Source organism: Gossypium raimondii, chromosome 2, assembly GCF_025698545.1.
Source record: "Gossypium raimondii isolate GPD5lz chromosome 2, ASM2569854v1, whole genome shotgun sequence".
Classification (NCBI taxonomy): domain Eukaryota; kingdom Viridiplantae; phylum Streptophyta; class Magnoliopsida; order Malvales; family Malvaceae; genus Gossypium; species Gossypium raimondii.
Window position 1 is genome coordinate 1,151,031 of NC_068566.1, and position 72,089 is coordinate 1,223,119.

At 32.6% G+C, this 72,089-nt stretch overlaps 8 protein-coding genes and 2 long non-coding RNA genes across 11 annotated transcripts; 7 read left to right on the forward strand and 3 right to left on the reverse strand.

The window, feature by feature from the left end:
* Positions 1-13,101: 13,101 nt before the first annotated feature.
* LOC105787558 (probable NAD(P)H dehydrogenase (quinone) FQR1-like 2) lies at positions 13,102-15,187 on the forward strand. The gene is made up of 2 exons (XM_012614005.2): positions 13,102-13,755; positions 14,630-15,187. Exons 1-2 carry the CDS (start codon positions 13,190-13,192, stop codon positions 14,856-14,858), a joined length of 795 nt encoding a protein of 264 aa, XP_012469459.1. The 5' UTR covers positions 13,102-13,189; the 3' UTR covers positions 14,859-15,187.
* Positions 15,188-15,773: 586 nt separating this feature from the next.
* LOC105787557 (UDP-glycosyltransferase 72E1) lies at positions 15,774-17,439 on the reverse strand. The gene has a single exon (XM_012614004.2). It carries the CDS (start codon positions 17,410-17,412, stop codon positions 15,913-15,915), a length of 1,500 nt encoding a protein of 499 aa, XP_012469458.2. The 5' UTR covers positions 17,413-17,439; the 3' UTR covers positions 15,774-15,912.
* A 5,068-nt stretch (positions 17,440-22,507) lies between these two features.
* LOC105787564 (uncharacterized) lies at positions 22,508-24,792 on the reverse strand. Its single transcript, XR_001131607.2, has 3 exons — positions 24,392-24,792; positions 23,158-23,409; positions 22,508-22,971 (listed from the first exon to the last, which is right to left on the reverse strand). It is a non-coding gene; the product is annotated as an uncharacterized LOC105787564 (long non-coding RNA).
* Positions 24,793-26,037: 1,245 nt separating this feature from the next.
* On the forward strand, positions 26,038-28,148 carry LOC105787559 (UPF0496 protein At2g18630). The gene is made up of 2 exons (XM_012614006.2): positions 26,038-26,261; positions 26,723-28,148. Exon 2 carries the CDS (start codon positions 26,758-26,760, stop codon positions 27,928-27,930), a length of 1,173 nt encoding a protein of 390 aa, XP_012469460.1. The 5' UTR covers positions 26,038-26,261; positions 26,723-26,757; the 3' UTR covers positions 27,931-28,148.
* A 742-nt stretch (positions 28,149-28,890) lies between these two features.
* LOC105787563 (UPF0496 protein At4g34320) lies at positions 28,891-29,766 on the forward strand. The gene has a single exon (XM_012614019.2). It carries the CDS (start codon positions 28,891-28,893, stop codon positions 29,764-29,766), a length of 876 nt encoding a protein of 291 aa, XP_012469473.1.
* A 5,182-nt stretch (positions 29,767-34,948) lies between these two features.
* LOC105787561 (UPF0496 protein At2g18630) lies at positions 34,949-36,972 on the forward strand. Of its 2 annotated transcripts, none has more exons than XM_012614010.2 (2): positions 34,949-35,302; positions 35,755-36,972. In XM_012614010.2, the coding sequence occupies exon 2, from the start codon at positions 35,790-35,792 to the stop codon at positions 36,795-36,797; it is 1,008 nt and encodes a 335-aa protein (XP_012469464.1). In that variant the 5' UTR covers positions 34,949-35,302; positions 35,755-35,789; the 3' UTR covers positions 36,798-36,972. The 2 variants fall into 2 exon arrangements, with proteins under 2 accessions (XP_012469464.1, XP_012469465.1); XM_012614011.2 differs by having other exon boundaries at positions 35,788-36,972.
* A 1,150-nt stretch (positions 36,973-38,122) lies between these two features.
* Positions 38,123-39,694, forward strand: LOC128031882 (UPF0496 protein At2g18630-like). Its single transcript, XM_012614013.2, has one exon. It carries the CDS (start codon positions 38,342-38,344, stop codon positions 39,311-39,313), a length of 972 nt encoding a protein of 323 aa, XP_012469467.1. The 5' UTR covers positions 38,123-38,341; the 3' UTR covers positions 39,314-39,694.
* A 2,141-nt stretch (positions 39,695-41,835) lies between these two features.
* Positions 41,836-43,077, forward strand: LOC128033711 (UPF0496 protein 1-like). The gene is made up of 2 exons (XM_052621657.1): positions 41,836-42,234; positions 42,415-43,077. Exon 2 carries the CDS (start codon positions 42,544-42,546, stop codon positions 42,913-42,915), a length of 372 nt encoding a protein of 123 aa, XP_052477617.1. The 5' UTR covers positions 41,836-42,234; positions 42,415-42,543; the 3' UTR covers positions 42,916-43,077.
* Positions 43,078-44,909: 1,832 nt separating this feature from the next.
* LOC128034951 (uncharacterized) lies at positions 44,910-48,253 on the reverse strand. Its single transcript, XR_008191317.1, has 2 exons — positions 48,188-48,253; positions 44,910-46,308 (listed from the first exon to the last, which is right to left on the reverse strand). It is a non-coding gene; the product is annotated as an uncharacterized LOC128034951 (long non-coding RNA).
* A 14,950-nt stretch (positions 48,254-63,203) lies between these two features.
* LOC105787562 (UPF0496 protein At2g18630) lies at positions 63,204-64,363 on the forward strand. The gene has a single exon (XM_012614014.2). The coding sequence runs from the start codon at positions 63,255-63,257 to the stop codon at positions 64,209-64,211; it is 957 nt and encodes a 318-aa protein (XP_012469468.1). The 5' UTR covers positions 63,204-63,254; the 3' UTR covers positions 64,212-64,363.
* The last annotated feature ends 7,726 nt before the right edge of the window (positions 64,364-72,089 follow it).

Below are 72,089 nucleotides of genomic sequence, written 5' to 3' on the forward strand. Positions count from 1 at the left end.
AATCATTTAGAGATCGGCTTAGATGATAAAAACCCTTTTTAATATATTTTTATTGTCAAATTGAATTAAAGAGTCTTATTTTAATAGAAAGATGATGTTTTTGGACTAAAAAGTGGATAAGGCACTTTAAATGAAAATTCCAAATGGGAAAATAGATATACCAATTAAAAGGTTTTCCTCATCTTCACAATATAAATTCAAGAATGATAGCTTCCATGAAATTTCCTAATCCTGAAATAAAGATGGGGTTTGGATTAGGCTTTCCTAATTAGGTAATTAAGATAAAAGGTGAAGGGTTAGCAAGGGAACAAATGCAAATACAAAAAAATCAAAGGGTTTATTGGGATCCCAAATCAATAAACAAATGAGTTATGGTTGGCCTCTGGATTTGGACATGCAATGGCAAGTCACCTTTTGTTGTCCAATTAGGTGGTATCTCCAACTCTTTTAATGACCACTATTAGCCAACTCATGCTATCCTTTTTGGCTTTAGCCAATAACCCCATAGCTTTTAAATTTTTTTACCCATCACAAGTTCCAAGACCAAATTGAGTGAAAATTAAAATTTGGTAAAGAATTTGAAACTGGGGTCGAAATAAAATTTTAAAATTTTGAGGGTTAAAGGTAAAAAGGTTGTTCAAAACTTATATTGAATATTTAACAATTGAAAGGGGTTGAAGTTGATATTATTCCACTTACCTAATGCCCCTATATTAGTTGGTTTGATTATGTTGTACTTATTATAATATATATGTGCACAAATATCGAAGTGGATAAATATCAAAATTATATATGAATATTGATTTAATATGTAATTTCATATACAAATTTTGATTTGGTACAATTACATACATGAAGCTTTGATTGCGTTCTAGAGTGTATAAATAAAATTTTGATTTTGATTCAATCGTATACGTTTAAAGAAACAAATACATCTTTTTATATTGGATAAGTATATTTATTTGTATATGCCATATGTAAGCGTAACACGATATTATATCAATAATAGTGTCATAAGTTTATGAAAATTGAATCAAATTAACATTTCATATATAAAATTACATAAAACTAAAATTCATATATAATATTATAGATTTGGCCAAAAATCACACATAAATTTGAATATTATCTTGAATTAGAGTTTATTATTCTATTTCTAATAATAAAATCATGTTATTTTATTTATATTTAATTATAAAATTAAAATTTATTTATCAAAATAACTCGAGTTTAACTCAATTTAAGCTTAAATAAAAATTTAAAATTATTCAAATTGTAGCTATTTTCGAATTTCAATTTTTTTTTTACCATCCATAACCACCAATAATAATAATAAAATTACTTCACGACCGAGGAAGTAGTGATCTAGTAAAATACTTCATAAGTAAAACAATAGTTATATGTTACGTTACGTTATGGTCTTTTCCATATTGTGTGAAGCAATAATAATAAATCAGAAAATTAAAGGAACCCGTGATGGCCTGATGATTAGGGTGTTTACAGTTTTAAATATGGCTTAGATTCGAATCGCACTAGTTGCGTTACTGTTAGAACTTTACCCTAATTTTGAAATTCACCAAAAAAGAAATAATTAATGAGGGATATGCACCAATTGATAGTTATAGAGAGAAAATGCTAATGTCTAACTCAAACTCGAGCCATTGAAGTTTTATATGCGTAGATTATGAGTCATTTTCAATGTTGGTGTTTTCTAAATCTTTAAATTTTAGTTTTAATCAATATGCTATTTTCATTTATCACTTAAAAAAAAGCTGGTTAATTGGTTTAATGATTATCGTTTTGCGTCAAGATTGAAATTTCAAATTCTGAAAAGTATCCAGAACTAAAAAATTATCAAATTGGAGAACATGAACTAAATCTATAATTTTACACGTAGTACAAGACTAGTAGCAGAATTTAATAAAATGAATTTGACCGCTACCATTTTGATCAAATACGACTACAATTGATCAATTTAAAAAAGTACAGAAACTAAAATGACCAAATTAAATGTATAGAGGTAAAAACATCATAAAATACCCTTATAGTAGGAGTAAGATTAGATTTTATCTTCTTTACTGAAAAAAGGATAAATTAGTTCCCGTATGTTAAATCAAAGAGGAAATTTTTTTTTTGTTAAAAATTTTATCAATTTTTACTGTTAAAAATTAATGTAGTTGACGAAATAACTAGACAGTGAAATGTGATGTGTCATGTGTCATGTGTACTTCATGCTGATGTACATAAATTAATTTTCAATAGTAGGAATTGATAATTTTTTCATGTAAGGTATAAAGATTAATTATTTTTTTAATGAAAGAATAAGATATAATTTGAATGTTATTACAATTGCATAATAGATTATGAGTTGAATTTAACCAAAACAATTGAAATGGGTAGGGGGAGACAAAACACAAAGGGAGAGTTTTGGTGGCAAAGAGAAGGGCACATGGGGGTGCCAACCAAACCATTTTTTTTCGTGTCACCACCCCCATAAAAGTACCATTTTTAAGGACCACCTTGTTTCCATCCAAACACGTGTTTTAGTTTCAGTTTCAGATGTAGACAGTTGTCTCACCTGCTCACCAATCACCTTCCTTTCCTTTACATTTCCTCCCACTGTTAAAATCCCCCCAGAGCCAGCCGCCGCCATATTTATCATCATCTTCCTCTCCCCACCTTGGGTCTAAAACCTAATACTCAATACCTTACCACTCATGTAGGATAAGTGGGGTGGAACGTCGAATTTTGAATCTTATCTATTTGAGAGAGTTTTATTTTATGTTGGGATTCACTCCATTTGATTATAGATTCAAGGTGTGTTTATCGTTGTTGTTTTTTTTTTATAGAAAATGTTTAAAATTTTAATCGAAATTTAATGTAATTATTTGACATCGTAAATTTGATAAGGTTGAAAATATTTTTTGGGTTGAGATTGAATTATATATTTTTATGAGAGTTAAAATTATGTCAAAATTATATTATCCTTGGAAGGTCAAATTATAATTTTATCATTTATTTTCTTAAAATTTTATAAATCTTCAAGCTAAAACATAAATTTCAATTTAGAAGGAGGCAAAGCCATTGCTTGCCTCTCCTTTCTTGTAGATATCAATTTTTAATATGATTATCATATTATTTATGTCCGATTTTATGATTTATAAAAATCTTTTAATTTCGTGACTACTTCGTTCGACAATGTCATCTTTGAAATTATGATTTAATGCACTAAAAACACCCAACGACAAACAATAGCGCTGGTAAAGGAGGAGGAAATTATAAAGCTTATTAACTTTATATTTTTCACAATTTTTATCTCAATTAGGCATGATTTTATCTCAAAGGAATCCATATACATTATGAGTAAAATTGCTTTTTGGCTAATAAGATAAATTATCCACTAGAGTAAATATAGGACACGTAACATGAAAGGATAGGGTTATGCCATAAAAAACCTGTCTCTAAAATGGAGTAAATTGGCTAAGGTTTTTTGCCTTCAGAATGAGTGCTATAATGCAAATCTTTGTCTAAATAGGTATATGTATGTATATGTATGTATATTTGTCCAAATAGGGACAAAGATAAAAGTTTGTCAACGTAGGAAGGGTGAATGTAGTAGAAAAAGAAAAGCATCCAGTTCTAATTCACTAGTGGTGGGAAAGAGATAAAAGCTTATAATATGAAAGGAGAATGCGGAAGACAATAAATTTTATTGTAAAAGTAGAAGTAAAGGAAAAGTTTTTACAATGAGAGGATGATAAATGAAAAGTAAAAAAAAAAAAAAGATTTCTGAAGTATTTTTCGATGCCTTGTTTAGGCTTCCTCTGTCCCGATTTATAAGAGAATTCTTAAACTCTATTTTATTTTCTTTGAATCCCGCACAGTGTTTCTGATAAGGATGATATTAATGATTACTTCCACGTAGTTCTTTTTTTTTGTCTTGTCATATCATTAATGGTTTCTTCCATGATATTATTTTCTTAGGGCTTAATATGATTCCATGTTTATGTATCTGAAAATATTAAAAAATCATCTATTAGACTACACAAAATTTTTTATATTTATTGATTTCTTGGTTGCTAATTAAGTGAAAGTTAAAAAAGCCTTTTTGTTTTTAAATCAAGTTGGTGTTTCTTTACTTTTCTTTGTACTTAAGTAGCTTTAGGCTTGTAGAATTTCTAACTAGAATCTAGACACATCAATTAGTTTAAGGGTGGGTTTGGATGGGCGGTTAGGTATGGTGCGTTGCGTTGCGTTTAGTTTACTTTTTGTTTTACGCTACAGTATTGTTATAGTATCTAATCTCACTACCCACCACTAGTTTTATACTAACCGCAGGTAAACGTACCGCTCATCTAAACCCACCCTAAGCGGTGGAAAGGTTATGAATGAAATTAGATAATTGTTTTAAGGGGTTAGAGTTGAATTATAGATTATTGAAGGGATTTAAGTGTAATTTTACTATTATATTAAATTGTAATTTCATAAAAAAATTATGAGGCTAAATGAAAAATCTACCATTTTGAGGGGACCAAGGTCACTGCCTGCCCTCTTTACCTTCGTCCTTGCTAGAAGTATTGAGTTTGAATCTTGCGGTGAGCTTGAGCAGCTCTTTAGTGAATCACTCTAAGATGCTTTCATTCTATGAGCCTTCCTGGAAAATTTTCCATAAAAAATTTAATTAACCCCTTATTATTTTTGAAAAATCTCTTTAAATTTCAGTTAAGACTCTAAGCTTTTTTTGAAAATCTTATTAAAACCTTCAAAACTTTTAAAATTTTAATCAAACTCCACAATTTTTGAAAAATCTCATTACACCCCTAAAAGTTTTAAAAATTTGAAGTAAACCCTCAAAAATTTTGAAAATTTTAATTAGATCCGCCTATCAAGACTCTCAACAAAACTAGAAGACAAAAACCTTGATCATGGATTTCCTTTACCAAGGTTAACCTTGGATTTCTTAAAGTTTAACCAAGGTGTTAAGAAAAGGGATAAGGATGAATAGAAGGAAGAGAGAGAGTGTGAGTGAGAGATTCTCTAAACATCCATGGCAGTATATGAATAAATAAATAAAATAAAGTTGAAGAAGATGCGCATGGCATATGGGGGGGGAAGGGATTCCTTTACCCAATGCTTTTGAGTTGTTGTTTGGGCTAATTAAACAAATTAATTCAAAGTGGGTAAACAAAAATTAAATTAATGATTTGCCATGTTTATCCCGACATGTAGAGCTCTTGTTTCCCAACCTTCCAACTTCAAGTATATGCTCAACAGCTATTCGGTGATTAGATTTTGCTGGCTAATCAAAGTTTCCCCCCATAATTAAGGAGATTTTTAACACAAATGTTTATCAAACAAAGCAAAATCTTAAGAAATAGTGGTCCACTCCTCATTAACTTGATAAGAATATTCTTAAATCATATGTATATACAATTTCTTTTTGAAAATTAATTTCTCCCATTACTTTGCTGTAATACAGCTATAAAAACAGCATATTCTCTTTGTTCTCCAATAGATGTTAGAATGTGCAAAAGTGTAGCAAACAATACCATATGGAACACCCCAAGTTTTAGGGTTCATTGCACAGTATTGTATCAACCACGTCCTTGCATTAGTTTAGGTGTCAAATATTAATTCGGATTTAACGTGGGACTTGTGTTGAATATGTAGATCAAATTGTATCAAAACATACCTAAATCGTGGTTTTGATTTTAAATTGGTCTCTGAACTTCAAAATGTTCTTGTTGAGTCCTTCTGTTAACCTAGTTGTGAAATGTCAATTCGTAATTGATACGGAACATTCATGAGGATCAAATTGTAAACGTGGTGTAACTATAGTGGACGACTTTAATCTGGCGTGTTAAAGAAATCATGCAATTTCAATAAATTTTTAAGAGAATTATTTCTGTTCTTTTAACATGTCATATCCAAGTTATCCATACAGCAAATACATATATGGGAAAAGTTAGGAATTTGGCATTGGGGTGGCCAAAATAAAGTTATAAAATTGTTACACCCTTACTCCAGCTTGGACATGTACGAAGAAACATAGCAAGCCCCTATGGATGGCCCTACACCTTGGATTGCCGGTGAAGTGGCACTACTAGACAAGGGACCTCCCTTTCATATAGCCTAATGCATGAGATAGAGAGGGACCATCAAGGCCAAGTATTCCACCCGATAACTTAAGCATTCTTTAGCCTTCTACTCCTCCTTAACTCCTTCCTTCAGCTCTCCACCTGAACCAACCTCCAAACACCCACCACTTTCTCTTGATTCCCTATATCAACAAAAATTTTGCGAACTCAAGATTAAAAATATTGTTTTAAAAGGGCCTAAATTGAACTATTAGTAATTACGATAACTAAATTATTATTCCATTTAACCAATGACGAAGGCCTTTCTGCCCTCCATGACTATACCTCAATACAAACATGTTTACAAATTAAACATGCTTTATGTGATATTTAAACCAACATTTAATGTCTACACCATTAAATAAGTTGATAGAATTCATACTTTATAGATTTTTATATAGTTGTACACATTTCCTCTCTAGGTTTTTCATTTAGTCATATGAAAATGACACAAAGCCTATGATGACAAAATGCACTTAGGTTAATGAACATTGGGAACATCTTTTTTGTTTTTTCAACCTGTCAACCAATCGTAATTTCACGTGATAACAGAGATGCTAGCAATTGGACCCAACTTTTTTTGTTCACCTCAAGAAAGTCTGAAAAAACCCCATATTCGTGCTTGCATTTCATCACATAAAGTTGGCCCCTTACCCAATCCTCTAGCATATCGTGACAATAAAAAGTAAAAAAGCTGCAATATGATAGTTAAAGTCTGTGTCTCCACATTAATTTGAGTGCTTATCAAATATCAATGTCCTTTTCCAATCAGTTTCCATTGTTCTCTCTTTCTCTCGATCTCAAAGTCAATTTTGTCTGTGTTTTATAGGCCAATTGCCACAGTCCATGTTTCCCTCCCTTTTGTCTTTTACACCATGCTTTAGTCGGAGGGGAAGAGGGATTCTTTCACCATTTTTCTTATGGTCTAATTCTGGTTTTAGTCCCTCTATGATTTCAAGTAATTCAGTTCTATACTTTATTAGTAAATTCAATAGTTACTTTGGTTAAAAGTGATGACCTTTGATTTTCTTTTACTATTATTCAATGACATGGTCAAAGCTACATAAAAATAGCTAATTAGACCTTGGCATTATTGGCAAAAGCTGAGGTCTTAAGATCTCGACTCTCACATTACGTAAATCATATTTGGGTTGTCTTCAAATTTATTCTGACTTAAATCTCATCACATGTGGTCCTTTCCGAAGCTATAATCCAATTGTGCTTTGTAATGCTTAATTCTAATTATAGTTTTTTCAGATATGTATTGCTTGTAATTATACCTATACGTGTACACTTCAAAAAAAAACCAATAGAAATCTAGTGAATCATATTTAACCAATGATAAATTTACACGAGAGTTGAATCGTTAAAGTTATTCTTTGAAAAAAAAGCATATCATTAGTATAATCATACTAATAACATCATGAAAATAGCAAGACCAAATTATGTCATTATATTTCAAATTTCAACATAATAGAAGGAATCAAACCATAATTAGATCAAGTGAAATAAAAAATTTGATGGATTTCTACATTTTCTTTCTTTGAAATTCAACCATTCCATAAATGAAAGAAAATAAAAATTTTATAAATAAATTTATCCCTTCAGTGTACTACTATATCAACCCTTATTATTAGAATTTATTCTCGAATTGAATAATTAACTCAACAAATTAATTAACCTGTCCACATATAATTTGCACAAGTGGAACTCGAATCTAAGGCAAGTCTCAACACTTAATTAGTCTTTTATTGTAATTTTTTTAATCTTTGATACTTTATTTTTGAACAATCACATTATAAGTTCTGATTGTATTTGCTCTTTCTAACACAATACCTAAAACTATCCATAGCTCCTCCCGAACCCATAAATAGGAGAATAATGTGCTTCGACGCACTCGAATCCACATCTTTCTGCACTAGTAATAATGCCCATACCAATCGAGTTAAGACTCAATCTACTTTTAATCTTTGATACCAAATATAATGAAATAATAGTGTTTTCTTTTTGCATTTTTACTTTGATATTTCTTTTTTGGTCTAATGCACCAATTAAATTAACAATTTAGGACATGGGGGTTTTTCTATTCTTTTCATTTTTTAAACGTAGAACCAACCCTTGAATTACGCCTTAATTTAGGGCATTATCTACATTAGTTATGACTTTAAGTGTAGCATAGGGTAATTAAACTTTTAATCTAATCAAATCCAAATTTTAAAATACTCAAAGCCTTTAATTTATACTAAAATGTTAATCACCTGTGTCACGTGAGAACCCAAAAAAATTAAAAAAGGTAAAAAGTAATTAATAAATTAATTAAGACCTAACCCATATCTTACCTATTAGTGTAAAAGATGCCAAGTCAAATACTTAAAATGAAAGATAGTTACCTACTTCAACTTGTGTGAACATTATTCAATTTTCATAAGTTAAATTTTTATGGAAAGCTTGTCACTTTCATTTTCTTTTTGAGTACAAATTAACACACATAAATACAAATTAAGGTAGGATTATATTCTCTATACTTTAAATCAAGGCAAAAATTAGATTTTTCGTTGCTCTGATTATATCTGCTTTTTTTAACGTAATGCCTAGAACTATTCATAATCTCTCTCCAACCCATAAATAGGAGGATAATGCACTTCAATGCACTCGAACACACGTCTTTCTGTATTGGCAATAATGCTCATGCCAATCGAGCCTAGACTCAATCGACAATTATAATCATATTTGTATGCAAAATCTTTTTAAGTCAAGCAATAATATTTTTATTTATAAATAAAAAATTTACCATATCCGTGACATGATCCAATATTCCTTATACAGCTAAGTTTCGTGTCATTGGGTGTGTATTAAATAATGTTTAATGATTCCACAACACTCAGATTAAGTCATTAAACAAACCCCATATTTTATGATTAAGAACCACATGAAAAAATCGTACGAAAAAGGAATAAAATAAAGAAAAAAAATGTTTGATGGAGGACAAGTGGATGATTTCAGGCGTATACTTTTTAGTGCCCAAACTTTTACGAAATTCCAAGCTGTCTATTTGCTTCTTTTTATTTCTTCCCATTTCCATTCAAAAGCTTAGCACATGGTAGCCATTATAGTGTTCTTCTTAGGTTTTTGAACTTTGGGTTCTTTTTTTTTAGGGTTTTTTTTTATTGGGAGTTTTGGTTAACACGTGTATGGTAAGGGTTTTAGGATTTTGGGGGGATAGGTACGGATTCTCGCTAGGTGCAACAAAAGGGTTGGCCTGAGATTGGACTTCAAAGTTCAAATTGTCATATGATCCGAAGACAATGGTGTGTGTGTGACCCCCTTCTTGTGTTCTTTTAGAATATGTGCATCTCTTTAAGTGGTCCATTGCTGTTGCCTTGCCACCTTGCTTCTTCCGTTTTTCTTTAGAATTATGGTATTTTTCATTTTCATTTTATGGTTTATAAATTTTCTTTTTGAAGTTCACGGTTGTTCATTTGAATAATGTTATTTTTAAAATTTAGATCCGAATCCTCTTATTAAGAGTGTAATGTGCTTTGCTATTACTTTCAACACACGTTGATTCCTTTTTTATACACTAAACTCTTTACTTATTCAATCATCAAGTTTATACAATTAACTTTCTATATAACAGTCCATTTGTTTGCTGAAATTTTGGATATTATAGAGAGATGACAGCACCTGAAACATTTTTTTCTTAGAATATGTGTATCTCCTAATGATCCATTGCTATGGCATTGCCATCTTGCTTCTTCTTTTCTTTGGAATCAGGGTATTTTTCATATTTATTTTACGATTTATGAAAATAAATTTTTTCGACATGCAAGATCTTCCATTTCAATAATGTTATCTCCAAAATTCATACCTGAATTCTCTTATTAAGAGTGTAATGTACCTTATTGTTGATCTCAACACTTTCTGATACACCCAACTTTTCATTTATCTTTCGTATGATATTTAAGGCTTCCAATTTTAAGGTGTTTGATTTGATTGAAATTTTAGCAACATTATCATCAAATTTGTACATGTACCTAACTATTTTGAGATAATTTACAAAAGGGGTTATAAAATTACAGTTTGAAATTTAAATAAATGTTTAATTGAATTTTTAATGTATATATATCGTATCAAACAAGTCCTTTTTATTTGCTTAGTTGTCAATTTAGGTATTAAAATTTAACTTGCATTTGAATTTAAGTGTGTTTGGAACATATTTGTACATACTGCATAGACAACTTTTTATCTAATGTGTTTATATTTTAAATACCGATAAATTCTAACTTTGCCTTAGATTTTTTTCTATTATGATTGTCAAAAGATGTCAAATAAACATGCGATAACAAGATGCAATATGAATTAATTATTTTTTTAATACGTTAGATCTAATCTGCCTATATGATAAATATGCATGTATATAAAATTTGGTCTATGTGTTTACGGTATGCTACTCAACATCAAATTTTGATATTACATTTAACGTCTAAGCTAACAATTAGGTTGATGGATCTAATTATTCTTTGATCTATGTTGAGGAACCCCTAACACATGATGCAAAATACAAAAAGGAGTTCTCAATCCACAAGATAGTTTAGGCTTTTGGGATATGGGTCATATGATGCATTCAGGTTTTTCTATTTGATTGTATTGAAAGGTTTAATGGATTGAGGTTTGTTGATACACAATATCAACTAAAGTCAAGATGGAGAGGGGAATGGTGAGGAACAAAATTTTACTTACGAAAAACACAATTTGCGGTATTTTGCAATACAATTTGTTCAGTAAAGTTTCAAGTTAAAACCCATATAGTAAGCTCCAAGGTGGGGGACAAATTGTTGTACAATTATAATAAAGTATATAATAACCCGACCTGATTATTCGACCCGAAATACTCGTGATTTAGGTAATCTCAAAGACTCTATTTGGGGGGGCTTGGACTCTATTTGTCTGGGCGAGGACACCATTCCTCTCTCCATCTTGACCTCCGTTGATATTGCGTATCAACAAAGTTTCATTATTGAATCAAATTATTTCAAGACAAACATATTATTTATAACAGAAATTAAGGACCAACTTCAGGAAAATGATTCGAAGTTTTTGCAGTGTGAAATGATGAACATGATACTAGTAATACCCAATTAAAATGTTTTAATATCTATAGTGGTTAACCTAAATCATCTCAAATAAAAAGAAAAATAATAATTAAGCACCTTCTGGAAAGAGTCTCCAATAGAAGACATGTAAATATCTTATTTTATAGCACCATCGTACTGAACTTTGTGTGATATTCAGACCAAATTATACTCTATGTTGTATAGGCTGTGTGTGTATGATTATTTGGTTGGTACAAAGTATCGGATATGTTTTTGCTTAATCGAGAGATTAGTGTCTTTACCATGTGCAAAAATAGTAGGGTGTGGAAACTTGTTGATTCCTTTTAGGACAAGTGATTTAAACTTTAATTACTCATTATGTTTCGGTATTATTTTCAAAGCTTGAATTATAACGTAAATTATATTAATATTATTTTCAAATTTATTATAGCTTAAATCTTCCATCTAAATATATGTTACTTTAGTCGATTGAATCTTAACTTTTGTTGTCAATTTAGGAGGACGTGGGTTCGAGTGCGCTGAAGCGCATTATCCTCCTATTTATGAGTTGGGATAGTTCTAGGCATTATGTCAAAAATAGTAGATATGATCAGAACATATAATAAAATTATTCAATATATATATATTACTTTAACTTGAGAACATTCGGGGCGTAAATAAGGGCCAGTGATAGTGGTGCCTTAGGCCCCAAGACAGTGTAATGATATATTTGCATTTTGGTCTCAAAAAATTTATAATTTATTTTACATTCGGATAAAACTTTTTGAGAAAAATCTATAACTAATCGTATTCAAATATTGAAATAATCTAATTAAAAAAGAACATTGAATTAACCCATAACATAATAAAAATAAAAATTAAATTCATTTTAAATTTAGTTTTAAATATAGTAGTGTCTCAGTCGATTGAGTCTTAGTTCAAATGGCATGGACATTATTATCGATTCAGGAGGACATAAGTTCTAATACATTGAAGCGCATTAAGTAGTACATAAAGCATTTGATTTTAGAGTTGTTTTAATGGTCCATTGTTATTTGGGCATTATGTCATGCCGCTTTATGCCTTTGAAATTGAAGCCCACATTTTTTGTTCATATAGGCTTTAAATTATGGATTTTAAACCATCATCTAATGGGATAATGGGCCATTGTCTTAAAATTATGGCCCACCACTCAAATTCTAAAATCATAAGGGTTTTTTTTTTTTTTTTTTATCTCATACTTGAGCTAACATTTAGCACCTAAATTTATAACTAGAAAAATGAGGAATTAAAATACCATACAAAAGCTATTGATTGTTTCACTTACCCAAAAAATATTTTTAGTACTATAAAACTAAAAACCAAATTATTATTGTCGGTCTAAAAATTAAATGGTAAACTACACTAACATCACTTAATTATTAGTAATTTTCTTTTTTCTTTTGCCGCCCAACTATATTAGGCTTTTGGGTGTTTTTATTTTTTACTTTAGTCGACTAGTGATCAAAAAAGATAAAATTAAATAACTTAAGGATCATTTTGTAACTTTTCATATACAGGTAGCTAAAAAACATTTACTAATAGTTAAGTGATAAAAAAATTTACTAATAATTGAGTGACTATGAATATAATTTATTTAAAATTAAAAAACCCGATTAAATCAAACTCAACTATGAAGGGTGGGTTTGGATGAGCGGTGCGTTTACTTGCGGTTAGTGTAAAAACAGCTGTGGTGGTGAGATTTGATACTGTAGCGATACGGTAGCGTGAGATAAAAAGTAAGCTAAACGCACCGCATCGCACCCAATCGCCTATCCAAACCCACCCGAAGACTTATAATCTTGGTTTAAAATTTTGATAAATCGGACTGGACCAATCTGGCCGAAGTGGACCAGATCACAAACTCCTCAGAAAGGCCTTTTTCTTCTTTGAATCTTCCATTTTCATCCTTAATCCTCCATGGGCAAGGGTGGTGGTTGTGTCCCCAGCAAGAAAAAGCATCCTTCCTCCGCCGAAGACCCTGCTCGCCGCCGTGGGTCTTCCACAACAGCCGCCAACAACGCACCCATCCCCGCCACCGATGAAGAAACCCGCGAAATCCCCGCCTCGACGGCGGATTCCGTCAATACCCAATCAGTCGCCGCGACCCTGAAAGTGTTCATCGTTTTTTATTCCATGTACGGGCACGTGGAGAAGCTGGCGAAGCGGATGAAGAAAGGGGTGGAAGGCGTCGAAGGTGTGGAGGCAGTTCTTTTTCGGGTCCCCGAGATGCTTCCGGCTGATGTATTGGAGCTCATGAAGGTTCCGCCTAAAGACCCAGAAATTCCGGAGATTACGGCGGCGGAATTGGCGACAGCTGATGGGTTTTTGTTTGGGTTTCCGACGAGATATGGATGTATGGCGGCTCAAATGAAAGCGTTTTTCGATTCCACGGGTCAGCTCTGGAAGGAGCAAACGCTGGCCGGGAAACCTGCTGGATTCTTTGTTAGCACCGGAACTCAAGGAGGCGGCCAAGAAACCACCGCGTAAGTTACGATAGTTGTGATTTTTTTTCATTGCTTTAATGGTTGAAAAAGAAATTGATTCTTTAATGGAACATTTTGCGGAGAAATTTAGTAACTTTACAATGTTGGCGATGGGGTTAGTGCTGTTTAGTTGAAGTTATCATCTATGTATTAACAAAGTGTTCATAAATTAGCTTAAAAGCTTAGCAACCATGGCAGATAGTCTCTCTTGATATCTAATAGATAGGGAACTGGAGGGTAAGAGCGGGACTGCATTTTACGCCCTTTATTAAAAAATTAGCAAATTAGTCCTTGTAGGTTAGATCATAGAGTAAATTGACCATTCTCTTAAAATTTTCATCTATTTCTACAATTAAAAAATTTGTCCCTGTTTATACGTATGAGATTCAAGTAACAATAGAAATGAATAAAAGTTTTAATAGAAAGGACCAATTTGCTCTTTGATCTAATGTTATAGGGACAAATTTGCCCCTTTTTTGAGTAGAGGGGCAAAATGCAATCTGTTTCATCAACATTGGAGCTGTTGTAGTATGCCCTTTGTGATTGTAACTTCATTTTTTCTCTTGGAAGAATAAAGAATTTTCTCGAATTCATGTTATTCTATCCATTTTTCCAACATATTACATCCTTGAATTCACTGATGTTAGTTTATCAATCACATCTTGGCATTGGTCCATTTCCATGTGATTATAGCTTTTCATCATTCAAAGTTCCTTTGAACATACAATATGTACGTTGGTTGAGGTGGTAGTGGCCTTGCCCTCGCAAAATAGTGAACAAATATACGGTTTTTATTTGCTTATCGACGAACTTATGTACCAAATGAGTATATTCGTCAACATTTTAATGCTTCTCATGCTACTGTCTTGTTCAGTTGGACGGCAATAACCCAGTTAGCGCACCATGGAATGCTATTTGTTCCTATTGGCTACACTTTCGGAGCTGGTATGTTCAAGATGGATTCCATACGAGGAGGTTCACCATATGGTGCTGGTGTTTACGCTGGTGATGGCACAAGAGAACCAAGTGAAACCGAGCTAGCTCTTGCAGAGCATCAAGGGAAGTACATGGCCGGTGTGATCAAGCGGCTTTATCAGGCATGACATCCCCCCCACACTTTTGTTTTTCAATCTATTCTTCATTAAATTGAACTGTGTTTCGGGTTTGTGTATTGGTCTTTTGGCATATTTGTACTGTTAGCAATCCATCATGAAAAGATAGTCACACGAATTATTGGTACCCTCTTTTTTCAAATTCCATTTCAGTTGAGAAACATGTACATGATTTGATATTCTTATGGGCTTTGTCTTATCAAATAAGATGTCTATATTTGGGAAATAGGGTTCTTGGTTTTGTATAATTTTCTCCATGTAATTCACTCAAAAGCTTTCATTTAATAAAGAGAAAAAAAATTGTGTTGCATTTTGTGTAATTCTGTGTGTTTGAATCACCATTTTATCTACCAATGAACTGTTGTATCTATTGCTAATCTGATCTGAGAATTGGGTGAGTGAAACCATAGCATTCCGACTTCGGCTATAATCGAACCAAGCTCGAACTATAAGAAGCTCAAAGCTCGATTTGAAACTCGGTGCTTGAAACTCGAGTCAAGCTTGATTTAATACCATTATCCAAGTTCGAGCTTGGCTCTAATCAAAATCTAACTATTCAAGCTCGGCTCAATTAAGGTCGTTTACACGATTTATATGTAGTTTGAGCTCAAGCTCATTCCATATCGAAATATTTTTGGTTTAGTAGTAATTTAATATAAAAATGTTAGAAATGCATTTGTAAATTAAAAATTCGATTAGACTCGTGAACTACTTTAATAGAGGATTAATATACTCAAACTCAGCTCGTTTAAGTTTGAGATAACCTCGAGGATGGCGGAGTTGAATTTGAGTTTCTTTTAATCAAACTTGAATAGGTTGCGAGTACAGATGTCTTGTTTGCACCTTTACTTCTTACAAATATGAGATTTATTCTATAGATTATTCTATTTTTGCTAATTTGTATGGTGTCTTTATGAATTAATTATTGTTTTTATATATGGGAATGTTGAGACTTCTAGGAATGAAAATAGTCTCAATTATTTCATCAATAATCTGCAACATTAAACATCACCACACTGATGAAGCATCAAACTAGAGATGAAGATCAGCCTGTTTTTGCATTCCGGCGTTGCATTCCAATCTTGCACTCTTCGGCGACTATAGCCAGAGCATTATAAGAGGAGCCGCCATTGCTAACAGCCTTTACAGCGCATGATTTTAGCATTTTCACTTTGGCTCTAATTGCTTCACCTTCTTTATCGACCATGATCTTTTGGATCATTGCCGCTATCACATCTCTCCCAACCACACCCTTTGGCGCTAATAACTTCGATCTGGTTGCCACCCCAATGTGCTCAGCTAGTACCGTAGCATTCATCTTTTGTTCGGCGTATAATGGCCACACGATCATCGGAACACCGTTGACGATACTCTCCAGACTTGAATTCCACCCGCAATGAGACAAAAATCCACCTATGGATGGATGGCTCAAGATTTCAGTTTGAGGTGCCCACTTTGGAACCACCAACCCGTTTTTGCAGGTCCGATTCAAGAACCCTTCGGGCAAGTAGTCCAGGAAGTCATTGTTGACGCCGTTTGACTTAAAAACTGTCGCTGCTGAATCATTCTCTACCGGTGGACGAACCACCCAAATGAACCGTTGTTGACTGTTTTCTAAACCCCATGCCAACTCTATGGTTTGCTTCGCCGAAAGGGTCCCACCACTTCCGAAAGAAACATATAACACCGATTCTTTAGGTTGCATATCGAGCCACCTTAGAACTTCACCTCTCAAACTCAGCTCAACTGGCCTCACTAACGGTCCGATTGGGTAAACGGGCGCTTTCGGAGCCAGTCCTACCTTCCGTGTATCATGCAAAGCAGCAAGTGTCAGTGGTTCCAGATCGTAAAACGAGTTCACTAGTATTCCGTCTGCTGTGGATATCTCAGTTCCCATGCGGAAATACACCTTGTTTCGTCGCAGAAATTGCTCGTAACAATCAACAAACCGAACCGGTTCACACCCGGGAATGTGAATAGGCTTTTGATTGTTAATGTGATCATCTTGATCCACTTCCTTATCGAGGTTCGGTCCATGGACTGTAAGGGCAAGAAACCAAGCATTAGTAGTGACGAAAACATACTTGAACATCATGAACTCTTCCGCAACAACAAAAGCTTCGGTCGCAAACATGTCGACAATAAGAGCGATGGGTTGGACTTCCATCGCTAATATCGCGGATCGTAAGCTCGGTAAAGCCTCGTGGACCATCATCGCCATCTGCCTTAAGATCCCAGTGGTTTTATCAACCCGAGCCGAAATATCCACAGCCGGCAACAAAACAACATCAAGGAAATCATCCGTGATCCCTGATACTTTCAGGAGTTGGGATCGAGACAAAGAGGCATCCATCGTGACTACAAAGATAGTTGCACTAATCCCGTGATGAGAAACTAGTCTTTTTCCGAGTTCGAGCACCGGAATAAGATGTCCCATGCCGGGACTGGCAACAAGAGCAACATGAACCTTCCCGGTGTGCATAATGACCCACAAAATTTTGAAACTAAATGACCAAGATGAAAACCATAGCTCAAGCTTGGCCATGATATATACAGGGACCAAAAAGAAAAACGACATGCAATTAAGCTTTTTTCTTTTTCAAGACAAGAATTCATTAAACATGTCACATGCTTTCGATCAGTCATTTATTAACGTGAAGATCCTTTTCATACAAACAATCAAAACATGCACTAAAGAAATAGAATATTTTGGTATCTTAAAAGGAACCGCAAAACATTAATGGAATTTGTCCAAAGACTTCTCAGAAAAATTGAGCCTTAATAGCGGGTCAAGTTGATTTTTTTTAAAAAAAATTTAAAAAAAACGTTGAAGGTAAAAAAGTTGGTATAATAATAATTTTAATTTTCAACATTTACTTTTTCTATCAATTTGGTCCTTATCGAGCTAAATTTGGTATTAACCTTTCAAAAAGAGTCAAATTATGGTAAAAGTACTATAGAGGCCCTTATACTAGAAGTCGGATTGTATTCTGCCACATTTACTAAAAAAATAAGAAAATTAATCTATATACGTTAGATCAAAGAGTAAATTAGTCTTTCTGTTAAAAATTTCATCAATTTCTTTTGATAAAAATTGGTCTCTGTACGTCAGTATGAGATATACATGGCACGTCATGTGTTATTGTTTGGTTATTTTTTCAATTTTTAATAGTAAAAATGAATGAAAATTTTAACAGAAAGGACTAGTTTGCTTTGTGATCTAATGTACGACTATTTTGCCCATTTTTTTAGTAGAAAATGCAAAATGCAATCTACACCTATTATAGGGGCCTCCATGACATTTTTGCCATCAAATTACTTTTCTTTGATAGAAATGTGGACTAAAACATTAATTTTTTAACGATGTTGGCGCGACAATCCATATGGCAATTTACGTATACTTCATGCTACCATGTCATTATTTGTCTTATATGTTACATCAATAAATAATATAAAAACTATAAAATATTCAAAAATAAAATTCAAAATTCAAAGAAAAATTATAAAAAGTTCATAAAAAAAGAAAAGAAAGATGAAGTATGCCAGCTACCATGTTTATAAATTTAACATTTTAATCAATATTTCCATTAAAAATCAAATTGACTATTTTTCAAAAGGTTAGATGGTTAAATTTGACTTTTTTTTAATGTTTAAGGTCAAATCTAACTTGAAAAAGAATAATGACCAAATTGACAAAAGATGTAATTATCAAGGACTAAATATGATATTAGGCCAGTATTTTTAAAGAAAAAAACCTTAAAGGGCGGGGCATTTACTGGATTTTAGGATCGGGATATAATGACAAGTTGAAAATTTTTTAACTTTTGTTTAGGCAAGTCAAAGAAGAGTTGCATTGATTTTGGGTTGATTCCAATTTTAAGATTTTGGAATTATTTACGGTTTAGCATTTAAATTAATTTAGATTTTAAAGTTTTAAAATTAATTTTTCATTTTGGTCCTTGATTTTTCATTTTTGGTCCTTGATTTTTAGAATTTTAAATTTAAGTTTGGAATGGAGAAAAGTTTGAGTTTTATTAAATTCAAATTTGGTTCATGCACTTTTATAATAAAACTGGATTGAATTGAATTTGAATCTCAACTGATTGGATTGAATTTTGAATAAATTTTTTATTTAAATTGATTTTAAAAATGACGAAAATTAAAAAATTAAGATTAATAAGTGTTGGATATAGTAATAAGGTATATTACATTTTTAGGGAGAATCTGAGTTCAAATATTGAAAACGATATTGTTGGAAGAGACAAGCATGAATTCCCAACATGAACAGAGAACGGACATGGATAATACAAAAAATTCAAAATTCAAAATATATTTAAAATATGGTTAAAATATGAAATAGGTGCTCGTACACTCATAAATTTAAAATTTAGCCTCTGTATTTTTATTTCTAGGAATTTAATCACTCTATTTTTAGATTTCAAAATTCAGATCCAATTGTTAATCTTATTAAATTTATTGGTGTGACATTTTGGAATAAATAAAATACTCATTTGGTGGTAATGTAAATAAAAAAAATGTTGTAATGAACCTAAATTTAACAAAATGACTTCAACAATGTTAACAATTGGATCTAAATATTGAAATATGAAAAATAGGAGGCTAATGTCCTAAAAATACAAATGCAAATAGTAAATTGTTAGAGTTTGTGTTACTCGAATCTTGGCCAGAAAAGTTCGATGTGCAACTCACTTGTTAAGAAAATAAAATAGAGAGACAAAATTGGGGATTTATGGGGGCGAAAGGCCGAGGGCATTGCCGCACAAGTTGAATCTGTATATGATTATACATCTTTCTATTAGACGTTGATTATAAAAGAGTTGTTTAACCCTTAAAATGAGTACATCAAAAAACCTCTTGTATTGTTATTTTTTTTTAACATTAGTGAATTTCTCCTCTCTGCTTGTGATTTTTCCCGATAAAAGTTTTCCACATAAAATCTGCGTATTCTTATTTTTTTCTTTTTACTTTACGATCATACCTGTTATCATTATCGACATATAGTATAGCAAGTAAATACATCCATGTTGAAATTTTGAGCAAATAAAAAAACAAATATTAATTATGCATGAAAATAGTGATGCATGTCGAACACATGTCATTGAAAACCTGAAATGTAATGACAAATAATAAAGTTCTATTCATTTTATGTTATCTTCAAATATTTTAATTGTATTAAAACCTAAATATTAATTTTATCTTACTCTCTGTAATTTACAAAAAATTGTATATTAAATTTTATTTTTAATTTGTTGATTTTAATTTTTATATTTTTCAAATTTTAAAATTTTAATTCGACTCAAACAGTAACAATTAAATTTGTTTGGTTAAATTCAATTTTAGTTTAGTACTATACTTGCAGTAATAGATATACTCCATATTCTTCAATTGGATCATAACGTTACAAACCGGAGTAGTGAACCTATTAACTAAACTTTTATTGAATAATAATATGTAGAAATAATAAGCTAACATAACATTACATATATGATAATATGTTTACCGTATCAGATTTTAGAAATAATCGAGCTTAATAAATTTAATAATTATCACTTGATAATAATTAAAATTCTAAATTCTAAAATTATAGCAGAATTTAATTGGTAGTAAAACTCAAGCTCACACCCCTAGAAAAACTTTAACCCACATATGGGAAAATGTACCTATTTTTAGGTATACAAGGTAGCCCACCAATCACTCTCGATTAGCAAGGCTATGCACATGCAAAACAAAAGAAGAAAAAGAGAACAAGGTTTCTTTGAATTGACTTACGTATTTTAATTGACTTCAAAAAGGAGAGAAAATAGAAAAAATATAAAATTGATTTGGTTGGTCGCTCCATTGGTCGATTTGTATTGTTCTTGACATGAATGGTTGAGTAAAGAAAAATGGGTTTTTTGGTGAAGAAAGAGATGAAAAAAGAGGAGAGTCTTGAGAGCAGATGTATATAAAGAAGGTTTTCGGGTTAGATTCCGAATCACCAAAATAGGTTGGATTTCAAGTTGGGTTATCATATATTTTATTTATAATTCTATAACAAAATTATTTGGATGATTATAGTGTTCATATTCAACACTAGATACGTTTCCTGCAAAAATAAAAAATAAAAAAATTAGGGTTTGTTACAAGAGACATGTTTTAATTAAAATATTCAATATCGCATCGATTTATGTTCTGTTTTCTTATTGAAATTAGTGTATATCGGTACCAATATGTTTCGATGTACCGTTTTATATTTGTCGATATTTTAAAAAATATTCATGTATTGGGGATGCACAATGTTCCTATAATAGTAAAAATTAGAAATTTTATATTTTAAATATTATTCATGCAACCATTAACGTAGAATGTTGTGATTGATAGGATTGGTAAAAGTCAGAATTTTTTATTAGTACAGATAAGAGAATTAATTGTATCGATTTATTATTGAAATAATGCGTATCGGTCGAAATAACCACGATGAATACGAAATTGACAATACTAATTCTAATACGAAAGCTATTGTTTTTGGTGAGAGTTAATGGAAGAGAAGACGGGTTGGTAAATCGGGATTGATTATACCTTGGGTATGCATTTAACTTTGGGTGCATCATGGGTATACACTAGAGAAACCTGAAAGGAGAATTTGAGGTCTCCACCACCGTCAAAAATAGCAGCCAGCCCAATACATAAAATATTTAAAGGGTTAATTGTACTGGGCCTACTTAAACTATAGCCTAAATTTCTAAACAAATTGTTTTAGTTGAATATTTGTGGTTTCGATAGACCTGATAATGGTCGGGCCTTCGAGTCTGAAAAGTAAAATAGTTTAGGTGAAAATATAGGTACAAAAAATGAGCTTCTTGACACTACAGCAAAACAAGTTTTTAGCGGCGCTTTTTTGACCCTATAGTGGCTAAAACAATTTCAGGTAAGCGCCGCAAAAACGCCGCTATAGATAATACCGCTAAATTTTGTGACGTTTATGTAGAAAAACGCTGCTATAGAGCATGACATTTAGCAGCACTTCTCATAAAAATGCCGCTATAGAACATGACAGCGCTTCTCCACAAACGCTGCTATAGAACATAACCTTTAGCGGCGCTCTTCCCACAAACGTCGCTAAAGAATATGACCTTTAAAAAAAATTATTTTAATTAAATAATATTTATTTCTATGATAAATATTATATTATGTTTTATTTTTGAAATTTTAACTTTAAAACTAAATATAAAAATTAATGAATGTAAATTTAGAATTTAAAATAATAAATGAATAACACAATTAAAATCCAAAAGTTAGAACTCAAGTTATCTTAAATATTAAAATAAAAATAAAAATTCAGAATCAAAACTAAAATAAATAATAAAAATTGGATTAAATATAAAGATATGAATAAAATAAAATGTTATAATGAAGTTACTTAAATGAAATAAGGACTTAAATCATAACCATGTAAAATATAAGATTTGAATATCCATTCTCATGTGAAATATAACATTGATTATTTAAATTGATCAATTTAGGGTGCTAATGAATATTCTCTTTTCTAAGTCAAAATTCCAATTCTTGTTTTTCTTCTTTCAATTCAAATAAAAATAAAATGTTGAAAACAAAACAATTAAATAAAAAAAATAGAATAATTAGTTGACACGAGATTATTATTAAGTATATGCAAATATGCAAGTAGACGATTACAAAACTGGGTGTAGTTTTTGATCAACTAATTAGTTGATCCTACTGCAGGCAGACACGGGCAACTTTTGAGCAAGATGAACATGGAAAGTCCACCTTCAACTTGCATATAAAACACTATTCAATTACTGGAATAAAGTCAAAACCAATCACACCTGAATCCGGTTAACATAAGAGATAAGCAACAGTGAAGTATGATAATCACCTCAGCAGATAGCATTTGATGGTCAGATTCGGCCATTCCTTTTGAAAAAGCACCAACTGGTTCGGGGTTAAGTAAAGGAGGGACCTCGTAAAAGCTACATTTCTCAAAAGCCTCTTCTACAGATAATATTGGTTCTAAATTCTTCTTGTCATAATCAACCACTGCAAGTTTGGCTGCCATGTCTGCATTTTTCTGTGTATCTGCAACCTGAAATAGTAGTCATTTATATGTTTAATTTTAAGAATGTCATTTTGTTTATGATATTAGACACAAAAGGCCTTGAAGGGGATGTTATTACCATTCCATTGTGCTCGATATTAGTGAATATTAGATAAAAAAACAAAAACAGAGGCCATAAGTGGCCAACCAACAAAAAGGAAACCATGGAATTACCACCAATGCAATGCGCTGACCAGCACATTGAGTAAGCTCATCTGCATAAAGGTTCAGAACCAAATATGGTCTGAGCCCCTATATTCTCCCCAGGAAAATCTTTGAAAGAGATAGCCGTGGAGACTCCATGGGGTGATGATCCAGGCTAAAATTTTATGCCCTGCACCCGTGCCAAAGGCTCTGTGCTATAAATAAATGCTCCATGCAGACAGTTTCTCGGAGATGGAATGTCATCCTCATAAACAGCCTCACCTACAAAATACAGTAGATAAAGCAACATAGAAAAGTTGCAAAATGCTTTCAGCAGGTAAATGAAACTTTGTATATGAAAGCTAATACGTTAGTGCCTTTCACAGAGAAAACCTTGAAAGCATCTAACCAACAGTACTTTTGATTCAAGAAAATGAGAAGTCAACTTATCCAAATAAGCATTTATGTTTAACATTTTTAATTTATTAAGGCATTACCAAAATAAAGCTTTACAAATTTGAAGTTTCAGCTGGCAATAGTAGAAGCAAAAGTGTATACACACTAGCAGTAGAATGTTCCAACTAATTAATTACCTCAAGGAGTCAAGCTACTAGGAAATAGAAGGAAAGCATCAATCATATTAGTAGAGGCTGGTTATCATTTTTGTAACTTGATTCTTACTTTTGGAAGCAAAGTGAAAATATCTTTCAAGAATTAGAAAGTAAAAATTTAACTTCAGTGGCAGTAGAATGCATGATTTTGCTTCTATGCAGAATCTAGAAATATCTGTGTAGCTGTTCATCAAGGGGCTTAGGAACTCAAAGAGAAAGCCAACAGCCAAGCTGGTCCTGTAAGCTGGACTGCTGGTGCCTTTTTCAGGTATTATGGTACTTTCAAGTAGTTTAATAGCCTCGTATATAACGCCAAAATTTAGCAACTTAGCAGATAGAAATTCCTCGACATTCCTTGCTCTAATTGAATGTTTTGTTCCATAAGCACCAAAAGCCAACCGGCAGTTATTTAGCACAATCCCAGCAGACTTTTTACATTCGTCACTAAACCAAGCTATCCTACATGTAGTACATTGTGAGTTTAAGCCAGATAAAACATGTATATCGAGCAACCTAATAACGAAACCTTTAATGACAAGCATTTTACATAATTGTATTCAAAACATCCATCAATTTGCAGCAGAGAAAATTCGAAAAATAGCAAAATGATATTACAAATTTAAAAAAGCAAGGAAGGGCCTTTAGTTCATTACCATGAAAGCAAGGACCAGCCACTTTCGCCTCCATTGTTACCAGTCCCATCACCTTTGCCACCAGAATTCCCATCACCGGAACCTCCAAACCCACCGTTTCCACCGGACCCACCGTCCGAAACTGCTGACACACGTTAATAATCCAAACCCAACTGCCCAGCTCCCATTGTGCGAGCACCCCAGTCCTTAAAAACAGCTCGATGGTTTGAACTCGAAAGACATGGATAGGAACCGTCTTTGGACTCTCTGATGGGGAACCTGGTCCTTAAAAAATTAGGGATTTCGGGGAGGGGGAACTGATTTGGGGGAGGGGACAAAAAAAAGAAAGGGTTCTGGGAATAAAACAGGCTGTTTTGAAAATTTTTAATACATATTTGCCGGCGTTTTTAGTCAAAACGTTGCTATTGCTTCCTAACTTTTTGCGCCATTTATAATAAAAACAGAACTATAGCCCTAACTTTTTGCAGCGTTTATGAGAAAACGCCGCTATAACTCTAACTTTTTGCGGTGTTTTTTGATTAGCGTCACTAAGTATAACTTTTGTGACGTTTTTATTGCAGACACCACTAAAAACGTCACTAAAAGCTTAATTTCCTATAGTATGAACAAGAAATAAGACTCTTTTTTTGAATGAACCGAGCCTCCGGTAAGCTTCTTTCATCCGGACCTGACCCGATTCGAATCACATGCCTATACTTCTTTCCCTTCTATTAACCTGAATCAGCTCAAAGAATGGAGCTAAACCCTCATAAAGAGATTGAAAGCCTTTTGAAAGGTGGGAAAGTGAAGGTGTTTAGTTAATTAGTAGGTAGCATAATAGTAGTATTATGTATGTTTACCTGAAATCAGACAGCTTCTGGCTATGTTTCCAGTTGGGTGTTTTTGAATGTTGTGATGAACCTGGATAGTTCTTTTGGTCTTAATCCTTGTGGCATTTTATGGAATTTGCACTACTAAATTGCCTATGGTAGTATGAGTGAGTCATTTGGCTTTTTTTTTTTTAAGATTTTCTTTTAATCTATTTTTAATTTGTTGAGAAATATTTATATTAATATTTTTAATGCATTTAATGTATTATATTTTTAAATTTAGTTTTATATAAAAATAATCTAAAAAATATTTAATACAGGTGAGATGAATCGGGCTCGGGTTTAGTATTTTTTAATTGGACTGGACTTGAGCAAAATTTTAGGCCCATTTTTCGGACTGGGTTGGGCCCATGCCTAAAAAACATGTCTAAAATTCTGCATAGGCCCAACCCATGATCAGATCTAGGTATTGATATTGTATCAATCCAAATCTTTTATCAGTCTAGGTATCAGTTTAGGGCTTTAGGCAAGGGAAAAGCCAGGAATTTTGTTTAGAGGAGGTTGAGATAAAATTATAAAAGAAATTTTGGAGGGTAAAGCTAAAAATATTGTGTTAAGAGTACTTAAATTAAATTATTTGTTTTTTAAAGAGGCCAAAATTTGAAATTTTCCATTTAATTAAATTATGTTTGTTTTCTCATTTTGGTACTTTTTTTTTCTCACTTTGGTAACTAAACTATCATTTTAATTCCATTTTACCCCAAAATTACTTACATCCAATAAGGATGTGTCATGTAACAGGATAAGCCCCTGTTTCTCCTTTAAGTTGAAAGAGACAATGTTTTAAGTGGTAGACTACACTTTGCCTCATTTCCCTTCAAATTTATCACCCTCCTTCAACCCCCATTTCTTGCATTAACTCAATGCATTTCCCTTCACCAAAAAAAAAAAAGCCCCCTTTTTTAATTCTCTCTGTGTGTGTAAAGTTTGCTCCTTTGGGTGGCTGGATTATAGCTTTATCAGCTTATTTGCTAAGTATTTCAACTGAGAAGAACTTTCAGGTACTTTTTAGCTTGTGCATTTATAGAATCTCTCAAATATTTAATCTTTTTGGTCTATATGCTTGAAAACTATCTCTGGGTTTTGTAAGATCTTGCTCAAGCTTTGCTTATTTTGTTCATTTGTTGAACTTCAAGAATATATTGTGTGGATTTTTTTAGGGATTTTTGTGTGAAAAGACCGTATTTTTCACTTGATTACTGGGTTTTATTTAGATTTGTGGATTATAAATGCAATTTTAGCTAGAATTGATGTTTGTAGTGAAGCTTCACGTTAAGATGCGAGTTATTTTAGGGTTAAAGTATCTGGAAGGTCCCTGTATTATAGGTACTGGATCAAATTAGTCCCTCTATTGTTAAATGGATCAATTTAGTCACTGTAATCAAATAAGTTCAAATTGTAAGAGTTAAATTAGCACGTAAACTGATGTGTGTGTGTATGTACTGCTTTTGGGTTTTTTAAGGTATTCTCCAGTACCATTTTGAATCTTTATCAGCCATGGTGGGATGTCAATCGAGTAAAACCAAAGGGGGTAATGCCGAATCGACATCGCAAGTTAAACCGGATTCTCAGTTAGAAGCTGATTTGAGTTCGTACGAGGCTGCTTGTAGACAAGATTCGACTCTGCAACATTTTGATGTGACTCTCCAGGAACATACTAACAGTGTTATCGGCACGCTTGCTGTCAGTTCGGGTGTTCAATCGGTATCCTTTAACACGCTCCAAGAGGTTACCAGTTGTCTTCTCGAAACAAATCAGGCAGTAGTGAAAGTCATTTTGGAATGTCAAAGAGATATATGGAACAATTCAGAGTTGTTTTCTTTGGTTGAGGAATACTTTGAGAACAGCAAGAAGACTTTAGATTTTTGTACCATGCTCGAAAATTGCCTCAAACGAGCTCGGAATGATCAGTTGATCATTCAATTGGCGGTTAAGTATTTCGATGAAGAGGTCGGATTAGAAGTTGGGGTCGATGAGAAGAAATTCGTGAAGACCTTGGAAGAACTGAGGAGATTTAAAGCAGCTGACAAGCCTTTCCCGAAGGAGTTCTTTGTACTGTTAGATTTGGTCCGTAAGCAGCAAGAATCGATGCTAGGGAAGTTGCTAGTTCGGAAAAGGAAGCTTGATAAGAAATTAAAATCTTTAAAAACATGGAGGAGGGTGTCGAATGTCTTGTTTGTAGCAACGTTTGTCTCCGTGTTGATCTTTTCCGTGGTGGCAGCAGCCGTATCTGCACCACCCGTTGTGACAGCTTTAGCAAGTGCATTGACTGTTCCTATCGGTTCGGTTGGAAAATGGTGCACCTCTCTTTGGAAGCGGTACGAGAAAGAGGTGAAAGAGCAGATGGGGTTAACAACCACAATGGAGCTCTTTGCTCGCATTACGATTTATGATATGGATGACATAAGGGTGCTCGTGACCAATTTAGAGATTAAAATCGAGTCATTATTGAAGACTGCCGATTTTGCACTCGGTGAAGAAGATGCGTTGAAGCTTGCAATGGATGAAATCAAGAAAAAGTTAGGAGAATTTATGGAAATCATCGAGAAATTAGGTCAACAAGCCGATAAGTGTAGCGGTGATATTAGGATGGCGAGGGCAGTGATTTTGCAGCGGATGATGACACACTCTAGCACATCAACAACCGGAGACATGCCTCTGGATCTCTAGCAACAACGTACCAACCTCGCTACATGGTTGTTTCGTAGCAGGTGGGGTTGGACTTCACATTGTAACGGTGCTATGGATATTCCGTTGATGAACCGGATCTCTTTGTTACCTTTAGCAGTTAGAGTAAGGTGTGAAAGTTGAAAGAGTATGAGTTCAAAACTTCCAAATGATTGAATTAGATGTGTTGGAAATAAAAATAAAGATTTATTTGGGTTTTAGTCCCTCTATTATGTTATCATTTAAGATTCCATTTCTCTTACTTTAATATTGTTAATTGTTAATTGTGTAACGACATTAACTAATAATGTTTTTAATTCCAAAAACAGAATCAAAAGTGTGAGGTGATGTCCCAATGATTTAATTAACACGTTCACATGACTGTTATCCGTTTCCCACGGTGTCAAACCATTTTTTATTTATTTAATCGTGTAGCATGTTAGTCTTTTTTTAATAGAATGATTAGGACGATTCGAACTTGGATCATATTTGGGATAGCAAATACTCTGTTCATGTCGGATGAAATTTTTAATAAAAAAATTAATTTATTCTTTAATCTAATATACATAAAAATAATTTATATATTTTTTAAAATAGAAGAAACTAAATAGAGCTTCGTTCATACTTTTTACCTTTTTAATTTGTTTACGTCTAAAGCTTTAACGTTGCTTCTCAAAATTACTTTTCAGCAAACGCTTACTTTCCGTTTAAAAAATATTTTTATCCCTGTCTTCCACGGCCTACTGTTTCTGGGTCAACTACTTTCATTGTAAGGTCTTTGAACCCTCGGCCAAGTGCTCACACTTGAAAAGCCAGAACTTTTCAAGATCTTGTTTATTTTGTTCATTTGTTGAACTTCAAGGGATTTTCTTGGATTTTCCAAGGAAATTTTCGTGTGAGAAGACGATCTTAGTTCGCTTGATTACTGGGTTTTACATAGATTTGAATCTATTATCAGCCACGATGGCATCATCTACTGTCCCGATTCGTACTGACAGGCTCATCAACTCACTTCCGGTCGATTCAGACTTGAGGTCTTTGATGAGGGAATACTTTGCCAACTTCGAAAACACTTTAGAATACTGTACTGCCCTTAAGGATTGGCTCGAACATGCTCCAACCAATCACTCAATTATTGAGTCGGCGGTTAAATGTTATGATGAAGAGGCAAAATTAGAAGTCGGGACCGTCGAGAAGAATTCCGTTAAGGCCTTGGAGGAACTGAGGAGGTTCAAAGCAGCTGAAGAGCCTTTCGTTATGGAGTTCCTTGAACTGAAAAGAAAGGCCCTTGTGCGGTACGAATCGATGCAAGGGAAGGTGTGTGCTCGGAAGAAAACGCTCGAAAAGAAAGTGGAATCATGGGAAACATGGAGGAGGGTGTCAGTGGCCTTTCTTGTTGCCGCTTTTATTTCCGTATTGGTTTTTTCCGTGGTGGCGGCAGTCAAATACGCAAAGCCTGTCATAATAGGTTTGGCAAGTGCGTTGACGACTGCTATAGTTCCGTTGGGAACATGGTGCAACAATTCTTGGAAGCGGAACAAGGAAAAGATAAAGATGAAGAAGAAGTTAACAGCTATAATGGAGATCTTTGGTTCTAGTGCAACCACCATACGGGTGCTTGTTGAACAATTGGAAATTAAGAAAGCGTCACTGTCGCACTCCGTTGATTACGTGCTCAAAGAAGGATATACTTTGAAGGCTGGGATGGATGATATCAACGAAAAATTGAAACTTGTTACGCCTATCATCACAGATTTGCTTCGAGAGACCCATGACTGTAGCTGTAAATTTAGGAGGGATCTGAAAGAGATTCAGCGGCAGATGTTGCACATGCTCTAGCACATCAACATCAACCGGAGAGCGAAGACAATCCCTTGGGAACTCTAGCAATGACATACCTCACCGTATTTATGGCGTATCGGTTTTACATTCCGATTTATGTGCATTCAGGTTTGTGATTACATATATGATCTAATGATTCTACGGTCCTATGTGATCATATACATTTGACCCGAAACAGGTGTTGTTGTACTTTAGTCTCTTAAAGTGCTATCCCTATTCCCCCGAATCCGGTTTTCTTTGGACCAATTTCGGTGATGAATTGGAACTCTTTGTTACCTTGAAAATAAATATAATTACATTGGATATGTATATTCAGCTGTGAGAATGCATACATTTATTTATATATATGTGTGATGCAATGCTGCTATGTTCTTAGTGTTGATTGAATCATTAGCCCCCGATCTCCAGGCTTATTTCCTAGCAGGTGTTGTTGTACTTTAGTCTCTTAAAGTGCTATCCCTATTCCCCCGAATCCGGTTTTCTTTGGACTGAGTTCGGCGGTAAATCGGAACTCTTTGTTACCTTGAAAAAAAATATTATTACATTGACAAATGTTTTAAATTGGATATGTAGATTCAGCTGTGAGAATGCATACGTTTATTTATAGATGTGTGTGATGCAATGCTGTTATGTTCTTAGTGTTGATTGAATCATTAGCCCCCCATCTCCATGCTTGTTTCCTAGCAGGTGTTGTTGTACTTTAGTTTCTTAAAGTGCTATCCTTATTCTCCCTAATCCTGTTTTCTTTGGACCGATTTCGGCGATGAATCGGAACTCTTTGTTACCTTGAAAAAGAATATTATTACATTGACAAATGCTTTATACGTTCAGCTGTGAGAATGCATACATTTATTTATATATGTGTGTGTGATGCAATGTTGCTATGTTATTAGTGTTGATTGAATCATTAGCCCCCCATCTCCATGCTTGTTTCCTAGCAGGTGGTGTTGTACTTTAGTCTCTTAAAGTGCTATCCCTATTCCCCCGAATCTGGTTTTCTTTGGACCGATTTCGACAATGAATTAGAATTCTTTGTTACCTTAAAAAAATATTATTACATTGACAAATGCTTTAAATTGGATATGCTTGTTTTTTTTTCTACATAAGAACAGGAAAAGAAAAAATAAATAAATAGACGTTAACTATGGTCTTAGCGTGCAAAAGTCAAGCATATCTTCCTCCATTAAAACTCGAACCTGTTGAGGGGGAGCGTCAAATATAATAACACTATGCGGGGCATCATGAGCCATGTTAACTAACTGATCCGCACATGTAATACCCCCTACCCGTATCCGTCGCCGGAATAGGATACGATGTATTACCAGATTTTACTGATTTTTTTTTAAAACTCAATATAACCCCTTTATAAATATCTAATCCTCCCTGCAAATTTTAAACTTAGACCAAGCCAACACAACCAATCCATTTCAACATATTTTCAAGATAGATTTATTGTATTCATAAGATAATCTCATCACATGCCAAAACCAAAATTTGTTAGCCATACCAATGGCTAACCATACATTCATTCCACATTAACATCTACTTTACTAGCTTATACATGCCATTGATTTCCAAAATAAGTTTCTTTATGTACCGAGATCTTGACGTTGATAGTGTGATTCTTCTCCGACCAAATCCTACCTCCGAGCTCTTAACACTACAAAACAGGGGAAAAAGAAACAGGATAAGCACTTTGTGCTTAGTAAGCTCATGTAACAAGAATTATACTTACCTAATATTTTCCATACAATGTAATAAACATTCATACACCCATTCCATACATTATTCCCCTATCATGCACAAACTCAACATTCAAATTAGTCCAATAATTTCCACGTATCAATAATATATATCATGATTGATGAGCTCATCAATTCCATGATTTCCATTTCCTTGTTATTTTTCCATATTTATCCCGTTGAACTACTTGAAATTTCGATGGATTTTTAGAGGTACACTTTAGTGTACAAATCCGGGTCCGTCAATTCATATTCATGTGCGCACATTTCCATTTCGAGAGCACACTCATGAACCTCATCCTTACAATGGGATTACCGGTCGAGCTAAATCCCTGCAGCGACAATTACTCTAATGAGCTTGGATCCGAATTACTAGTCCAAAGCTAAATTCAGACCTAATTGGATTACCCGTCCGGCTAAATCCATTTTCCACATATTCTACGGGAGGGCTATATCAGAATAGGATCACCCGTCCGGGCTAGATCCTTTTTACCGTCAATTTCGTTTCAGAGATCCATCGAATTTTTCCTTTCATTCAACCGGGATTTATTTTCTCTTTTCATCAAAAATATCAATACTTCATCAATTATCATACAATAAACATCCAAATCATATTCACATCAATAACAAACATTTCAAGCATTTAAGAATATAATTCAAGTTACACAAACTTACCTCGACACTTGTTCGTAACCAAAATCTACTAATCCCAAACTTTTTCTTTTCCTCGATCTTGCTTCATATTTGAATTTTCCGGATCTAAATAAATAAATTTAATCATTAATCTAATACTTTTCATGTTCATATGTGACATTCTCTATAATTCCATTATTATTTGTAGTGCATTCAAAGCTGTCTCACTGAGTCACAGTCACTAAATTATTTATATCTTGAGCTACGGAACTCAAAATCAAGATTCGTTAATTTTCCCTGAAACTAGACTCACATATCTTCTTACCATAAAATTTTCAGAATTTTTGGTTTAGCCAATAAGTACAGTTTATTCTTTAAAGTTTCCCCTGTTTCACTGTTTGACAGTTCCGACCTCTCTTTACTAAAAATTAATTATCTCATAGTACAGAATTTGGATAATGTTTCCATTTGTTTCTTCTGAAAATAGACTCATTAAGGATTCTAACCATATAAATTTTAACTCATAACCATTTTTGTACAATTTTTAATGATTTTCCAAAGTCAGAACAGGGGAACCCGAATTCATTCTGACCTTGTCTCACAAAATCTATTATATCTCATGATTTACAATTCCATTGCTTACACCGTTTCTTTTACAAGAAACTAGACTCAATAAGCTTTAATTTCATATTTTATTCATCCTCTAATTCGATCTTTAAAATTTTTGGTGATTTTTCAAAGTTAGATTACTGCTGCTGTCCAAAACTGTTTTAGTGTATGATGTTAATTACCATTTTTCCCTAAACTTTCAATAAATGATAATTTCATCCCTGATCAATTAACCTCTCAATTGAGCTGATTTTTCTCAATTAACACTTTATCCCATCACCTTAGACTACTTTATAACATTTGTAAAACATAATTTCAGCACTAGACTTTGATTCCAAACATTTTCACAATTAGGTCCTACAAATCAATTTCTATTGAAATTACCTAATAAAATCATCTCACAAACAAATTAAAGCTTCAATTTCATCCTATTTCATCATAAAATTCCAGCACATATTCATAGCAACTTTCAAATTCATTCATAAAATCAAAAACTAATGAATTTAGTAATAGGACCTAGTTGTAAAAGTCTTAGAAATACAAAAATTACAAGAAAAAGGCAAGGATTAACTCACTTGGTGCAAAAATTATGAAAAACCAGCTTGAAGAAACCCTTAGGACATTTTTGGCTGATGGGAATGCAGAAAAATAAAGAGGAATCTAGATAATTCCACTTTAGTCCTATCTTTTAAAGCAAATTTTGCAATATTCCAATTTTACCATTAATTCTTCAATTCTCCTGATCTTTCTCAGCGTATGCCGCCCAAAATATCTCCTTTTGGGGTTATTTTCAATTTATGTCCCTCTTCATTTAACAATTGAGCTATTTAATCCTTCTAGTAACTTTTACACCTTTTTCAATTTAGTCCTTTTCACTTAATTGACTACCCAAACATTAAAATTTTCTAACGAAATTTTTATACCATATTACTAATATTTCATAATTATTTATAAAATTATTTTTGACTCGGTTTTACGAGATCAAAGTCTCGATACCTTATTTTTACCCAATTTCTTCAATAATTTCTTTTTCTAACTAACCACTAAATCGGTAAATTTTTTTCTATCGATATTTTCATACGATTTTCCTATCATATCAATATTCATGCAAAAATATTAAAATAAATTTATCTTTAAATCGGATTGTGGTTACGAAACCACTATTCCGATAACTTTGAATTTGGGCCATTACAGCACATCTATAGCCTTTGCGAAAAATATGTCTAATTTTCAAAATCCAATCCCCCTTGATGAGTTCCAAGCAATCTTTAACCAAGGTGTAACAAGGATGAGAATCAATCATCATGGACTTAAGAAAATGAGCAACCATCGCTGCATCGAGCTCTATTATCAAAGGCAAAAATTCAATTCAATCAAATATTAAATATTCTATTTGGTTCTTTAAACTCCTCTGTTATTTTCTTATTTTAGAGTTTTAAAAGGTGTAATTAAATTTTAGTTTAGTGATGTTGGATTTTTAACTTGTCTATCATAATTTGGTTCAATTCAATTCTCTATTTTTCTTATATTAGTTTTGATTTTATATTTTAAAATTATTTTTGAAAAATGAGATTTTATTTATGGCTTTTGAATATTAGTTGAAAAATTTCAAAGTCTTTTCCATAAATATCAAAAAAATAATTTTCAAACATTTTAAATTATTTTCACTATTTTAAATATAAAATATTTATTTTATATCATAAAATTGAAATTAATTATATATTAAATAAAATAGAATTTAATTCTTTTTGGATAACTACGATTTTAAACTTTTATTTTATAAACCATCCAAATATCTTGATTCAAGTCGATTTTTAATTTTTAACCTCAAGTATTTTGAGCCTCTAAATATAATTTATATTTTAAACGAGCTTAACCCTGTTTTCTAACTTCATTATTCTTACTTATGTATTATTTTTAGTAAATTAAAAAAAAACAACCTAATAATAATAACATAACTCGAATCCAAATCATACAACAACAACCTGAACATTAGAGTAAGACATGAAATTTCACTTTCAAGCGGTATGAGTAAACCACAAACAAAATACTGGAAGAAAACAAAGCAGAATTAAAGCTATAAGTGATGTGATGTCCAAATGATTTACGAGCACGTTTAGATTCTACATTTATTACAAGTATCCCCACTGCCTTTATAGTTCAACTTCAAGTACTGTATCTTCCTATGGACCAAAAATACCATTTTTTTTCCACATTAGCTGTCCTTATTCCACACTCCAATCATCATGAAGGTAGAGAAATAAAAACCAAAGCTTCACTCCCAAGTTTGGCCTTTGAAACCCCTCCTGTAAGTTGAAAGAGACACTGTTTTAAGTGGTAAGCTACACTTTGCCTCATTTCCCTTCAAATTTCTCACCCTCCTTCAACCCCCATTTCTTGCATTAACTCAATGCATTTCCCTTCACCAAAAAAAAAAAAAAATCCCCCTTTTTTAACTCTCTGTGTGTGTAAAGTTTGCTCCTTTGGGTGGCTGGATTATAGCTTTATCAGCTTATTTGCTAAGGATTTCAACTGAGAAGAACTTTCAGGTACTTTTTAGCTTGTGCATTTATAGAATCTCTCAAATATTTAATCTTTTTGGTCTATATGCTTGAAAACTATCTCTGGGTTTTTTAGGACCTTGCTCAAGCTTTGCTTATTTTGTTCATTTGTTGAACTTCAAGAACATATTGTGTGGATTTTTTAGGGATTTTTGTGTGAAAAGACCGTATTTTTCACTTGATTGCTGGGTTTTATTTAGATTTGTGGATTATTAAACGCAATTTTAGCTAGAATTTATGTTTGTAGTGAAGCTTCACGTTAAGATACGAGTTATTTTAGGGTTAAAGTACCTGGAAGGTCCCTGTATTATAGGTACCGGATCAAATTAGTCCCATGGATCAATTTAGTCGCTGTAATCAAATAAGTTCAAATTGTAAGAGTTAAATTAGCACGTAAACTGATGTGTGTGTGTGTATGTACTGCTTTTGGGTTTTTTAAGGTATTCTCCATTACCATTTTGAATCTTTATCAGCCATGATGGGGTGTCAATCGAGTAAAACCAAAGGGGGTAATGCCGAATCGACATCGCAAGTTAAACCGGATTCTCAGTTAGAAGCTGATTTGAGTTCGTACCAGGCTGCTTGTAGACAAGATTCGACTCTGCAACATTTTGATGCGACTCTCCAGGAACATACTAACAGTGTCATCGGCACGCTTGCTGTCAGTTCGGGTGTTCAATCGATATCCTTTAACACGCTCCAAGAGGTTACCAGTTGTCTTCTCGAAACAAATCAGGCAGTAGTGAAAGTCATTTTGGAATGTCAAAGAGATATATGGAACAATTCAGAGTTGTTTTCTTTGGTTGAGGAATACTTTGAGAACAGCCAGAAGACTTTAGATTTTTGTACCATGCTCGAAAATTGCCTCAAACGAGCTCAGACTGATCAGTTGATCATTCAATTGGCGGTTAAGTATTTCGATGAAGAGGTCGGATTAGAAATTGGGGTCGATGAGAAGAAATTCGTGAAGACCTTGGAAGAACTGAGGAGATTTAAAGCAGCTGACAAGCCTTTCCCGAAGGAGTTCTTTGTACTGTTAGATTTGGTCCGTAAGCAGCAAGAATCAATGCTAGGGAAGTTGCTAGTTCGGAAAAGGAAGCTTGATAAGAAATTAAAATCTTTAAAAACATGGAGGAGAGTGTCGAATGTCTTGTTTGTAGCAACGTTTGTCTCCGTGTTGATTTTTTCCGTGGTGGCAGCAGCCGTATCTGCACCACCCGTTGTGACAGCTTTAGCAAGTGCATTGACTGTTCCTATCGATTCGGTTGGAAAATGGTGCACCTCTCTTTGGAAGCGGTACGAGAAAGAGGTGAAAGAGCAGATGGGGTTAACAACCACAATGGAGCTCTTTGCTCGCATTACGATTTATGATATGGATGACCTAAGGGTGCTCGTGACCAATTCAGAGATTAAAATCGAGTCATTATTGAAGACTGCTGATTTTGCACTCGGTGAAGAAGATGCGTTGAAACGTACCTGCTAGTCCAATGTTATATACGGTGTTTTCAACGATATCTAGTACATCGGAGCAGGTGGGGTTGTAGTTCACATTGGAACGGTGCTATGGATTTTCCGTTGATGTTACCTTTAGCAATGGAGTAAGTTGTGAAAGTTGAAAGAGTGAATTGAAATAAAAATAAAGATTTATTTTGGTTTTAGTCCCTCTATTATGCTATCATTCAAGATTCCATTTTTCTTACTTTAATATTGTGGATTGTGTGTTTTTAAATAATAGCTTTAAGCATTCCAGTAACGACAACATGAACTAAAAACAAGAGATCAAAGGTGTTAGGTGATGTCGGAATGATTTAATTTAATCCTATGGTCACGTTAATTTCTTTTAATAGAAGAGAGAGACGGAGCCTTTAATAGTACGGGGATAGTAAAGATTCTGATCATTAACTTATCAATTTACTCTTTGATCTAATATTTTTTAAATAAAAGAAACAAAATATAATTTAACTCATACAACAACTTCGTTCATAATTTTACCTTTTAAATTCTTCTAGATAATCAAAATTTTGGTTTGCCCAATTTAATTAATTTGTTTACGTTTAAAGCTTGAACATTACTTTTCAAATTTTTTTAGTAAAGGCTAAAATTTTTTATTTTTACTTTTGGTTTAAAAAAAAAATTTTACTCCCAAGTCCCAAGAATATTTTTAAAAAACCTCAAACGCATCTTTTATCATTTTTATATAAAAATACTTATTAAAAAAACTTCATCTTTGCTCACTAATTACATTCAAAAACGAGAATGTTGTCCAAATTTACATTTCTGTCATTTTCCACGGCCGACGTCTTCTGGGTCAACGTTGATTTAATTATGGATAAACTATAAAAAATAATCACTTTTATTTGTCTCAGATTACATTTTAGTCACTTATGTTTGAAATGTTACGTTTTAGTCACTTACGTTATCGTTTTATTACGAAGTGACCACTCTATTGTTAAACTCTGTTATCTCCCTAACGCAGACCTATGTGGTAGTCTAAATGAGTTTTAAATGCCAACTTGGATGTCTAGTTGTTGTGATGAAAATAGGTTTTTAATTAAATAAATTTAATTTGGACTGCCATGTAAGACATCCAAGTTGGCATTTAAAACCCATTTGGACTGCCATGTAGGATCACCATTAGGGAGGTAACGAAGCTTAACGGTAAAGTGACCACTTCGTAACAAAACGATAACATAAGTGATTAAAATGTAGCATTTTAAACATAAATGACTAAAATGTAATATGAGTCAAATAAAAGTGACTGTTTTTATAGATTAGCCTTTAATTATTTAGTTTACAAAAACCAAAACTTTACTCTTATAGTCAGGGTCTGTGAACCCTTGGCCAAGCGCTAACACTTGAAAAGCCAGAACTTTTCAAGATCTTGATTATTTTGTTCACTTGTTGAACTCCAAGGGATTTTCTTGGATTTTCCAAGGAATTTTTCGTGTGAGAAGACGACTTCGTTCACTTGATTACTGGGTTTTACTTAGATTTGTGTATTAGCATTTGAATCTATTATCAGCCGCGATGGCATCATCTATTAGTTCTGAACCGTCATTCCAAATTGAAATGCCACCGGATTCCCGATCCGAAGCTGAATTGAGCTTGAACAGGGTTGCTAATAGTTATAGTGATACTCTCCCGAATCGTACCGTCTGGGTCATCAACTCACTTCCGGTCGATTCGGACTTGAGGTCTTTGATGATGGAATACTTTGCCAACTTCGAAAAGACTTTAGAGTACTGTACTGCCCTTAAGGATTGCCTCGAACGTGCTCCAAACAATCACGCAATTATTGAGTCGGCGCTTAAATGTTATGATGAAGAGGACAAATTAGGAGTCGGGACCGTCGAGAAGAATTCCGTTAGGGCCTTGGAGGAACTGAGGAAGTTCAGAGCAGCTGAAGAGCCTTTCGTTAAGAAGTTCCTTGAACTGAAAATAATGGCCCAACAGCGGTACGAATCGATGCAAGAGAAGGTGTGTGCTCGGAAGAAAACGCTCGAAAAGAAAGTGGAATCATGGGAAACATGGAGGAGGGTGTTGGTGGCCTTTTTTGTTGCCGCTTTTATTTCCGTGTTGGTTTTTTCCGTGGTGGCGGTAATCAAATCCGCAAAGCCTGTCATAACAACTTTGGCAGGTGCGTTGACGACTGCTATAGTTCCGTTGGGAACATGGTGCAACAAGTGTTTGAAGCGGAACAAGGAAAAGATAAAGAAGAATAAGAAGTTAACAGCTATAATGGAGATCTATGGTTCTAGTGCAACCACCATATGGATGCATGTTAAACGATTGGAAATTAAGAAAACGTCACTGTCGCGCTCCGTTGATTACGTGCTCACAGAAGGATATACTTTGAAGGTTGGGATGGATAATATCAACAACAAATTGAAACTTGTTACGCCTATCATCACAGATTTGCTTCGAGAGACCAATAACTGTAGCTGTAAATTTGGGACGGTTCAGGAAGAGATTCAGCGGCAGATGATGCTCATGCTCTAGCACATCAACCGGAGAGCGAAGACAACCCCTTGGGTACTCTAGCAATGACATGCCTCACCGTATTTATGGCGTATCGGTTTTACATGCGAAGACAACCCCTTGGGTACTCTAGCAATGACATGCCTCACCGTATTTATGGCGTATCGGTTTTACATTCCGATTTATGTACATTCAGGTTTGTGATTACATATATAATCTAATGATTCTATGGTCCTATGTGATCATGTACATTTGATCCTAAACAGGTGTTGTTGTACATTAGTCTCTTAAAGTGCTACCCTATTCCCCCGAATCTGGTTTTCTTTGGACCGATTTCGGTGATGAATTGGAACTCTTTGTTACCTTGAAAATAAATATTATTACATTGACAAATGCTTTAAATTGGATATGTAGATTCAGCTATGAGAATGCATACATTTATTTATATATGTGTGTGATGCAATGCTGCTATGTTCTTAGTGTTGATTGAATCATTAGCCCCTGATCTCCATGCTTGTTTCCTAGCAGGTGGTGGTGTACTTTAGTCTCTTAAAGTGCTATCCCTATTCCCCCTAATTCGGTTTTTTTGGACCGATTTTGGCGATGAATCGAAACTCTTTGTTACCTTGAAAAAAGTATTATTACATTGACAATTGCTTTAAAATGGATATGTACATTCAGCTGTTAGAATGCATATATTTATTTTTATAAGTGTGTGTGATGCAGTGCTGCTATGTTCTTAGTGTTGATTGAATCATTAGCCCCTGATCTCCATGCTTGTTTACTAGCAGATGTTGTACTTTAGTCTCTTAAAGTGCTATCCCTATTCCCCCTAATCTGGTTTTCTTCGGACCGATTTCGGGGATGAATCAGAACTCTTTGTTACCTTGAAAATAAATATTATTACATTGACAAATGCTTTAAATTGGATATGTAGATTCAGCTGTGAGAATGCATACATTTATTTATATATGTGTGTGATGCAATGCTGCTATGTTCTTAGTGTTGATTGAATCATTAGCCCCCGATCTCCATGCTTGTTTCCTAGCAGGTGTTGGTGTACTTTAGTTTCTTAAAGTGCTATCCCCATTCGCCCTAATCCTGTTTCCTTTGGACCGATTTCGGCGATGAATCGGAACTCTTTGTTACCTTGAAAAAGAATATTATTACATTGACAAATGCTTTAAATTGGATATATACGTTCAGCTGTGAGAATGCATACATTTATTTATATATGCGTGTGATGCAATGTTGCTATGTTATTAGTGTTGATTGAATCATTAGCCCCTCATCTCCAAGCTTGTTTCCTAGCAGGTGTTGTTGTACTTTAGTCTCTTAAAGTGCTATCCCTATTCCCCCGAATCCGGTTTTCTTTGGACCGATTTCGACAATGAATTAGAATTCTTTGTTACCTTAAAAAAATATTATTACATTGACAAATGCTTTAAATTGGATATGCTTGTTTTTTTTTTTCTACATAAGAACAGGAAAAGAAAAAAAAAAATAGGCGTTAACTATGGTCTTAGCGTGCAAAAGTCAAGCATATCTTCCTCCATTAAAACTCGAACCTGTTGAGAGGGAGCGTCAAATATAATAACACTATGCGGGGCATCATGAGCCATGTTAACTAACTGATCCGCACATCTATAGCCTTTGCGAAAAATATGTCTAATTTTCAAAATCCAATCCCCCTTGATGAGTTCCAAGCAATCTTTAACCAAGGCGTAACAAGGATGAGAATCAATCATCATGGACTTAAGAAAATGAACAACCATCGCTGCATCTAGCTGTATTATCAAAGGCAAAAATCCTCTCTCCTTTGCTAGTAATGACCCTTGCCGTATGCCCCATAGCTCCGCTTCAAGGTTATTCGTGACTCCAATGTTGATCACAAACCCCAACATCCAAATCCCTGCAGCATTCCAAATTAACACCCCAGTCGAGGCATGACCATCATCATGCTGTCTAGAGCCATCGGTATTTAACAAAAAGACACCTTTTGGAGGATGTTTCCACTTCACAATCTGACCTGAAGCACCACCTAAACTCACCGAAGAAGAAAACACCAGCCCCGCTTCACGGGCAAGTTTAGTAGCATAAGCAAGAATAGCATCCACACTTGGGGTTTTAGCATTGAAAACTAAATCATTCTTAGCTTTCCAAATACTCCATAACAATAAAGGAAACAAAGGATTCCAATTACGACCATGACTTACCTGGATCTTCTTATTGATGTTGGTGAACAACTAGCCCACCAACTCATGTTTGTCATCAAATTGAACCCCAAATCATCTACGTACACATTTCAAAACACCAACCACAAAAGGGCACCTACAGAATATATGATTGACATTTTCCAAATCCGCTCCACGGAGACGGCAAATAGACTCTATATCAAGTCCCTTTTGACGCAAAACATCGGATGTGTTAAAGCAATTGAAAAGCAGATGCCAAATAAAGAAACGAACTCGTTCAGGCACTAGAAGTTTCCAAACCCATGAACATTTGCGCTTCCAAACATTACTACTGTTAAGATTCGCTAGGCCCCCATAAGCGGACTTTGCGGAAAACAAATCATGATTCTTTCAACCCCAAACACAATGGTCGCCCTCCGCAATAGACATGAATGACAGTGTGGCTCGAATTTCATCAAGCTTGGATTGAGGCAGTAATGAAGTTAAATTATCAAGCTGCCAAGAAGCATTTTGGGTCAAAATCGATTCCACTTTCAAGTTGGTGTCCAGTGTAGCATCCATCCGAGTCACAGCATGTAACAAAGGACTCTCACCCACCCACCAATCGGCATATGACTTGGTCAGTTTTTCATCTCCAATCCGTCACCTTATCCCTTTCCTGATACAATCTCGCATTTGCAACAAATCCCATTATCGGGCAAACCAGGCTTCAATGTGACAGGCTTGTCCAACAGCTTACCGAATCAGGTTAGTTCTTGCTGGCCTAATGATCCCCATCTAAATAATAAACCTCCATTTGATGCATTGGTGCGATGGTCATGGGTTTTGAATTTTGACCTGTGACACTAGCACTTGAAAACCATTTCTGAGTTTTTCTAGCATCTTGCTGAACCTTTGCTTATTTTGTTCATTTCTTTGATTTTGTAGGAATTCTTTTTGTGTGAGAAAACCATATTAGTTCACTTGATTACTGGGTTTTACTTGGATTTGTGGATTATTGAAGCTTATAAAATCATCATACCATTTCTGTGTTAGTACTTGAATCTTTTATCAACCATGATAGCATCATCTAGCTGTCCTGAGCGGTTCCAGTTCGTAGCTGAATCGAGCTTGTACAGGGCAGTTTTTGGACATGGTTCAACTCTTCAGGAACGTATTGATCTTGTCAATGACATACTCGCAGTCGATTCAGACTTGAATTCTTTGGTGAAGGAATACTATGGCAACTTCGAAAAGACTTTTGAGTTATGTACTACCCTTAAGGATTGCCTCGAACGTGCTCGAAACAATCATGGAATTATTGAGTCGGCGGTTAAGTGTTATGATGAAGAGGACAAATTAGAAGTCGGGACCGACGAGAAGAAATCCGTTACGGCCTCGGAGGAACTGAGGAGGTTCAAAGCAGCTGAAGAGCCTTTTGTTGAGTAGTTCCTTGTACTGAAAGGAACGGCCCGTAGGTGGCAGGAATCGATGCAAGGGAAGTTGCGTTGCTTTCATATCTGCTTTCATAATAGAGGGTGTCGGGTGCCTTGAAGCCTGTAGTGACTGCTTTGGCTAGTGTGTTGACGGTTACTATAGTTCCGACCTGGAAAAGGTGCGATCTTCCAAATGATTAAATTAGATGGGTTGAGCTTCATCATTGTGTTGGAAATAAAAACAAAAATAATGATTTATTTTAGTTTTAGTGTTTCTATTATGCTATCATTTAAGATTTGGTTATTTCTATTTTTATTTTTATTTTAAAAATAATAGAAGATATGTGAATTTAATGTTGATTGAACACGGGTAATTGGTGTTTTTGATTGAATATTTAAGGTGTTTCTTAATTTTTACCAGATAAAATTTCGGTCCAATAAAGAGATTTAAATTATAATTAATAAAATTCACTTCAACCGCATGACTCAATCAATTTTAACTTAATTTAATTAATTTATATCAATTTATAAGTCAATTGATTTCTTTCTCTTACTTCGAAGTTGGTGTACTTTATTACAAAAATATCATGAGTAAGTGGTGGAGTTCATTTTTGTACTTCAATTTGATTATTTTAATTCATATACTTTTCAAATTTTGAAATTTTGATCCTGACTAAAACAACAGCCTTGGTTTTCAAAATCAGATTAGTGATTGAACTAGTTAGAACATCGGTTCATTGGTTCGATCGATTTGATTAAAAATCATTAAAATTCATAAAAAAAAATCATTGAACTATGACCCTCATTCTAAATTGGTCTCTAAAGTTCAAAATATTTTAATTACATCCTCAAATTATCAATGTTATATAAATAAGGTACTTCTTTTACTAAAATCGTTAATTTAATTGTTAAATGATACATAAGTTCTTATGTGGCATAATTTAAAATAAAATTTTTAAAGAAAATAGATGAACAAATCTTGATTTTGAGGTCTTCAAAGCTTTTAGAGAAACTATTATTCTCTCTCTCTCAAAATCCGATTTAATGTCTCTATTCAGATCAATATACTCATCAGTTCTACACATTAGGTTGGTTTTATGCCTTCTGAAAATATATTATTATATACTAAATGATATGATTTTAAGTAAGGCGTGTATGGCTTAGAAGACACAACCGATCAGTTCAACAATGCAGTGCACATCACATATGTTTTATAGACATGGCTGATTAAAAGTGTTAAGAAATTCAGTGGCATATAATATTTTGCAATGACATTTACTTTCTCAATTTTCATGACCAAAAGTCTTCAAATAAGGGTGCATTAGGTATATATTCCCTGAAAACCTTGTTTTAAGCATTTTCAGGTTCCCCATATGCATAACATATACACTACCTATGTATAATAATGTATTTGTTATAAGAGATAAGATATTAGTACACAATAACAAAATCGAGTGATAAGATATTATGAAGGCTATTATATTAGAAGTCAAATTGTATTTTGTTCTTTCTATTAAAATGAATAAATTATTCTATATACATTAATTTAAAGAGTAAACTGGTACTTCCTTTAAGACATTTCATTTATGTATATTGTAAAATCACACCATATGAAGTTACCTAATAACAAGAAACAAACTCAACCTCCATGGTAGAAGTAATAGTCAAGGCTTGCTTTGCACTCCTCCAATACATATAAACCGAAACAAAATTCACGTTTTAGTAACTAATTGCCTCCAAGTTGCTAGTTTGGCTATACCCTTGGATCTTTTTAAGGTACCTTATCACTTTCTTTGTAGCTCTCTGGTGGTCTACACTTAGATTACTCAGATTAATTTTGGCTCTACTTTAGTGATCTAGTCAAAGATTATCCAAAGAATAGTTTCGAGAAAAATAACCAATTGATAACCATATTGTACTAAGTACGAGATTCATAAACCATTAAACTACTTGAAATGTTGGGAAGGTGATGACAATAACACTTATACTATTAGCACTCAACCAAAATCTGAAAACGCATCTGATTCATTAATCCGAAATTTAAAATAGGTTATTCATTGCCATTACCTACAACATATATTGTAAATGCCCAATTCTATCCGGCCCACCATAAACCAAATGAAAAAATATTAAAGTCCAATAAAATAAACAGTCCATTTACATCAGGCCCAAATTTACAAGCCCAAAAGAGCCCAAATAAATAAAAAACCTAGAGTCCCAGTGGCCCAAACTATTTCAAAATGCCACGTCAGCATGCTTGCGCCCCAAGGTCTGCCACCGTCATCGTCAACCACCACATGCAAAAAAGAAAAAAGACAGACAAACACGCAAGGGCAACAAGAACAGTAGAAAAAATAGAAAAAATAATAGTGCAAATCGGCTATAAAAAGCCTAAAAAAAGATTGTAAGGGGTTGGTTTTTTGAAATAGAAATCGAACAAAAAAAAAAGATACACGAAAATACATGAAGAAATACTAACAAAAAGCAAATAAAAAACAGAATACAAAAATTTAAAGGTGATTTACTTTTTTTTTTCTTTTTTACAAGTTATAAATAAAAATCGATCACCTGTTGTTTGGTCTTCACACCATTATCATTATCTCTTCCGGTCCGAAGGCTGTCGAATCCCTAGGGGTTCGGCCAAGGCCGCAACAGAGAACGTCGAAAATCGAAAGGTTTTCTCCTATTTCTAGAAGATTGGCTTCGTGTAACACCCCTTACCCGTATTCGACGCTGAAATAGGGTACGAGGCATTACCAGAACACATACACTTGTAAACAGGGTACGAGGCATTACCAGAACACATACACTTGTAAACATATTAAACCGTGTTATAAAATTTCATATAAACTCATCATACATAATTTTTTTCTTGTATCAACATATTAAAGATAATCATACATTTACATGTCATGATACATATCATTCTCTTGCCGTTTCTCTATAAGCATATATCATTCATTTCATTATTTCGATATTTCATGTATTATCATTTTCATGAATTATGCGTACATACCAAGAATAGTTCATTTCAAACTCATGTTATCTCACTTCAAAACTTTGCCCGTTATATCATTTAAATATCATTGGTTACATTTATTTGAGATCAATACCAATAATAATTCATTTCTCAATATTTACAATTCAATTTGGCTTTCATTTGGTAACATCATATACTATTACATTGAGCCTTTATTTATTTCAGGAACAATTAGTTCATACTTTCTATTCACATGGTCATATTTAATTCACATTTTCAAATTATATGCCACAATAACGTTTCCTTTCAATGGCTCGACTGTTTCATTTCGTTCGATAACTTTTCATTTAATTACCTCTATTAATAGACTCGGGCTTTGACGGATACGTGGATTCCAACCAAACACACCAGTACGGCACATTGTGCCTAAAACGGTACATAGTACTTGATCAGTAATCAGTAACGGTAGCAGTAACAGTAACATATTCAACACACAAAGTGCTGAATCTGTAATAGTAACGGTAATAGAATTCGACACACAAAGTGCCGAATCGGTGACAATAACAGTAACAGTATTTGGCGCACAAACTGTTGAATCGGTAACAGTAACAGTAACAGTAATAGTATTCGACACACAAAGTATCGAATCGGTAACAGTAACAGTAGTCAGCACGTAAGTGCCTGATTAGTAAGCCGGCAAAACCCCGTACTCTTCCATATCCTATGGCATGCCAACTATATCCGACTAGCCCGACTAGTTAATAGGGTATTTAATTCACTTTCCAGTACAAATTTTCATCTTAGTTCAGTATCACTTATAATTCCTTATTTCAATCAGTTTCACAGTATTGCAGTAATTCATTACTTCAGTAATTTCACAGTTCAATGCAGTACACATAACAATATTCAGAATTCCATTCATGACATTTTTTCATGCCAAATCATATACCAAACATTCCACACATACATATGCTATGAAACTTTATTTCCCCACATGAGCTTAAACCGTGACCAATAATGCACAAATATAAGCATCATTTCTATTTCAACATTTGTCGATTATAATCGAATATATGACCAATTATACACAATTCATTCATATATATTTCCAATTTTCCTCCTCCTCCTCTCCATTCCACATCCTCAATGTATATAACACGCTTAAACAACATTAACTATATTTTCACTGTTTACTTATATGTAAATTCAAAGTTGTCTATGCGAGTCAGAGTCACTAAATCATTTATATCTCAAGATACAGAGCTCCAAATTAAGATCTGTTAATTTTCCTAGAAACTAAACTCATATATCTTCTTACCATAAAATTTTCAAAATTTTTGGCTTAGCCAACAAGTACAGTTTATTCTTTAAAGTCTCCCCTATTTCACTGTTTAGTAGTTCTGACCTCTCTTCACTAAAAATTAATTATCTCATTGTAGAGAGTTCTGATGATATTCTTGTTTGTTTATCTTGAAAATAAACTCTTTCAGGATTTCAAACATATAAATTATAACTCATAATTATTTTTTACTATTTTAATTATTTTCCAAAGTTAGAACAGGGATTCGAAATCATTCTGACCATGTCTTACTAAAATTCAAATATCTCAAAATATATAACTCTTTTGCTTACGTTGTTTCTTTTATGTGAAAATATACTCATTAAGATTTAATTTCATATATTACTCAACCTCTAATTCAATTTTCACCATTTTTGGTGATTTTTCAAAGTCACACAACTATTGCTGTCCAAAACTATTTTGTTGCTAAATTTACTCTTTCATAATTTCACTTACTCTATTTCACTGATCAAGGTCAATTTCTCATCTTTCTTGATTTATAATAACACATTTAACTTATTTAACATTCATGTTATTCAATATAGTCCAAAAATCATACTTTGGTAAAATTACATTTTTCCCCTAAAGTTTCACAAAATTACAATTTTACCCCTAGGCTCGTAAAATAATTTTTATTCAATTTCCTTACATTTTATGCCTAGCTGAATCATTTTCATAACTACAGCAGTCCACAATTTCCATTAATTCATACACTTACATACAATTCACAGCTTTTTACAAATTAGTCTTTTTAGGCAATTTCACTGAAAATCATCTAGTAAAAGTTGTTTCTCTAATCATAAACATGTATAATCTACCATTAACCATCAAAATACACAAATTTCTAACATGGGTCAAAACCTAGACCTTCATCATATCTCGAATAAATGATAGAAATTGGTAGATCATGTAACAAGAATTTCAAAAACATGAAAATCATTAAAAATGGGGCAAGAACGGACTTACTATGGAGCTTGAAAGCTTGAACCAAACCCTAGCCATGGCTTCCATGACATATTCGGTCAGCCCCCCATGAGAAGATGATGATTTTTGGCCTTATTTTGTCTTTTTAATTCATTTTAATTACCAAATTACCAAAATGCCCCTAACTTAAAAATATCCTATTTCACTTATCTCATGTCTATTTTTGTCCACAATAACCAATGGTCTAATTACCATTTAAGGACCTCCAATTTAAAATTTCATATCAATTGGACATTTCTAACATGTAGAACTCAACTTTTGCACTTTTTATAATTTAGTACTTTTTACTAAATTGAGTGCCCAAACGTCAAAATTTTTTAACAAAATTTTCATGACATCATCCCATGAAATTGTAGACCATAAAAATATAAAAAAATAAAAATTAATTTTTTCTCGTCGAATTTGTGTCCTAAAACCACTATTCCGACTAGGCCCAAAATCGAGCTGTTACACTTCGATTTTGGTAGTTTAAACTCCAAATCAGAGTCCTACGCTAAAAGATGAGTGAGAGAGAGTGTTTGGATTTTTCAAGTCACCGGCGACCGGCGGCCGTCGTGGAATAGTCGTCGGCGATCGGCGGCCATCGTGGAGGCTCGCTGGACCAGTGGCCGGATTTTGGGCTGTTTTTCGGGAGAAAATAAAGATAAAGAGGGTTTGTGTTAAACACTGATGAAATGAAATTTTTCGATTTTTTAAACTTAAATAGGGAATCAAAACGACGTCGTTTTGACATGGGTTCATAAACCCAAAAACAACGTCGTTTTGTGGCGCGACTCGATTACCGACCCGACCCACTTTAGGATCCACGTGTTTTTCATGCGGAGTGTCTATTTGCACCTTTGGTCCTTTCACCTTTTAGGTTATTTACAATGTAGTCCTTTTTACCTTTTAATTTTAGCACTTAATTTTATTTTATTTCATTTTGGTCCTTTGGCCTTTTTGGGAAATAGACACCCAAAACGGCGTTGTTTTGAGGTGCGACCTGAACCACGCAAGATCTGCGTGTTTTCAACAAGGGAGGGTGTAATTTCTACTTTAGTCCTTCCACATTTTCACTATTATTCAATTTTATCCTATTGCTTGATTTTTATTTTTAATTTCCCCGTTTATTTTATTTTTTGTGCAATTTAGTCCCTGGATCACTGTGGTTGTTTTAGGGGATGACACGTGTCCCAGGGTTTGGGATAATTGCCCAGTTGGTCCCTACTTTTTTCGCATGTTTAATTTTAGTCCTTTATTATGATTTTTACCTTTAATTTCGTTTAAATTTCAATTCAGTCCTTTATCCAATTAATTTCATCCTTTTATATTTGTTTTATCTATTTATTTATTTATTTGTTATTCTTTTACTTTTCAAACATTTAAATTTGATATTATTTAAATTTGTTTTATCTATCTATTTATTTATTTATTATTCTTTTACCTTTTAAATGCTTAAATTTAATATCATTTATATTTGTTTTATTTATTTTTTACTTTTTAAAATATTTAAATTTGATATTAGTTATATTTCCTTTTCATTAAGCATTTACATTCTTTCTTTCTTTTTTGCCCTTATTATCATGATTATTATTATTTCATTATTCAATCACAACATGATATCATCGTTATAAATTGAAGTTGCATTTTCATTGTATCTGCTTTATTATTACTCACGAGTATGACTTTTTATTTTATCTTTTTATTTATTTTCTTTATTAATCTATTTATTTATTTATGTCATTTATTTCATTTCTTCACCTCTATTATTTTACCTTATTTTACTAATCATCGTACCCCTTTAAAATACATTTATTCGTTTTACATTATGCCCAAATAAATTAAATATACTTCGTTTTAAAAAGTTATACCTGTTTTATCTAATGCATATAAAATATTCAAAACCAAGGCAATGTTCATTATTTTTGGGATTCGAAGAAATTGTGCTCCTAACTTACGGAGTATGGCATCTTCCTAGAACCAAAGTGATCGAATATCCCATTTAAAATAACAAAAAAAGAGAGATTTAAGTAACAATCAAATGACGTTTATTCTTGATTTCGAGGATTTAAGGTATTGTGTCCTAATTTACGAGACATGATCCTTCATTCTCGATTAACTTACGGGACATGATCCTTCATTCTTGATTAACTTGAAATAAACCCTTTTCATGAAAAGTAATTTAGTTAAGTAATGCCTTAATACAAAAAAGGATCGTGTTTTAAACTCCCTTCGAATTTTTAATTCTCGATACTAAGATATCAAGTAATAAACTAGGTACCAATTTTGGGCGTCACGAGGGTGCTAATCCTTCCTTGTGCGTAACCGACTCCCGAACCCATCTCTTAGATTTTGAAGACCAAAAATCATTATTTTAGTAAATCAAACATTTTATTAAAATAATCAAATTACGAGGTGATCCGATCACACATCATAAAAAAGGATTGATCGCGACTCTATTTGCATATATTTTAAAATCAAAAGTCAAATTTCAAAAAAAGGTTCCTACATATATTAGCCACTACCTTGGTGACTAGTGGTTGAATAGTAACTCAACATTTTATTACTTCGTCCATTGCATTTTCATTTCTTTTTACTCATTGTCGGCATCTACTGTATTTGTTTGTCGTTTAATTTTTTCTAGATTCGATTGTCGAAATACTTTCAAACAGATTTATTTTATTACAATTATATACTTGCAATTATTGAAAAATAATCAACATTAGTTTGAGGTCCATATATACACTACTTTTGCACTGATGATTAATTTGGAGGATGACGTCCATTTGAGATTTAAATTATTTTAATTCAGTAAAAGTATTATGGAGATCATTGAATTAGGAGGCGGATTGCATTTTTCTTCTATACTCAAAAATTCTATTTATTTCTATTGTTAAAAATTAGTTCATATCCATTAAAATGAAATACATATGACACACTACATATCAAGACTTTACCCTCGATTACTGGGTTGAAGCTTCAAGGAATCTTCCAAGTGGCTCCACTCATATGGGATCAGGTTTGAGTGGTGTTATTTCGTGGCCGGGTAAAATTTAAGTTTTACAATTTCAATCAGATTAAATTTATTAATTTAAAGAAAGGTATCCAATTAATTGATTCAAAAATTAATATAAATCGAGAAAAAATAAATTACATGAAATTTTTAATAATTTATTTAATCCAACTAAATGAATTAATTATATTAATACAAAATTATAAATTAATTAACTCACCCACTCCACCACTAATTTGCTAAATACAACATTTCAACAGGATGAGAGACAAAGTGGTGTTCAAATGATTTACGTAACACGTTTAGGTTGTGTTCATTTCCCGCCGACTATGCCTTTTGGAGATTCTTTTTATTTCCACATACAGCAGTGGTCTTTGTTTTTGTTTTAAACAAATGTGTCATAATTACTTCTAAATTAAGAATTTCATTAATATATTTTTACTTCGAAGAATTTTTTATTTTTTACTTTTTAGATTTTAAAATTCATTTCGAACTGATAATTATGTTAAAATTAGGCATGGGAAAAAACTAAAGCCGATAGATTCTGAGTCGACCCGACCTAATAGGATCGGGTCTTTTCCTTGAAATCGGATTTTGGGGTAGGTTAGGTTAGCTTTAGAGAAGGGTTGAGTCAAGTCGGGTTTAGCGTGAAACTGCCTCACTCCATCTTGAAATATTTAAAAAATTACCCTTGTATATTTTTAAATATTAATTAGGTTAAAAAATTCTTAAATTTTATCGCTAGCAACATCATTTACTCACATTTCACACTAGTTTCTTTCCCCTCTCATTTTAATTTTTTTTTTGTCTAAGTCTCCCTCTCATTTTTGTCCTTTTTATTTATGATGAAATATTTTTTTTATACTTAATCATCCCAAGCATGGTTTTTAAATATATATATATATTTGAATTTAATTAACCATCATTTCAAATATAAAGTTTGAACTTGGGTCAGTTCGGATCGGGATCGACTGTACTATTGGTTTTTGAGTTTGGGTTCAGGGTAGGTTAAATTTTTTAAGCTCGAGGTCTAGGCATGGCAGTAGAGTATCAGGTCAGGGTTGGGGTGGGCAAAAATCAATCCCGCCCCACCATGTTGTCATTACTAGTTAAAGTTATGTTGTTAAATTTGAGTTCATTACAACATCCTTTTTTTTAGCTACATTGTTATCAAGTGTATTTCTTTAATTTTAAAATGTCACTCTAATAAATTTAATAAAAAAATAATATTAACAGTTGCACCTAAATTTTAAAATCTTAAAAAATAAATAAAGAGACTAAATTTTTAAAAATAAAAATACATAGATCAGTTTATGGTAAAAAAAAGCTCTCTCCATGTTCTTTGTCGCTGCCTATGGTGGAAGACAAAGCCACCAAGAAAGTTTGCATGCGTAATAATGGTCTCGAGGATGACGATCATTTTGTGGTTGTGGATGAGTAGGATAGTCCCAAAGGAGGGGACAAAAATTTCAAATCGAGATTTTATTTCAAAGACATGTTATTTGAGGTGTCGAGGGATGCTAAATTGTCTTTGCAAGAACAGGATAAAGATGACTTACAATTGATTGAAGGGGATGTATCCATTGGGATAGAGGATGGGCTTCCATCAATTCAATTTTGTGATAGGGTTTATCAAATCCTTTACCAGGGTATGTCTCAAACAGTCGTGGTTAAGCTTTTGGGAAGAAAAATAGGCTTTCAGGCTCTTTCAAATAAAATTTATCATCTTTGGAAGCCATTAATTCCTGTGAAAAATATGGTTTTGGAAAATTATTATTTTATGGTGAAATTCCAAGCGAAAGTTGATTATGTTTAAGCCCTCACAGAAGGACTGTGGATAGTTTTTGGGCAATACTTAACGATTCAACCTTGATCGGAATCTATCTCTACTAGCTAACCATATTCGATGAATGTGGTGGTATAGATTCGCCTCCCAAGTCTCCCGAGATTTTTGTATCGGAAGAGCATTTTAACAAGTATTGGGGAAATGGTTGGATATGTTATTAAACTAGATGATAGTACTGGGAATGCGTAAAGGGTCATTTTGTTTGGATGACAATCCTTCTTGATTTGAATAAGCCTTTAGTATTAAAAATCAAAATCGATGGCCGAATTCAACGCGTAGAATATGATTCTCTTCCTAGTATTTACTTTTCTTCTGGGTGGTATGGGCATTCGTGTGATTCATGCTCATCATTTGTTCTAATGACCCAAAATTCACAAGCATCGAAAAAGTATATTATCGGGCCTCCGTCTTAGTAATCTGAGTCATAAAAAAATTATTTGAAGTAATTATGAGTTTAGTTGAGTGCTTATTAGGTATTAATTGGGTGAATTTAGTTTAATTAAGAGAAATTAGGAAAATGACTAAATTGAACTAGGGTAAAAGTTGAATTATAGATTAATAGAAAATAAAAAGATTAAAATGGCAATTAAGCCATTAACAAGAAATGGGACGGCATAAGTGATAAAATTTTATATATATTATTTTATTATATAATATAATATAATATAATATAATATAATATAATATATTAAATAAACTAAATAGATGATAAATGTATGGTAAAGATTAAAGACAAGTGTAATAGTAATAATTATATAGGTACACTTGTAATAAAAATAAATATATGCTTAAATAATAAGTAAAAGATTTTTTTATATAATATATTATTAGTTAAAATAAAATAAATAAAGTAAAGTAAGTAAAATAAGAAGACAAAGAAACAAGAGAAGAACATAAAAGAAACAGAGAAAGCGACGAAAACAGGGGAAGAAAAAGGGAAAGAAAAGAAAGGGGGGAAATTTAGATTTTGAAGCTTGAAGTTTAATAGGTAAGCTAAATCAAGTCCTTTTCTCATAAATTTGATGTTTTTGGAATCCTAGAGTGAAATACTCTTGGATTTAAGTTGAAAATTTGAAAGTTAATAGATTTTTGAGTAGGGTTTATGTTGAATAAATGATGGAATTGAGGGTTTGTTTGATAGAATTTCTAGTTAGAATTGATAAAAGGATTAAATTGTGAAGTAAGCTATAAGTTTTATGTTGTTGGGACTAAATTGAGAAAAATTGAAATTAGTGAAATATGCTGAAAATTTGGTAGTTAAATTTGAGTTTAGATAAAATTTGAATAGAAATAGAGTGTGAATTAAATTAGAAAAGTAAATAAATTTAGATAGGATTAAATTAGAATTAAAGTATAATTTAGATAGAAATTCTATTATTATTATTATTATTATAAATTAATGTTGTAATTAATAGTGTAAATTATTATTATTTTCAGTAGCTAACAAGGAACTCGAGGCATTGGCACACAAAGGAAATGATAAGGTTATTGAGGAATAATCGAGCAAATTCGGGTTTGTATTACTATAATTCAAATCTCTTTATTAATAATTCTTATATTATAATTAAAATGCATGGTAAGTAAAATTAGGTAAGCAATTGAAATGATAATAGTGAATTGAATTGAATCAAATTGAATTGAATGATGGAAGTATGTGAGTAGTTGAAATGTATCTTGATGGAAAAGTAATTAGTGATTTGAATTTGATTGGAAAATGAATTTAAAATATGAATTAAATAAAGTGAATTAATTTATGAATATGTGTGAATATGTGAATTGTGCATTGATTGAAAAGTGGTTTGAATTGAATTGAAATATGATTATATGTGATTATTTGAAATATGTATTGGTATTAAATTGTTAATTGATTAGAAAGTGGAAAAGTGATCTTGAATTGGAAATGAAAGTGAATTGAGATTTTGAATACCCTATTAACTAGTCAGGCTAAGTTGGATATAGTTGGCATGCCATAGGATTTGGAAGAGTACGGGATTTATCGGCTTTGCCTATCAGGCACTTTATGTGTTGTACATCAGACACTTTATGTGTCGTATCTCAGGCACTTTATGTGTCGTATCAGGCACCTCGTGTGTCATTTCAGGCATTTATATGTCGTATACTGATCAGGTACTATGTACCGTTTTAGGCACAATGTGCCGTATTGGTGTGTTTGGGTTGGAATCCGTGTATCCATCAAAGTCCAGATTGTTAATAGGGTGAATAATTGAAATGAGAAAATCAAATGAATTTGATCGATTGTGGTATTGAATATGAGAAAATTTAAAATTTGCATATTGAAATTGATATTGAAAATGAAAGGCGTGAATTTAATGTTTATGTAGTGATTGAAATTGCTACATGTGATATGTGATTGAGATTGAAGAATAGCTAAAAATTGTATTGTTATTGTTAAATAATGAAAGTTTATGAATTAATTGATATTTAAGAAATCGGATAGTTACATGCTTGGTAATTATAACTCTTTATTGCTATTATAATTTGAATTATGGTAATACCACTGAGTATAAAATACTCAGCGTACGGTTGTTTCCATGCGCAGGTTGAAAAAGGGGTCTGAGTCTCGGTTCAGCATCCAGGTCAATCCCGACTCCTGCATAGAGATTTCGGTGATGTTTTCTTCCTTAAATGAAAGTGGCATGTACATAAGAATTATAATAGTTATTTTGGTATGTTATACAGCTTTGTTGTAAAGTAGGATATTATGTGTTTTGATGATTATATTAGTAAAATGGTAGAAGCCCTTTATGGCATTGGTATCGAATTGAAATGACTTGATTAGTTTTATGAGTTAATTAGAAATGATAATAGGATTTTTATTAATTAAGTTGTTATGTCAATATGTCAAGTAAGATTTAAGTATATAAATGCCTTGATTGAAATACTGGAATTGGGTTGGTTATGTTTTGAAATTTTGCAGGGGGTTTTATGTAAAAATAAGCAGAAATGTTGCCGAAATTTTTATAAAAAAATGAATGAAATCAATTAGTAAAATTTATATGAATTTATGATTTATTTTAATATGTTGGTTATTTATTTAAGAATTATTTGTAAATTGTTTGATATGTCCGGTAATGTCTCGTAACCCTATTTCGACGACGGTTTGGGATTAGAGGGTGTTACATTTGTTTCCGAAGGTCAAAATGATGTTTTAGCAGGGGGATAATGAAAATCATGAAAATCCCGTTATGGCTGAAAGTAAAGAAGTTTCGACAATGTTTGGACTGTGGATGGTTGTTGATTGTCAGAATAGTAAATTCGACAAGAAATAGACGGTAACTCAATAAGATGAAAAGGAGACGGAATTAGTGGGATCTCGGTTCAACATCCTGCAGGATTCAGGGGATTTAAACCAGGGGGTTAATAGGGAATCTAGTATCACTGTTTCAGCTAAATTAAAAGGCTAAAAAATGATAGTGGTTGGAAATGAGATGGCTTGATGTATAAGTAAGAATGGTTGTTTTCGTTTAAAAATGAAGCTTTTTAGTTGCACACGGCAATACCTTTAATTTTATTGTCGACAAGGTTAGGCGGAAGTTGGATTGTTGGAATGCTAGTATGTTGTCAATGGCTAGGCGGGTCACTTTAGCGCAAGCTGCTTTGTTGTTGATACCCAACTATTTTATGCAAACTATGAAGATCTGTCATAGTATTTGCGCAAAAATTGAAAAGATTGCCAGAGGTTTTATCTAGGGGGAGATTAACTCTAGAACCAAGATGTCTTCGGTTAGTTGGGGATATTGCTACCAGCTCTTGTCTTAACCCTTTGGATAACAAATAGAAGCTTATTTGGACTTTGGATGGCCCTCAGTGAGTTCGTCATTTTCTTTGTTTGGTACTCAAGGAACGAATTTTGACTAACACGTAGTGTTGTAAACGTGAAATCGCAACAGATCATTTTTGTGCGATTTGTGGATTAGCTGAGGAATCTTGTATTCACATTTTAAGAGACTGCTACCTAGCATGGGAGGTTTAGAAGCATATTGTAACACCCCTTACCCGAGACCGTTGCCGGAGTCGAGCATGAGGTGTAATCTAACTTAACTTACTAGTTCGGAGCATAAAAATTTGCTTTTAGAATTAATTTTACTATTCAACAAAACTGTCCACCTGCATGACTGTCACTAATTTAATTATAACTCGAGTTACGAAACTCAAAATTTAAATCAGTAAATTTTCTCTAAAACTAGACTCATATATCTTCTTACCATAAAATTTTTAAAATTTTTGGTTTAGCCAATTTGTACAATTTATTCATTGAAGTCTCCCCTGTTTCACTGTCTGACGGTTCTGACCACCACTCACTAAAAATCATTTATCTCAATTTACAGATTTCATATGGTGTTTTTGCTTATTTTTATAGAAAATAGACTCACTAAGGAATATATAAATATAAATTATGACTCATAATTATTTCTGTACAATTTTTAATGAATTTCTAAAGTCAGAACAGAGGACTTCAAAACCCATTCTGACCATGTTTCACTAAAATTCAAATATCTCAAAATATAAAATTCCTTTGCCTACACCGTTTCTTTCATATAAAAATAGACTTGATAAGATTTAATTATATATATCATTCACCCCTAATTAGGGGTGAGCAAAACTCGATTCGACTCGAAAAAATTGAAAAAAAATCAAATTTCGAGTTAAACGAATTGAGTTATTCGAATCAAATCGAATTTTTTTTTCGAATTTCGAGTTTGAATCGAGTTGAGTTTTCGAATTCGAATAACTCGAATAATTCGAATAATTCAAATATCAAACTATAATATTTTACATTTTTACCCTAAACTCCCAAACTTTTTTACTTTTCCCTCAAAACTTTTACTCCTTCCCACTTTCCCCCCAAAACTTTTACTCCCCTCCCCTCCCCCCAATCTACCCAAAATCTATTTCCCACCAAAATTTTACTCTCCCATTTACTTTTTCTCAAAATTTTACTCCCAAAAACCCTCAAAACCTTTTATTTTCTCCCAAAAATTTACTCCCTCTCACTTTTCCCCTAAAACTTTTATTCATTTCCCATCCCACCTCCCACCTCCCATCTACCCCAAACCCTCCCCCTCCAATTTTTTTTTTAATATTTTCCCTCCAAAAATTTACTCCCCCCAATTTACTTTCCCTCAAACTTTTATTTCCCAAAACTTTTTATTTTCCCTCTAAACTTTTACTTCTCACCCTTTACTCTCAAATAAAAAATCAAAATTATCCAAAAAAAATCACTAAACATAAATAGTAATAATTTTATTTCTATCTACTATTTATATTATTAAATTAAATTTCACATTTTATATTATTTATATTATTGAATTGTTTAGTCATATTGAATATTTATATTAAAATTGAATTCTTAATTATGCCATAAAATATTCGTGTTAAAATTTTATATTGGTATCAATTTCACATTTTATTTTTAAAATAACTTTTATTAAAAATCATATTTTTACATTTAATATATTTTTAATTCCAAAATACATAGTGACAAGAATCAATGTAATTAAACAACTAAGCAAGCAAAGAAGCTAACCAAGATATAAAAATTAATAAATAAATTATATGATGAAAGTTAATAAAAATTTGATTAAGGTAGACAAATTTTATTACGATGGGTGACAACGGTTACAAGGATCTAAAATTATTTTTTAAAATTTAACTCGAACAAATATATTCGATTCGATTCGATTCGAATTTCATCTCACTCGACTCGATTCGAGAAAACTTCAAATAAAGTTAGGATGATAAAATGAGATTTGAAAACTAGATTAACTCGAAATTTTTTGATTCGATTCGATTCGATTCGATTCGATCGAATGCTCACCCCTACCCCTAATTCCATTTCTACTATTTTTGGTGATTTTTCAAATTCACGTCACTGCTGCTGTCCCAAAAATTGCTTCTTTGCAAAATTTTTACTTTTTATAGTTTCTTTGTTTTCATTACCATTTAAGCATACATAACACCAAAACATATTCTTTACTAACCATTTCAATAGCTAATCTTTAGCCATATCATATGAACATACTCAAAATGAATAAGTCTCTATACATGCCATAACTTTAAACGGTTTGAAATCACAGAGTACCGAAATGTCTGTTGATAGTATGATACGAGACTCCGACAATCCCCAATTCGAGCAAGCTCAAAACACTATAAAACAAAGGAAAGGAAGAAAGGTGTAAGCTACTAATAGCTTAGTAAGTTATATGTAAACAATAAGTACTCTTTTAATAATTAACATTTTTAACATATAACTAATCAATACATTTCTTAGCAATTTCAATCACTTACACATGCACAATCTTACCAGTTCACTTGCACATACATTTACACACTTAACCTTTATCACATATGCTCATTCTTTCAAATGTACCTGCATACACACTTCATTTCATGTTCACATTAACTCATTATTAATCCCGTTGAACACTCGGAATATACACGGATACGTAGAGAATTAGCACATAAGTGTCATACTGATATGTAGTCGAAGCTACCACTGAAATGTAGCCGTAGCTACCACTGAAATGTAGCTGAAGCTACCGCTGAAATGTAGCCGAAACTACCACTGATCAATAACACTGGAAATGTCCACGGGCCTGCTCACACAAGCTGTCAGGTGTCTGCAACACATGCTAGATCACCCAGCACCCGGGACTCACTGTAACACTGTAACACTAGTCTCTAGTGACATGTCACTTGTATCCACTTCTATTCCTAAGTTCAACCGGGAATTTACACTTAACACTTTATTTTAAACACTTTATCACTTGACTAATTCATGAATAATTTTCCTTCCACATTCAATATTAATTCACATATCAAATATAATTCACAATTTATAAAAATATAACTATTATTTACACGTAACTTACCTTGGATGCAAAACGACTATTTTCGTAAATTAGTCGATAACCTTCTCTTTTCCCCGATCACTTCCACTATTTCTTCTTTCTTGATCTATATTAACACAATTTAATATATTTTATCAACATTCCATTCAAATACAATTCATACACAATATTTTGGCAAATTTACATTTTTTCCCATAACTTTTCAAAAATTACACTTTTGTCCCAAAGCTCGTAAAAATAAAATTCACTAAATTCTTAAATTTCAAACCTCACGAAATCATATTTCATGCTCATAACAGCCCTTAATTTCATAAAATCACAACTTTAGGCACACTTTACTATCTTTCACAATTTAGTCATTTTTCAACATTTTTATCGAATTTTATCTAGTAAAACTCGTAATTAACACTTCAAACATTCATTATCTAACATCACTCATCAAATTACAACTATATCATGAATGGGTCAATTTTTAAACTTTAATTCCATTTAAAATAAATGGTAGAAACATGAAATTCAAACTTCAATAAGTATAAAAATACGAAAATAATTAAAAACGGGGCAAGAAATCACTTACAATTGAGCTTAGAAAAATCAAGAACCCTAGCTATGGTAACATGGAATTTTTGGCAGCAAGCTCCAATTTTGAAGAAGATGAACACTTATTTTCCTATTTCGGGCTATCACACATATTATTCCCTTCAGTCTTTTAACTTAACTTTTTTCTTACTCCTTACAGGATTGGATGTTGGAAAAACTTGAGGAATGTTTTTGGCCTAGAATACCAAGATGTGATATGGTAATCTCTCTTCAGTATTATCTATCGGAAGCTTTGGAAACAAAAGAATCTCAAGATTTTCTAAGGGATCCATTCTGATGCTATCAATATTATACAAGCTGCATGGTGTTGAATGAGTTATATTAAGTCGAAGCCAAGTAGACCTAGTGGATCTATGAGTAATCGATGTGGAAATTATAGGTGGATTCCACCACTTACTGGTTCTATCCAATTAAATGTTGATGGTGCCTGTAATCCATCTTCAGGCCCTGCATCTTCAACGGTAGTGGCAAGAGATGAACATGGTAGGTGGCTTTAGGGGATTGGGAGAAATATTAGAAGATGAAGCATTAAACAAGCTGAACTTTGGGCTATTTATGATGGCCTTCATCTTGCATGGGATTTTAATTGAAAGGATATTATTCTCGAGACTGACTATGCTCGGGCAATTAAAGGTATTCATGGGGGTTTAAAAGGACAAGGAAATAGAGACTCGATACTACGTATCCAAGAATTATGCAGGCGTGACTCGCAAGTGGTCATTAAGTAGATTCCAAGATAAGCGAATTTTGCCCCCATTTTCTGGCAGGTCTAATGATAGAGTTTCCGCTTGGGTTTTGTGTGTTTCATGACGCCCTTACTAAGGTTGCTGATCAGCTCTGACTACAAAATATTTCTATACTATTTAATTCTAATGTTGCCTCTGTTTGATTCTAATTGGCTCTATTTTTCTACCAAAAAAAAAAGTTAAGGTCATTTAACCCTCTGCCCCACATGTTGAAACAACCAATTGATAAGTGATAAAAATAACATATTTTAATCCAATTCTTATTGCATTTTTGGATGATTATTTATGTAAATTGGTGAATTTTATGCTCCTAATCCTTTAAATTCATATTTATATACTTAGGAGAGCATTTGGGAACAAAAGGAGCGAAAAACGAGCGAAAATCAGACAAATAGAGCAGATTTCAAGAGCTATATGGGCTGGACACACGATCGTGTGAGCCACACAGACTGGACACACGGCCATATGCCAGATCGTGTTTATTTCACGAGTCGCATTCCAAACACGCGGAAAAATATAATTTTTAGGCTTTTTGGGCATTTTAAGACCTATAAATACCAAATAGAAGAAGAGAATAGGGAGCTATCAGAGAGTATTGAAGAAAACAACTCAAAGAACTCCATTAAGCCAACTTTGAAGCAGATTCCCATCAAGATTGAAGACCTCCTTTTAATTTCTTTGAAATTTTTATGAGTTTCTTTATTTCTTGTGGTTATACTGTTTTTGAGATGTTTTTATCTGCAATTATGAACTAATTCTCTAGATACCTAGAGGAGATGAACCCTATGATAAATTCTATTATTTGATTTCTATTTTACGCAATAAATACTTGAATCTTGTTCTCAGTTACGTTTGCTTATCTCTTATTTTAATATTTTTGGGATATTAATTCATGTTTAATGTGCTTAAATCAGAGAAGGAAAAATCCTTATTTAAGAGTAAATCTAGTATAATTGAGTGGAGTTGCATGCAATCCTAGAAATAGGACCACATAAATCTACCGGATTAGAGTTAAATCTAATAGGAGAATCCATAGATCAAGTTAATGTAATAATAGGAGTTTTAATAAGAAAGAAATTTCAATTAATCAACCTAGAGTTAGTTGCTCTTAGTCTGGAAAGGGATATCAACATAATTTAGGGATTTCTACGGATCAAGATATCAAGTGAATAAATCGCTTAATTCAGATTCATAATAATAGATGAAGTCTAGGTGAATTCTTTCCTGGGTATTGTTCGCTTCTTAGTTATTATTCAATTGTGTTCCTGATTTATCCTTTGCTGAGTTCTTTAATTAATTAATTTAGTAAATTTTAGTTTAATTCAAATCAATCCAATTTGTCGATTAAATAATAGGAATACAGTAATTACTCGTACTTTTAATCCTCGTGAATACGATATCTTTAATCACCGTAATTATACTATTTATCGATAAGTGCACCTACCTAGAGGTGTTCATGGGCCGGTCGGGTTCGGGCAGGGCCCATAAAAATTTTTGGCCTGCGTCCTAGGCCCGGGCCCGGCCCGAAATATAGGCCTAAAATTTTGTCCAGGCTCGGCCCGGGAAAAAATTCCTAAGCCCGAGCCCGGCCTGGCCCAGCCCATTTTTTAATAAACACCAAAAATTTATTTTAAAAAAAGTATTTTAAAAATATTTTAAAATTAAAAAATTAAAAATATATATTTATTATATTCGGGCCGGGCCCGGGCCAAAAAAGTGGTGCCCGAGGCCCGGCTTGTTTTCTAAACGGGCCTCGCTTTTTTGTCCAAACCCATATTTCGAACTTATATTTTTACCCGAACCCTTCCATATTTTGGGCGGACTATCGGTTCTACACCGACCTTTATCATACGTTGCTTACTTTGTTCATTTGTTGAACCAATAACGTATTGCGTGGATTATTTAAGCATATAAAATCATGATGCTTCTTGGGTTTTTTTTTTTTTTTTTTTAAGATTTTCTTTGTGAGTATTTGAATCTATTATCAGTATCGATGGCATCATCTAGTAGTTCTGAACCGTCATTGCGAAAAGAAGGGCGACCGGATTCCCGATCCCAAGCTCAATCGAGCTGGAACAGGGTTGCTTATAGTGGTATTGATACTCTCCAGTATCGTACTGACCTTGTCATCAACTCTCTCCCGGCCGATTCGGACTTCAATTCTTTCGCCAAGGATTACTTTGACAACACAAAAAATACTTTAGAGCTCTGTACTGCCATTAGGGATTGCCTCACACGTACTCAAAACAATCACGAAATTATTCGGTTGGCCGTTAAGTGTTTCGATGAAGAAGTCGGGACCGACGAGAAGAGATCCGGTAAGACCTTGGAGGAACTGAAAAGGTTCAAAGCAGCCGAAGAGCCTTTCTTTGAGGAGTTACGTGTACTGGCAGGCAGGGTCCTTCGGCAACAAGAATCGTTGCAACGGAAGTTTAATGCTCGGAAGGGAACGCTTGAAAAGAAATTGGCATCACTGGAAACATGGAGGAGGGTGTCGTTGGCCTTTTTTGTTGTCGCTTTTTTTTCCTTGTTGATTTTTTCCGTGGTGGCGGCAACCAAGTCCGTAAAGCATGTCATAACAGCTTTGGGTAGTGCGTTGACGGTTGCTATAGTTCCGGTCGGGACATGGTGCAACGAGCGTTGGAATCGGAACAAAGAAAAGGAGAAAAAGAAGCTGAAATTAACTAAAACGGTGTTCTATGCTGCTCTTACACCCATCATAAGGGTGCTTGTTGACCAACTGGAAGTTAAATTCAAGTCACTGTCGCACTCCGTTGATTCCGTGCTCACGGAAGGATATGCTTTGAAGGTCGCGATAGATAAGATCAAAAAAGATTTGAAAGATGTTACGGACACCATCCCGGATGTGCTTCGACGGGCGGATGACCTTGGCCGTGAAACAATAATGGATTGGCGAGAGATTTTGACGCGGATGATGGAGACGCTGTAGCACATCTGTGGAATTATTTTAATATGTACATATATTAGGTATATGCTTCACCTCAATTTAGTGTTCGATCATTTAATAATAAATCAAATGTGTATGTATATATATTTCCTTTTCTTACATAAGAAAATACAAGTTTTAAATATTTATAAAAATCTATATAAAATATTTTATATGTTTTGGGCCCTATTTTTGAGTATTATCAACCTTATTAATTAATTTTGTAACTCTCACTTTTTGCCGTATTACCTTTCATTGTATTCAGTATTATAATATTTTTTATCTTCTTTTGATATATTTCATTCACTTGTTTACAACATTTCTTTTCGCCACAAAAAACCCTCTACAAAAGCATGATAATGTTGGAGCTTTTTAAAATATTTATAATGCTTTAGTAGTTATAAATAAAATATTGTAAGTGATCTTAGGTTATAATAAGTATTGAATTTGGTCTCTTAGTTATTAAAAATTGTATCTAAAGCTACTATGTTCTGTCTAAACCAATTAATTAAGATGGTTGGATTGATTTTGAGATAGGTTGATTTACAAATGTTCAATTCAAGCTAAGGGCTTCTTTGGATGGGCGTTTATTTTCAGTGCGGTGCATTTAGTTTTCTTTTTGATTTACGCTATAGTATCTAATCTCACCATCACCGCTGTTTTTACACTAATCGCATGTAAACCCATCATCCATCCAAAGGGACCCTATCTATTTTTGGGTCAATTGGTTTCTTTCTCTTAATTTGAATTGGTGTACTTTATTGCAAAAATACCATAAGTAAGTGGTAGATTTTATTTTTGTACTTTAATTTGGTTATTTAGTTCATATACTTCTCAAAAATTGAAATTTCAATTATGATCCAAACGATAACCAAGGTTTTTAAAATCGAACTGGTGATTGAACTAGTTAAACCATTGGTTCGTTGGTTCGAACGATTTAATTAAAAATCAATAAAAAAATTTAAAAAAATAGAAAAACATGTAATAATAAAAAAGCCAGTTCGTACAGATTTACGAGTAAACTGACCCAACCTCTTGTTCTAAATTGGTACCTTGGCTAATTCCCGATCCAACCAATTCGGTTTTGAAAACCTTGATAGTAACCATCAAATTGAAGAACAAGGACTAAGACGCAACTTATGCATAGTATGAGACTAAGAGTCAAATTTTACCAAACAAATTTAATTGCTATCGTTTGGGTCAAGAGTGAAATTTCAAAATTCGAAACTTAAAAAAAACTAAAATTGACCAAATTAGAGTATAAGAACTAAACCCACAATTTACACATAACATAAGGACTAATAGTACAATTTGGCCTTATTTATAAATGGCTAAATATGCTCCTAGTCCTTGTATTCTTCAAACTTTTGAAATTTAATTTCTTAGCTTTGTATTTCCATAAATTTAGTCACTTGTTTGATTTATTTGAATATCAAAATTCAGTTAATAATACACTTGAAATATTTTTGTTAAATTTGAATGTGTGATGTTTTAATTTAAAAGATCTAATTTAAAAATTAAAATTCAATTATTAATATTATTAATTGAATTCTAAAATTAAAATAAAGAGATTAAATTGTAAAAGTTTTAAAAGTATAGGAGTGAAGGAATAAATTTATCTTTTAAAGAATCTTTCCACTTTACACTCAGGGTGATCAAAACTCAATTCGATTTGAAAATATATTTTTTTAAATTTGAATAAATCAAATCAAGTTATTCGGTTTTTCGAATTAACTCAAATAAGTAATTCAATTTTTCGAGTTCGAGTCAAGTTGAATTTTACAATTCAAATTATTCAATAATTTGAATAACTCAAATAAAAATTGATATAAATATCCATTGTCCCTAAAAACTTTAAAATTTACAAATTGACCTCTTTTAGTAAACTTACAAAAAAAATCCAAATAATCCTCAAAATTTCAAAATATTGTAAAATATTTTTTTCAAAATTTTATAAATATATATTCAAATAAACAAAATTATTAAGAAATCTTTAAAATATATAAAATGCTAAATCATATATATATATATATATATTAAAAATTCCCAAATGATAAATTTGATGAATGACTTAATTACTTTTGCCCGTTTGAGATTCAAATTATTTTAATTCAATAAAATTATCATGGAGGTCTTTGAATTAGGAGTCTAACTGCATTTTTCTCTCTACTCAAAAAACGAGCAAATTAATTCCTATACATAAGAAAAAGAGTAAACTGGTCCTATTAAAACTTTCATCCATTTTCATTCATTTCTATTGCTAAAAAGCAGTTTATATATGTCAAAATGAAGTACACATAGCACGTTACATGTCATTATTTAATTATATTGTTAATCATGCTATTTTTAAAGACAAAACATAATTTAACTTTTAGTATAGAAACTTTCATGACACTTTGACCTTAAATCTTCTAAATAATCCGAATTTCTAGTTAGATCAAGTTGATGGGATTGAGTTTTATTTTAATTGAGTCCTATAGGTCTAAATCTGTGTTTGGTACTTAAAAACAGTCTGTTAAGATATCATTACTAGAAGTATAGCTACTGGATCAAATTCATTCATCAAAAGCATACCCAGTACATTTACTTATTTGCTTAAATGTACTGGGTATGCTTTTGATGAATGAATTTGATCCAGTAGCTATACTTCTAGTAATGATATCTTAACACGGTATCAGTTGTTTTGCTGAAAGTGTTTCTTGTATTCGTGTGTTTCTTTTATGGATTTGTCTTCTAATCCTTCTGCTTTCCCTGCAATGGCTACAAATTCCTCTGATGGTCTTCTTGATAGTCGTTCTTTTCTACCAAGAAGATCAGTGTGTTACTGGATGATAATAACTACTTGATTCTGCCACAGTCTCTATGGAACATGTTGAAATTGATCACCATTTTATTCGGGAAAGGTGATGGCAGGTGTTCTACGTGTTAATTTTGTTCCTTCCGCAAGGCAAATTGCTGATGTACCCATACCCCCCAATCAATTTATTGGTTTTCGACAGGAGCTCCAAGTTTGTTCCAATGGTAGCAGTTGTCAAAGTTCAATAAAACCGGGAGAATGTTAAAGTAATCAATAGGTAGTTAGTTAGTTAGCTGGTTAGCTGACTGTTGTACGTGTTAGTTGAAGTCAGTTAGAACAGTTTACTTCTCTGATTCTATAAATAAGCAAATAAGTGAATGTACTGGGTATGCTTTTGAGTAATGATATCTTAACAGAGTCAATAAGTCAAAGACAAGATGATGTCCAAATTGTGCAGCTAACACATTGACATTTCTGTCATTTTCCACAGCCTATTTATTTATTATTTTATTTTACAAAAATCAAGACTTTACTCTCCAAGTCAGAGTCTTAAATTAAGGTTATTGGGTTGGAAAATGATTAAGGTATTAATTTTAAGAAAGTTATTGAATTAATTAATTTAAAAGTTGATTGAACGGAATTTTAATTTTTTTTATGTATTTTTAATAATTTATTTAATTAAATTAAATGAACTAATTACACTGATATAATTTGTAAATTAATTAACTGACAGATTTCATCACTAATCAAAACAAGCTTGAATAGGGTTGATTCTAGACATGGTTCAGCGACAAACTCGCGGTCGGTTCGGATTTGGATTCTTTGACGAAGAAATACATTGGCATCATCGAAAAGAATTTAGAGTTACGTACTGCCATTGATGATTGCCTTAGACATACTCGAAGCAATCACGAAATTATTCGGTCGGCAGTTAAATGTTTCGGGGAAGATTTCAGATTAGAAGTCAGGACCGATGAGAAGAAATTTTTTAAGACCTTGTCGGAACTGAAGAGGTTCAAAGCAGCCGAAAAGCTTTTCCTTGAGGAGTCACTTGTACCGCAAGGCGCAATCCGTGGGCAGCAAGAATCGATGCTAGGTGGGTTGCGTGCTCAAAATGAAAGGCTGGATAAGTAATTGAAATCATTGAAAACATGGAGGATGGTGTCGAATGCCTTGTCCATGAAGCCTGTAGTGACAGCTTTGGCTAGTGCGTTGACGGTTGCTATAGCTCCAGCCTGGAAATGGTGCGACGGGCGATGGAAGCGGAACGTGGAAAAGGTGAAACAGCAGAAGTTAACAACTAGAATGAAGCACAATGCTCTACTTCATACTACCACAATCCACATAATGGCGTGCGTTACCAATTTGGAAGAAAAGATCAGATCACTGTCGAAGTCCATTCATGTCGTGCTTGGAGAAGAATATGTTTTGAAGGTGGCGATGGATGACATCAACATAAATTCAAAAGCTATTAGGGAAACCATCGAGAATTTGCTTTGAAGGACCGTTTAACTATGGCTGGTATATTAGGGAGAATAAGCATGTAATTTTGCGGCAGATGATGAACACACTATAGCACATCAACAGGAGAGCGAAGGCAACCCCTTCGGAACTCTAGTAATGTGTTTACGCCGGTTTTACCTTTGGACTAACGAAATTTCACTTCTACTCATCAAGCGAGTGTATAGAAATTCGATCTTGTATAGTAATTATTTTAGTTCAATTCATTTTTTAAAAGTAAATGTGTTGAAGAGAGAATATGATATTTGCATTCAGTTTTGTGATTACATACATGTATGATATGATGCTCCTATTCTCCATTGTGATTTCATGTATGATATTTTTTGGAGTAAAATAATTAATCCGAAAAAAGGAAAATTTTGGGAACAGAAAAAGAAAAAAAATCTAGAAATTTTATAATTATAAATTATTGAATTTTTTTTTCACTTAATTGGGTAGTGAACTTTCAAAATGCATCAAAAATGTCCTCAAACTTTTTCAAAAAAAAAAACAATTAAGCTCCTCTCTCTCTCTCTCTCTCTCTCTTTGGCATTCAATTGAGTACTTAAACTGTCAAAATGTATCAAAAATACCCTTTGACCGTTAAAACTAATTGCCCCTAATTTTTTTAGTTAAAGCCACCCCATGTCACACGGTATGACATGTAACAAAAAAAAAGGATAAAAATAAAATTCAATAAATGTTATAAAAATTATTAAATTTAATAAAAAAATTAGAAATAATATTTATAAAATGCATCAAAAAGACCCTTTAACCATTGAGAGTTAAAGTTAATGACCTTAATTTTTTTTCAGTTAAAACCATCATGTGTCGCAACACAGCATGACATGTGGTAAAAAGTGATAAAAATAAAAATAAAAATCAATAAAAGTTATAGAAAAATTATAAAATGCTTCTTTCGGTACAATAATTTTTATAATTTTTTTATAAATTTTATATTTATTTACATTTTTTAGAATTTTCTTATGACTTTATAAAATTTTATAATATTTTCCTATATTTTATATTTTTTACGAATTTTATATAATTTTACAATTTTTATATTTTATTAAAATTTAATAGTTTTTATAACTTTTATTGATTTTTATTTTTTATTCTTTTTTGCCACATGTCACACCATGGTTGTGCTACGGGGTGACTTTAACTAAAAAAATTAGGGGCGGTTAATTTTTACGGTCAATTGTTAAAGTTAACGGTCAAAGAGCTTTTTTGATACATTTTGGCAATTCAAGTAGCCAATTGAGTGAAAAAAAAAACACTGAGGCATAATTGCTTTTTTTAAAAGTTTGAAAACTTTTTTGATGTATTATGAAATTTCAAGTATTTGAGTGAAAAAAAAAGGGGACTTAACTGCTTTTTCTGAAAATGCTTGAGGGCTTTTTACGCCCTTGAACTTTTTTTTTTTATTTTTATGTTGGGTTTTATTTAGATTTTGGGCCAGATTTTATTTATTTATTTGGTTGGGTTCTATTTAGATTTTGGGGCAGGTTTTATTTTGGGCGTTTACCAGTATGGACCAGATTTTATAGCTTGGGCAAATAAATACATTATTGGGATAATAAAAAGTTAATTGCACCAAACATCCTCAAACTATGACCCTCCTTCTAAATTGGTCTTCAAAGTTCAAAACATTCTAATTACATCCTCAAATTATCAATGTTATATAAATAAGGTACTTCTTTTACTAAAATCGTTAAGTTAATTGTTAAATGATACATAAGATTTTATGTGGCATAATTTAAAATGAAATTTTAAAGAAAAATAGATGTAAAAATCTTGATTTTGGGGTTTTCAAAGCTTTTACAAAATCTATCATTCTCTATCTCTCTTATTTTTTACTTTATTTTTAGTTTTAATTTTAAATTTATATGGCAACATTTTACTTTTCTTTAAAATTTTCACTTTAAATTATGTCACACAAGATTTTACATATCATTTAATGGTTAAATTAACAGTTTCAAATATGGAAGGGTTTGAGTGATATAACATCGATAGTTTAGGGATGTAATTAGAATATTTTTAAGTTTAGGGACCAATTTAAAATGATGGTCATAGTTTGGGGATATTTGATACAATCGACTTGCTAATAAATAAAACAATCTTGTTCCACTACTTTTTTGGTCAGTTCAACTAGTTCTAATTCTCGATACAATGATGTTTCTGAACGATTTACTCAACCTTATTTAATGTCTTTATTCAGATTAATGTATCCGTCAGTTCTCGATTCAATTGATTGGACCAATCAATCTATGATTATAATCTACATGTTAGGTTCCTTTGATGCCTTCTCAAAATCTATGATTATATACTAAATGATTGGTAAATATGAATGTGATATTAAGTAAGGCATGTATGGCTTAGAAGACAACCGATCGATTCAACGATGCAGTGTGCATCACACATGTTTTATAGACATGACTGAATAAAAATGTTAAGAAATTCAGTGGCATATAATATTTTGCAATGACATTTACTTTCTCAAATTTCACAAAAAGACATGACCAAATGTCTTCAATTAAGGGTGCATTAGGTATATATTCCCTGAAAACCTTGTTTTAAGCATTTTTAGGTTCCCCATATGCACTATCTATGTATGTATGCATGTATAATAATGTATTTATTATGAGAGACGAGACATTAGCACACAATAATAAAAATCGAGAGTGATAAAAATATTATAAAGGTTTCTTGTATTAAAAGTTAGATTATATTTTGTTCATTCTATTAATAACACGTGGTGTGCTATGTATATATTATCTTGATATATAATGACTAATTTTAACTATAAAATAGATGAAATATCTAAGAAAAATAAAGAGAAATTGAGATGATACCATGTCCTCATTCAATGGCTACAATTAATAATTTTACATGTAAAAATAATTTTGGATAAGGTTGTCGACATGAAATCATTTATATATATATATTGAATTTTGAGAGGTATGGAAATAATCTAGACAATATTCCCAAACAAATGCTATTTTAGATCTGTAAAATTAAATTATTTGTACCCAAAAATGAGGATAGATTAAACATATACAATTATGTTGTGCCAGCTCTAAGAAGGGTGTATATATTATATATATTTTTATATTTATATATAATATATCTCCATGTTCTAAGCCACTTGTTTGACCATGGAAAGAGGGAGATAGATGAGCCTGTTTTTGCTGAAAGATTTAGCAGAAAATCAGCAAACATAACTGTAGAACTCTCGATGCACACAACGGATCGAACTTAAATTCTTATGCCTAAAATATAATATTTTTATCATTGGATCAAGAGGTTACTGGCAGTACGTTAAAATTCTTAGATAAAAACATTTTAATATTTTTATAAGAGTTAGTTTTTGGTATAGTGGTAGTATACTTTTTTTTTTACAAGTAGTTTTAAAAAATTGACATATCTCTCTTCTTTTAAATGTTTATTCTTTAATATTTTACTATACCTCTATACAATCTTGATCTACCCTTAACTTTACTTGTGAAAATTAAAAATTGCAATCGATAGTGTACAAAATATCTTTCCTTTTTATAATATATGATTAATACAAATATATATTA

Excerpts from the sequence above, each read along its gene's own strand:
- LOC105787558 (XM_012614005.2), top strand. The coding sequence starts at position 13,190 with ATGGGCAAGGGTGGTGGTTGTGTCCCCAGCAAGAAAAAGCATCCTTCC. Across the intron at positions 13,756-14,629 it reads GGCGGCCAAGAAACCACCGC|TTGGACGGCAATAACCCAGT; the intron begins GTAAGTTACGAT and ends TGTCTTGTTCAG.
- LOC105787559 (XM_012614006.2), top strand. The coding sequence starts at position 26,758 with ATGGTGGGATGTCAATCGAGTAAAACCAAAGGGGGTAATGCCGAATCG.
- LOC105787563 (XM_012614019.2), top strand. The coding sequence starts at position 28,891 with ATGGCATCATCTACTGTCCCGATTCGTACTGACAGGCTCATCAACTCA.
- LOC105787562 (XM_012614014.2), top strand. The coding sequence starts at position 63,255 with ATGGCATCATCTAGTAGTTCTGAACCGTCATTGCGAAAAGAAGGGCGA.
- LOC105787561 (XM_012614010.2), top strand. The coding sequence starts at position 35,790 with ATGATGGGGTGTCAATCGAGTAAAACCAAAGGGGGTAATGCCGAATCG.
- LOC128033711 (XM_052621657.1), top strand. The coding sequence starts at position 42,544 with ATGATAGCATCATCTAGCTGTCCTGAGCGGTTCCAGTTCGTAGCTGAA.
- LOC105787557 (XM_012614004.2), bottom strand. The coding sequence starts at position 17,412 with ATGGCCAAGCTTGAGCTATGGTTTTCATCTTGGTCATTTAGTTTCAAA.
- LOC128031882 (XM_012614013.2), top strand. The coding sequence starts at position 38,342 with ATGGCATCATCTATTAGTTCTGAACCGTCATTCCAAATTGAAATGCCA.